This window comes from Triticum urartu, chromosome 7A, assembly GCF_056163025.1.
Source record: "Triticum urartu cultivar PI428250 chromosome 7A, HENAU_Tu73, whole genome shotgun sequence".
Taxonomy (NCBI): domain Eukaryota; kingdom Viridiplantae; phylum Streptophyta; class Magnoliopsida; order Poales; family Poaceae; genus Triticum; species Triticum urartu.
The window spans coordinates 449,684,924-449,757,012 of record NC_141879.1 but is presented as its reverse complement, the minus strand read 5'-3'; positions in this window follow the sequence as shown (position 1 = coordinate 449,757,012).

Genomic DNA, 72,089 nt, shown 5'->3' with positions numbered 1-72,089 from the left:
TCCTTCTTTTTCCTAGACCTCCTCCCTAGATGGGAGAAGGGTTTCCCCTCGGGTCCATGGCCTCCATGGCATGGGAGGGGCGAGAGCCACTCCGAGATTGGATCTGTCTCTCTGTCTCTCTCTGTTTCTCCGTTCTCAGATTCTGCCCCTTCACCGTTTCTTATATTCCCGAAGATCCGTAACTCCGATTGGGCTGAAATTTTAACATGATCTCTATCCGGATATTAGCTTTCTTGCGGCGAAACAAGGGCATCAACCGCCTTACGGGGTGGCCACGAGGGCCCAAGGCGCGCCTGGCCCCCTGGGGCGCGCCCCTGCCTCGTGGTCCCCTCGGGCATCGTCTCGCGTGGATTTTTCTTCCCAAAAATCATATATATTCAAAAAAAATCCCCGTTAGTTTTTATCCCAATTGGACTCCGTTTGATATGGATATTCTGCGAAACAAAAAACATGCAACAAACAGGAACTGGCACTGCGCACTGGATCAATATGTTAGTCCCAAAAATAGTATGAAAAGTTGCCAAAAGTATATAAAAGTTGTAGAATATTGGCATGGAACAATAAAAAATTATAGATACGACGGAGACGTATCAGCATCCCCAAGCTTAATTCTTGCTCGTCCTCGAGTAGGTAAATGACAAAAAAGATAATTTTTGATGTGGAATGCTACCTAGCATAATCTTGATCACATATCTAATCATGGCATGAATATTAAGATACGAGTGATTCAAAGCAATAGGCTATCATTTGACATAAAAACAATAATACTTCAAGCCTACTAATAAAGCAATCATGTCTTTTCAAAATAATATGGCCAAAGAAGTTATCCCTACAAAATCATATAGTTTGGCTATGCTCCATCTTCATCACACAAAATATTCACATCATGCACAACCCCGATTACAAGCTGAGAAATTGGTTCATACTTTTTAACGCGCTTCGGCTTTTTCAACCCTCACGCAATACATGAGCGCAAGCCATGGATATCGCACTATAGGTGGAATAGAATATGATGATGGGGGTTATGTGGAGAAGACAAAAGGGAGAAAGTCTCACATCGACACAGCTAATCAACGGGCTATGGAGATGCCCATCAATTGATGTCAATGCGAGGAGTAGGGATTGCCATGCAACGGATGCACTAGAGCTATAAGTGTATGAAATCTCAAACTGAAACTAAGTGGGTGTGCATCCAACTTGCTTGCTCATGAAGACCTAGGGCATTTGAGGAAGCCCATCATCAGAATATACAAGCCAAGTTCTATAATGAAAATTCCCACTAGTATATGAAAGTGATAACTCAAGAGACTCTCTATATGAAGAACATGGTGCTACTCTGAAGCACAAGTGTGGTAAAAGGATAGTAACATTGCCCCTTCTCTATTTTTCTCTCATTCTTTTTTTTCTTTTTTTTCGTCCAGAGTCTCATACCAACTTGTGGGGGAATCATAGTATCCATCATCCTTTCCTCACTGGGATAATGCTCTAATAATGATGATCATCACACTTTTATTTACTTACAACTCAGTATTATAACTCGATATCTAGAACAAAGATATGACTCTATATGAATGCCTCCAGCGGTGTACCGGGATGTGCAATGATCTAGCGTAGCGATGACATCAAAAAACAGACAAGCCATGAAAACATCATGCTAGCTATCTTACGATCATGCAAAGCAATATGACAATGAATGCTCAAATCATGTATATGATGATGATGGAAGTTGCGTGGCAATATATCTCAGAATGGCTATGGAAATGCCATGATAGGTAGGTATGGTGGCTATTTTGAGGAAGGTATATGGTGGGTTTAAGGTACCGGCGAAAGTTGCGCGTAGAGAGGCTAGCAATGATGGAAGGGTGAGAGTGCGTATAATCCATGGACTCAACATTAGTCATAAAGAACTCATATACTTATTGCAAAATTTTATTAGCCCTCGAAGAAAAGTACTACTACGCATGCCCCTAGGGGGATAGATTGGTAGGAAAAGACCATTGCTCGTCCCTGACCGCCACTCATAAGGAAGACAATCAATAAATAAATGATGCTCCGACTTCGTTACATAAAGGTTCACCATACGTGCATGCTACGGGAATCACAAACCTCAACACAAGTATTTCTACTAATCCACAATTACCCACCAGCATGACTCTAATATCACCATCTTTATATCGCAAAACTATTGCAAGGAATCAAACATATCATATTCAGTGATCTACAAGTTTTATGTAGGATTTTATGGCTAACCATGCGAATGACCAATTCCTGTCATCTCTCTAAATAGATATAAGTGAAGCAAGAGAGTTTAATTCTTTCTAAAAAAGATATGCCCACGCTCTAAAAAATATAAGTGAAGCAAAAGAGCATTCTACAAATGGTGGTTTTCTATGTAAAGAGAAACAGGCAATCCAAACTTCAAATGATATAAGTGAAGCACATGAAGCATTCTATAAAGCCATACTCAAAAGACATAAGTGAAGTGCAATGGGAATTCTATAAATCAGCCAAGGACTATCCCATACCAGCATGGTGCATAAAAGAAAAGTGAAAACTAAATGCAAAAGACGCTCCAAGATTGCACATATCGCTTGAACGAAACGAATCCGAAAACATACCGATACTTGTTGAAGAAAGAGGGGATGCCTTTCGGGGCATCCCCAAGCTTAGACGCTTGAGTATCCTTGAATATTTACTTGGGGTGCCTCAGGCATCCCCAAGCTTGAGCTCTTGCCTCTCTTCCTTCTTCTCACATCGAGACCTTCTCGATCATCAAACACTTCATCCACACAAAACTTCAACAGAAAACTCGGTAAGATCCGTTAGTATAATAAAGCAAATCACTACTCTAAGTACTGTTGCAAACCAATTCATGTTTTGTTTTGGCATTTTATCTACTGTAGTATAACTTTTCCATGGCTTAATCCACTGATATAAATTGATAGTTTCATCAAAACAAGCAAACTATGCATCAAAAACAGAATCTGTCTAAAACAGAACAGTCTGTAATAATCTGAAAATTCACCATACTTCTGATACTTGAAAAATTCTGCCAAAATTAGGAAAAATAAAAAATTGTATAGAAATACAGTGCAAAAAGAATCAGAAACCATTTGACGTTCCAGTAAAAAATGTAACATCGCGCACTACAACCAAAGTTTCTGTCCTACACCGTACAAACCAACAAGCATCTAAAACATCCTAAAAGCAAACCTTGGCACATTATTTTTATAATACAAAGGAATTGTACAAGGGGATAATTATTTTTGTTGAAAAGTTTCTGTAATCAAGATTCACAAAGTTTCCGTGAGCATCAACAAAGTTCAAGGCTAGCTCCCACTTCAACAATGCTTGTCTTTCTCACTTTCGCTTTTCTTTTTGAAAAAGTTTCGGGTTCCCCTCTTTTTTGTTTTTAAACTATATAAAAGCACTCAACAGAAATAAATGACTCTCTAAAACTTCTGGGTTGTCTCCCTGGCAGCGCTTTCTTTAAAGCCATTAAGCTAGGCATATAGTGCTCAAGTAGTGAATCCACCCGGATCCCAAGGTATATCAAAGCCAATTTTAATTAACAATGATTTGTAATTTATTAGTGAGCACAAAGTAACATATATCATGTAACAACAAAGTCTAACTCTCTTCCTATGCATTGGCATGTCATAAAAGAACAATTCATGCACACAAAGTAATGGCCAATGCATAGTATAAACAGTTTCTTGCAATTTTATCGTATTGGAAACATAGAGAGGTGGAGATATAGTTCCTCTCTGATAATAATTGCAAGTAGGAGCAGCAAGCACATGCATATTATACTCATCAAAATCATCATGTGTAATAGTAAAAGGCAACCCATCAATATAATCCTTAATAAGTGCAAACTTCTCCGATATAGTGTAGTTGGGAGAATTCAAAAAGATAATAGGACTATCATGCGTGGGTGCAATAGCAACAATTTCATGTTTAACATAAGGAACTATAGCAAGTTCATATCCATAAGCATCATTCATATTGGCATCATGGCCACAAGCATAGCAAGCATCATCAAAAAGGGATGGCCACAAGCATAGCAAGCATCATCAAAGAGTTAGTCTCATTAGAAGGTGGGCATGGGTAGCTAATCCGCTCTTCCTCCTTTTGTTCTTCACTCTCCTCCTCATCTTTTTCATCCAATGAGCTCACAGTTTCATCAATTTCTTCTTCCGTAGACTCCTGCAAAATATTAGTCTCTTCTTGGACAACAGAGGAGTCCTCAATATATGGTTTAACATAGGCATTAGAAGCATAATTATCATAACAATATTCAAGTATGGCAATATTTTTAGACTTGTACAGAGTAGCATCATACTTTTCAATCAAAGAAGCAATTTCATAAGCACCCTTAAAAGCAACAAATTCTTCAATTTGTTGAACATCAAAGTAATTATAAACACCCTTAGCATAAGAAGATACGATTCCATTATCACTAAACTCACATTGATAGGGAACGTGTTTCTTAGGGTTTTCAGAACAACAAGTAAAATCATATATTTCACTAAATTCCAAGCATAGCATTTCAAACGATGAATTTGACCCAGTAAAAGTTTCCCTTTTTCAGATATACGGTGTCGCACATAACAAGCATGCTCATCTAAAGATTTTCCCTCAACTAAGCTAGTTGGGGTTTCAGCATGAGCACATAGGGATCGAAGATGATCCAAGTAATAAGCTTCAGGAGTGTGATAGATTTTGAGTGGTTCTTCAACCATTGGTTCAGTAGGTACAACTAATTTTTTTGGTATTTTGCGTTTCCTACCCATAACTAAAGATAGAAAAAAACTAAGAACAACAAATAAAAATTACTTAATGATAAAGCAAACAAGCACACACGAGAATATTCACCCCACGCTATGACTCCCCGACAATGGCGCCAGAAAAAGGTCTTGATAACCCACAAGTATAGGGGATCGCAACAATTTTCGATAAGTAAGAGTGTCTAATCCAACGAGGAGCTAAAGGTAGAACAAATATTCCCTCAAGTTCTATCGACCACCGATACAACTCAACGCGCACTTGACGTTCGCTTTACCTAGAACAAGTATGAAACTAGAAGTACCTTGTAGGTGTTTTTGGATAGGTTTGCAAGATAATAAAGAGCACGTAAATAAAAATAGGGGCTGTTTAGATAAAGACACAACTAAGTTAGTTTTAGTAAAGAGCTTTTTGTTACGATAAAGTTATTTGTCCCTAGGCAATCGATAACTAGACCGGTAATCATTATTGCAATTTTATTTGAGGGAGAGGCATAAGCTAACATACTTTCTCTACTTGGATCATATGCACTTATGATTGGAACTCTAGCAAGCATCCGCAACTACTAAAGATCATTAAGGTAAAACCCAACCATAGCATTAAAGTATCAAGTCATGTTTATCCCATACGCAGACAACCTACTTACTCGGGTCTGTGCTTCTGTCACTCACTCCACCCACCATAAGCAAATCATGAACATATTGCAAACCCTACAGCGGGAATCCCTCACACTTGAGCGACACGGAGAGCACCATAGGACAGCACCAATAATAAAACATGCAACTCAAACCAATCACGATCATCAAATAACTCATAGGACAAAACAGATCTACTCAAACATCATAGGATAGCCATACATCATTGGGAAATAATATATAGCATTCAGAACCATGTTTAAGTAGATATTACAGCAGGTAAGAGAGAGGTTACACTGCTGCATAGAGGGGGGAAGAGTTGGTGATGATGGCGGTGAAGTTTTTGGTGAAGATTGCGGTGATGATGATATCCCCCGGTGGCACTCCGGTGCCACCGGAAGCGAGGGGGAGAGAGCCCCCTCCTTCTTTTTCCTAGACCTCCTCCCTAGATGGGAGAAGGGTTTCCCCTATGGTCCATGGCCTCCATGGCATGGGAGGAGCGAGAGCCCCTCCGAGATTGGATCTGTCTTCTGTCTCTCTCTGTTTCTGCGTTCTCAGGTTCTGCCCCTTCACCATTTCTTATATTCCCGGAGATCCGTAACTCCGATTGGGCTGAAATTTTAACATGATCTCTATCCGGATATTAGCTTTCTTGCGCCGAAAGAAGGGCATCAACTACCTTACGGGGTGGCCACGAGGGCCCAGGGCGCGCCCCCTGCCTCGTGGCCCCCTCGGGCATCGTCTCGCGTGGATTTTTCTTCCCAAAAATCATATATATTCTAAAAAAAAATCTCCGTCAGTTTTTATCCCATTTTGACACCGTTTGATATGGATATTCTGCGAAACAAAAAACATGCAACAAACAAGAACTGGCATTGGGCACTGGATCAATATGTTAGTCCCAAAAATAGTATAAAAAGTTGCCAAAAGTATATAAAAGTTGTATAATATTGGCATGGAACAATCAAAAGTTATAGATACGACGGAGACGTATTAGTGATCCACTTGATGTATGTTTTGGTGATCAACTTGCGAGTTCCATGTCCTCATGAACTTATGCATAGGGGTTGGCACACATTTCCGTCTTGAATCTCCGGTAGAAACTTTGGGGCACTCTTTGAAGTTCTTTGTGTTGGTTGAATAGATGAATCTGAGATTGTGTGATGCATATCGTATAATCATACCCACGGATACTTCAGGTGACATTGGAGTATCTAGGTGACATTAGGTTTTTGGTTGATTTGTGTCTTAAGGTGCTATTCTAGTACGAACTCTATGATAGATTGAATGGAAAGAATAGCTTCATGTTATTTTACTACGGACTCTTAAATAGATCGATCAGAAAGGATAACTTTGAGGTGGTTTCGTACCCTACCATAATCTCTTCGTTTGTTCTCCGCTATTAGTGACTTTGGAGTGACTCTTTGTTGCATGTTGAGGGATAGTTATAAGATCCAATTATGTTATTATTGTTGAGAGAACTTGCACTAGTGAAAGTATGAACCCTAGGCCTTGTTTCAACACATTGCAATACCGTTTGTGCTCACTTTTATCATTAGTTACCTTGCTGTTTTTATATTTTCAGATTACAAAAACCTATATCTACCATCCATATTGCACTTGTATCACCATCTCTTCGCCGAACTAGTGCACATATACAATTTACCATTGTATTGGGTGTGTTGGGGACACAGGAGACTCTTTGTTATTTCGTTGCAGGGTTGCTTGAGAGAGACCATCTTCATCCTACGCCTCCCATGGATTGATAAACCTTAGGTCATCCACTTGAGGGAAATTTGCTACTGTCCTACAAACCTCTGCAATTGGGAGCCCAACAACGTCTATAAGAAGAAGGTTGTGTAGTAGACATCAATAGGCTAGTCCCCTCCCACCTCTTCGACGTGTACTATATACCACCATAACACAAACAAGAAAGATTCTACCTTGCTAGTCAAATTAACTTCACTGTCGGCTGTTCGTCAAAGTGATGGACGACGACCTCGCAGGCCCATAGAAAGCGTCACATGTGAGTATCGAGTGTCGTGTAGGACAACCATCGACTGCATGTGGCCAAAACATTTATGTATGAAAGGCTTGTGTAATATTTTAAATAACGATTTCACGACTCTGATGTGACACCGGCCTGCCTAAAAAACGGCCAACCCACACGGTGGCTCACAACTCGTAGTGTACTGCGAGCCACCCGCCACCCCTAGCCGCACACACCCACACACACCGGGAATCCACCGCAACTACGATGCATGTTAAATTAATTATCCCAGGGTGAACATATATGTTACCAAAAGGAGGGACGTTTTAATTTCAAAAAAATCATAGACATAATTAAGACGTTTTAGTACATTGATTGATTGATTTTCTACGGGTATAATGTGCAAAAATCAAATTTGAGCTACATGCACACGTGACAGTGCACATAAATGGATTGCTAAAACACATGTGTCTCACTGGGTGCATGTTTACTCCTCGTGCAACAAATTTCAAACATTGAGAATCTTGATTTTTAAATCCTAGTACATCCAGAACTTATTTGAAGTTCATGAAACTTATCGTGTTGTCATATGGACACCATTACAAAGTGGCATTGTAGTTTTTTTGTCAAATTTGAGACCAGTTTTGATGTAATCCTTATCTAATTACAGACGGGAGATTATTAATAATTGGGAACCAATATCCCAAATAGATTACTTATTCGTACCATGAGCGTTAGACCAACAATGGATAAGTGCCATGCTTTGGTTAAGCAATAAAGCGGCAGCATTAATCATCCAAATAGAAAAACAATATACATGCCGCCGCGCAACCCGTGTGCCGTGTAGGCAGACGGGGAGGCGTGCGTGCAGGTGTGTGAATTGACCGAGGTGTGCTGGTTGCGCAGTGTCATCGGGAGGCGTGCGAGTAGCTGTGTGAAACTTTGGTAGGCATGCGAGCTGTCCGGTGCGTAGGCTCACCGGGAGGCAAGCCATCGGTTTGACCACCGCCCGCCTCTCTCCCACAACTCCCACTACTCCATATTAATGGTGCGCCCGAGCGGCCGCAGCCCCCATCCTCGCTACACACACAATCCTCTCTCTCCGCTTGCATCCTCGACGCCGCTCTCAGTCCTCAAAGTTGTCAGTGTATGAGGATGCCGCCGAAGCGCCCCATCGGAGGGAGTGGCGACGCTGGGGCTGCTAAAGCATCGGAGCACTGCGTGGAGATAGAGACAGAGGTTGCCGTCACCGCCGGCGAGTTATCGTTGCACCCTGATGTCGTCGACGGCATCGAGCTTCCACAGCTGGAGGCGGAGTTCCACACCGACTCCGACGACCACTCCAGCGATGACTTCGGCGACGACTCTGGCGATGACTCCGACGACCACTCCGGTGATGACTTCGGCGACCACTCCGGCGAGGACTCCGACGACCACTCCGGTGACAATTCTGAATATTGCTACATTTGGATAAAATGTGCCACATGCACCATATACGTCAAAGGGGACTTTCTCCCTCTTCTTTCTATATTAGGCAAATTAATGATGTATTGTTCTTTCGATTACTCTCATATTTCCATGACATCATGTTTACCCTATCTGTTTAATTATAGATTTTTGTCTTTCGATTTCAAGTGCTGTACAGTTCTTTCAATTTGGGCCCAAATTTGCATGTTACCATATTTTCTTTAACAATCCTACCATTTTCTGTAGAACATTCCTTGCTATGCAATAGATTATGTAGTGCACAATTTTTCCCTTTACATAGATGAAGGCTCCACGGATTTCATACTGCACACAAACCATGGATTTTACAATCGTTGCTACTGTAAGACTTGATGAACGTGGTGACTCCTATTTTGGCACTGGCTTTTGGAAAGAAATTGCAAAGTTTTATGTACTAAAAGTTGGCACTAAAGTTGCACTGGACATAAAAGGGTCTGGTCATGAGATATATGCTAACTTCCCCGACAAAATCATCCGTTCGACTTTGTTCGAAGTAAGCTTTCTTTTCAACTATCTGCATGTTGACTTACCCAGCAATGTCAAATGAATTGTGTAGTATTTAAGCAACCAATTATTATTCCCTTCTCTTAGTATATTCCTACCTAATAACTTCTAATTACCAATACACTTTTCCATTGGCCTGTTTTAACTAAATATCCCCTGTACTCCCATTTCTACCAGAAAGCACCGCTGACAACGAGACTATGGAGGTGGAGAATGGGGCTGCCAACAAGCATAGGCGGGGCGAGCTAGAACCGCAAGCGACTCCAGCAGGCCTAGACTTCATCAGCAGCCTCCCCGATGATATGTTGAGAGTCATCATCTCCCTCCTCCCAATCAAATATGGGGCGCGGACAGTCGTCCTTTCCCGATGGTGGCGCCTCCTATGGAACTCCAGCCCTCTCGACCTCATCGACACCCACGAGCTCTGCCATGGCTATCGCAAAAGCTTGGATGCGTTCTCCAATATCCTCGGCAGTCAACTTGGCCCAACCAAAGGCCTTAGAATCGGCAGGTTTCGTTCCAATGGCAAGGACCGAGCCAAGCTTGACGACTGGTTCCGATCCCCCACCCTAGATGAGCTCGAGGAGCTCACTTTTGATGATGGGCATATGCGGTCACTGCCAACGTCCCCACTCCGCCTCGCGCCCACGCTGCGCCTCGCCAAGTTCAGGAACTGCCATCCCCCTTAATGACGCACCCGCTCTTATTCTACCACGACGAAGCACCTCGATTTCATTATCGTCTGCCTCTCAAATGGTGACATGGAGCGCCTGCTCCGTGGTTGTACTGCACTCAAGTACCTTCGTCTTCAAGCGATCAATGGGTTGAGTACCTTCCAGATCACCTCCATGACTCTCCGGACTATTTATGTGTGTTGCTGGTGCAGTAGGAAGACATCACAAGATGTGTACCATGGTATGGTCATTGAGTACACACCTGCACTGGAGATTACTTGTAGTTGATCAAGAAGGTCCAACAAGAATCAATGTCATTTCTGCGCCGAAATTGACAGTGGTGAGCTACTCGTCTCACAAATACTCCGAACTTGTTATTGGATCCACACATGTTCAGGTATAACAGCCGCCTTCTACCTCTCCTTCTACAAATTAACATTATTTCTAATTTTGAAGATGTTTGTTTGTCTGTCATTCAGAAAATGATTCCGACAAGTTTGATCCTGAAACCGCGCACATTGAAGGTCTTGGCACTAGAATCTATCGGCCCCAACCTGGAGCAAGCTGTCAGTTTCCTGAGATGCTTTCCGTGCTTGGAGAAGCTATATATCGAGGTGATCTTCCTTTCCTATTAAATGTTAACCATAAGGAGTTCAAGTTTTCTTAGGGAACTTTTCATCCACTCCAACCTCTTGTGAAGAAGGCTACATTTTTCTAGAATGTAATCAAATGCCCAAGTTAATCATATCAGATTGAAGATGCTATGTTAGTGCATTTTACAAATCCTGCAAACCAAATAGGCCTATAGTAATGTTCAAAACTACATGTACGCACTAACACGTTTTCTTCTTTTGCAGATAAGATTAGGCCCAGTGGTGGATAGTGTGATACAATATAACAATCAAGTCGAATGCTTAGATCTGCATCTCTTAGAAATTACTTTGAACTCCTACCGAGGGACCTTACCGGAGATTATATTTGCCAGGTTCTTTGTTCTCAGAGCAAGGGTGCTGAAGGAAATGAGGTTTTCCCTACATTTATTTCGCAAAAATGAATGGTTTGTTGATCAGCGCGGGTGCCTGCAGCAGAATGGAGTAGGCTCCAAAAATGCTGAATTTCATTTTGGAACTTCAGATGACAGAGTAATCGGAAGTCATCATGTCAACCCCATACATGACTTCTCAGTGGCTGACCCCTTTGCAAAAATTGTGAGGTTTCGAAACTAGACTTAGAAGCGGTGATATTAGTTTGAATCTCTCTGATATCCATGTTCAGCGGATCAGCGCGAGCGTTTGCAGCTGATGAGCTGAATTTCATTTCTAATATTAGTTTGAACCTTCTAATCTTCGAATTTGAGCCATATAACTCTGGAATTTGAACCTTGTAACAATTCAAGCTTTTGTGGTACAATCATTGAAATGGCATCGTATGAGACTTGTATATTGCTAACACTATTTTTACCTTAATATGCAATGGTCTTAGATTTTATTAACCATTCTCGAATCAGTTTACCTTGTCGATCTCACAGCACACGATCTGTATAGCTAACTCGACTGTGATCTTCGACACTATTGCACACAGTTGGTTTCTTCCACCGTGTGCACTGTAGAGCGCATAATTACTTATCGCACTCGAGTGTCCATCATCACCCTTCTGTGTAACTTTGACCTCATCACCCATGGGTAAACTTATGATCAAAGTCATTCCACACACTTCATTTTTACAAAGCTTTTTGCCAATAAATGCCCACGATTTGTCCCTCTTCTAGCCGACGCGTGGCCAAACAAGCCGGGCGGGAAGCTTGCGCGGTAAACAGCGCGGTAGCGTGGGAACAGGCTCACCGACGATACATTTGGCGCCTCTTCGAGCCCACGTGTGCGGGGCGGTGTTGTCAAGCGCGCACTGGAATCCTCCATTATGAACGCCGTGACAAGACGTGACGATTACAGGTCGGCTGACCCCCATTTATTACAGCCGCTATTTAACCCTTGTGTCTCTTAAACCTTTCGATCGCGCCCCACCATTGCAAGAAGCACACCCACCACGAGAAATTCTTAGAGGGTATCCTGCGCGGCTCCAATGGCGCTCCGAGCGGCTGCCGATGACGAGCAGCAGTTCACCATGCGTGCCATGGTGGACACCCATAGAAGGTTCATGCACCTCTCGGTGGTGTACACCAACGACCCGGTCTGGGTGGAGCACTCCATCCACATCATGGAGCTGTTGCTTGAAGCAGAGAAGTACAAGGTGGTCGGGGTTCGACCTCAAGTACACCAGTGCTTGTGCCGGGTCTCGTCCCAAGGTTGCCGTCACCCAGATGTGCGTGCGCCACCACGTCCTCATCTACCACTACTGTCTGGCCACAAGGCCTTGCGAGCGTTTCGCTAGGTTTGTCAACAACCCCCACTACATGTTCGGTACGATGGACATCACCAACAATGTAAAGGCGCTCGAGAATTCGGGCATTGCCTGCCAGAATATTGTCGACATCCAGGGCCAATACAAGATCTGGGGCAGCAAGGAGCATGAGAAGGACTCACTGGTTCACCTCGCCGAGGCCACCATCGACCCCTACTACAGAGACATGAAGGATTCGTGCAACAACGACAAGCGTGCCTGGCACTCGGCCTGGATGGTGAAACTCGACAAAGCTCACGTCGTGTATGCGGCCAAGGAGGCGTAAGCAAGCTACGACATGTACAGGCGGATCATTGACATGAGGAAGTGCCTCCTCCCCAAAACGGCCAGGGATCCATCCGGAAGCAGTGCAATGGCAAGCGTCCTTGCAACAATAAGTAGATGATTAGATCCTCATTTCTCCTACTTTAGTATGCATGTAATTTCTTGCTTTGGTGTGTGGAAATGTTATGTGTGTAGTCACTTATGTAATTGTATGCTTAATTTGGTTATGCAATGCTGTCTTTTTAAGTATATATGTTGATGCTCTGTAGACAGAGCGTAGATGTTGTGCGGACAAAGAAAATCACATCGCACATGGACTAAACAATGTAACCCGTCAGTGATATTTTCATCAATCACTCACAATTGTATACCAGCAATCGTTTTCTCACAACACACACGCCTTGTTAGCAGTAATTGTTTGTGTTGTTATCAGTCTTCGCACACGTTTCCGATTACACACCTATTTGCCTCACATCACACACATCTTGTTCATTTGAACCGTTTCTACTCTCCTATCTCAACGAAGATAGTTCATCCGAGTGAACCGCATGTCGTATATCACACACACCTTTGATCTGGCTGACCGTTTCTTTTTTGTTTCCTAATCACAAACAGTTCATTCGAATGAACCGTATGCTGTACATCGCACACACCTTCATCTGGCTGCCCATTTCTTTTGTTCCTCCTCATCGCAAACAGTTAATTGAGCTGAACCGTGTTTGATGCATCCTCCATCGCAAACTTTTTGCACCTTTTTTGATGGGTTTTTTACACCACCGTTTGCGATTATGGCATCGCACACAGTTTCGTCGAAGGGTCTCTGATCGTAGTGTCACGTTAGCAGCAACCTGCAGTAGTGTGTCTTGATAATTTGTTTTCCTATAAAATGCCTATGCATCGGAAGAGGGTTAGAATTTAGTGTGGTTTTCACATGTTGTATGATGCTCTCTTTGCATTTCAGATTATTATCTTTTATTCAAGCATCATTTAAAATTTCAAGCCTATCTTAATGGCTATAACAAAAGAGCTTGTTGGCAGACAACCCAATATTTATCTTTATGATTTATTTTATTTTTCTTGAGTCACATGATTATTGCTACTTTAATGATTGTGTTTTTATGTTTTAATTAGTGTTTGTGCCAAGTAAAGCCTTTGTGATGATTTGGTTGATAGTTGACTTGATTATGTGAAAAAACAGAAACTTTTGTGCCTAGTGCAGGAAGTACCATAATTCACTGAAACATGATAAATTCTTAAATTTTTACACATGATTGATATACAAATCTCCCACGTTTTCCTAATTTTTCAGTTTTTTTGGAGTTACACAAGTATAGTTTTTGTTTAGATCATTACAGATTGTTCTGTTTAGACAGATTCTATTTTTATTGCATAGTGTGCTTGTTTTAATGATGCTATGGATTATATCGGGGGTATAAGTCAAGCGGAAGTTATAATACAGTAGGTATTATGCAAGATTAATTATGAATGAGTTTACAAAAGTACCTAAAGTTTATGATTTGTCTATTATACTAACGGATCTCACGAGGTGTCTATTGAGTTTTGTGTGCTGAAGTTTTCAAGTTTTGGTTAAGATCACGATGGATGAAGGCATAGGGAGCGGCACGAACCTAAGCTTGGTCATGCCCAAGGTACCCCAGGGTAATATTCAAGGAATGCCCAAGCGTCTAAGCTTGGGGATGCCCCAGATGGCATCCCCACTTTCGTCTACAATTCATGGGTATGTTACTTGGAGCTACATTTTTGTTCATCACATGATACGAATTTTACTTGGAGCATATTGTGCCATAATTTTCTTTTGTTTTCTTGTTAGTTTCTCACAATCATTGTTTTCTGGACAAACCTTTTTGAGAGAGACACACATTCATTACAATTTGTTATAATACTCTATGAGCTTCACTTATATCTTTTGATCTTTACAACCCAGGATGTTCATTCTATGGACCTGACCGATCCATTTGACTGTAACTGCCAAAAACAGTGATGGAGTTAGATGTTGTTTCCCTTTTAAATCTGGGTTTTTTCTAAACCTGATGAACAATTAACCCTCATGTTTTTGTACAGTTTGTAAGCTGGAGTTAGATGTTGTTGCCCTTTTCAACTCGGCTGTGACTGTCATATTTTCTTTGAAACAAGGCAAATGACTTGCCATTTGTTTAATTAAGAGTGAAATATTGTAACAAATCCCAACCAAGGGAAATAACATCACTCTCGCCGGCTACTTGAGCTCATTGTGCCTTACAGAACCCAAGTGACACTAGTACAACGAGGTGCTATACAAACGGTTTTTAACCCCTTTCCGTGACAGCATTTGGAACCGTCGCCTAGTGAGTGACTGCGATTGGGGGGTCCTTCCCCCATGACCCAGAAACCATCGGGGATATGCCCTCCTAGCACACATGCTCGTCAAAATGAGGTCGTGTGCGATCAGCGAGCGATCAAATACGGTTATACGTATGGTAGTGCTAAAAAGTACAATTATACAGGCGAAATTGTTTCCAGTCGTAAGTACATCCCACATAGTCAGTCCCCGCTAAATGTTTCCGTTCGTATATACATCCTACACAGTCGCTTCAAGGAAAACGTTTTTGTTCGCAGGTACATGACACACAATTTTCCCTGTTAAATCGTTTGTTATAGTGTTTCCATTGCACACGGTATTAACAATTTTATCATTTGCGTTATTGAATGCATCACACACGCTGCGTAGAAGAACCTGTGTGGCAAATGCTGTCCATCACACACAGTTTTTATGTGGTAAATGTTTGCGCCAAGTGGCCTAACGCAAATAGTTTTCAAGAGGATGTCGTGTGTGATTGTTCATTAATCCAAGACGGTTTAATCCTAGAAACTCTATGCGTTGCCTGAGGTCATCGCCTACGGTGTTTTCTCAATAACCATTTGCAATAGAAAAACCCAATTAGCAGGCTAATTTCCCTATTATTAATAATCCATTTATTAATCTAATTGACATTTCATATTAAGCACACAATATATTTCATTTTCATATTAAGGAAGCAGGATTTCATAATTGAAATACACCAGAGCACAACATCATATAGCTTCAGCACTCAGCTACCCCATTACACAACTGCACCAGCACCAAGTTTCACATGCAACATCTATAACCTTTCAAAATTATCATCATAGATGGTACATAGACAAATTTATCTCATTTGGAAAACTTCTGAACCGAAAGGTGAATATTGAGGCTTCATTGCAACTTTAGGCCAGTGCTTGTGGATGATTGACCGTCCATCCTTCATCCTCTTTAGGAACACTTCAATATTGAACTGTGGGTGTTGTATGAATACCTTACTCACCTCCTAGCCATACATGTGGTTTGAGAGGTAATCATCAGTGAATTGCTTTGGAAAGGCTCGAAAACAAGGATGTGCATAAATATCTTCTCTATATTGGAAATGGGGTAAAGGAATAAAAAGGCAAGGTATAATAGTTAGTACCATCCTGTAGTGAACTGATGTCTTCTTCGTTGTGTAGACAAAGATCTTGTTGTTTTTTGCTGCTAATTTCTTTATCCTAACAATCTTTCTGAGTTTCTTAACTTGACTGATATTCATGGACAACTCTTTTCCCCATATGCAAAAAGGGTCGAACAGTGGGTCAAAACCTCTGACAGCAGGACCTACATGTGCAAGACCAAATTGTTAAAAACCAAAATATTAGAATGGTTCCTGCAATTGCACAATAATGTGCTATTAGACAAAGGACCATGCATGTGCAAACCTCGATTGTAAACCTCAGTGCTTCCCACTAATTCCCTGCAACACATATAAGGTAGTTAGTGATCAGGTTAAGTGAGGGTTCGCATGGTATTAGTAAAATATGTTGATGAACAATAAGCACATTGCAGATTCATCAGATTATTTCAAGCCACATGGAAAACCCATTTATCCAAACCAAACATGATTAAGAACTAGGAAATATAGCAATTGTATATGTTTCTCATGTATTAAGTGCAGCGAAATTTGATTTATTCCTCACATGTACAACAATACAAAATTCTACCCACGACAATTGGACATCGCATTGCAGAATTGAACCAAGCAGTTTACTAAACACCACAACAAATGAACCAAACATTAACTGAGCACCACATTGCACAATAAAACATACTCCTAATAGAAGATCAGATAGTTAACCAAACCAACACTACCGCAGGATGCTACTAACGCGACACTACGATCAAAGACCCTTTCATGAAACTGTGTGTGATGCATTAACCGCAAATGGGGATGTAAAAAAACCGTCAAAAAATGTGCAAAACGTTTGCAATGGCGGAGCCATCAAACACGGTTCAGATTTTAGTTGCTTGTGTGATGCAGGGCATAAGGTTCAGTTCAATGAACTGTTTGCAATGAGGAGGAACAAAAGAAACGCACGGCCAGATGAAGGTGTGTGCTATATACAACATACGGTTCACTCGGATGAACTGTTTGTGATTAGGCAACACAAAAGAAACGGTTAGCCAAATCAAGGTGTGTGCGATATACGGCATGCGGTTCACTCAGCCTTGTCGTCAGTGCGTGACCTCTGTGGCAACCATTCGCTCCCCACTAGCCTATTCTTGTACCGTGGCAACCGTCCACCGCCTCTTCGCCTTTCCCTCTCGATTTGGAACTGCTATCGCACGCTCTTCCTCCCTCCATTTGCACGAGCATGAGGACGAGCAGGATCTATATACTCAGTGGTGCTTGGCAACTTATTCAGATGGATCACCTCTTCTTGTATGTATACAGGGCACTGCTGATGTTACTAACGAAGCAGGTGTTGTCTCCCATGGTCGCACTCTCCGGACCTATTCCAACATCCGTTGGAGGGTATTTGGGATAGATACTAGTGTGCTAGCGCCAACACCTTCTCCCTGGTTCTGTATTGATAGTCTTGGAGAAAACTCTCTCTTCCTTGGACAAAACTATCTAATGATGCTAAAAGACGATCCAGCTGCTGTTGACACAACATTACTACCATTTATGAGAAGCAACTGTATCTATACCTCGGACATTACTATGGTTACCTACCCTAGCAATCACAATATGCATCATGATATAGGCCGCTTCAGCCTAGATGATCAGTACTGCGTTGGTCTCGAGATTGACAATAGCTGGCCCTTCCCAGAGAATCAGTTAATTAGATATGGTTCAAAGCAAGCGTTTCCAATGCCGAGGATTGGTTGAGATGAAGTTCATTTCATCGCTTTGATATTTGTTGCGTGAGGAAAACTTTTAGTATTTACTAGAATGTTTTGTTGGAAATAATCTATAATCCAACATGTATCCTCGTTGTCTTTGTGTGTTGATGACTTGTTATATGTGATGAATGGTACATTTGCATATGCGTGGTTGGCAACAATTGCGGAAAAGTTTGGCCGGTTCAGCTGTCGAGTTGAACTGTTTGTATAAATTAAGAATGACTGCTTAATCTATGAATGAAATCTATGCTTAATTACTGAATTTTAGTTGGAAAGTTTTTGATAGTGCTAGTGATTTTTAGCTGCATATTTTGACAAATCGCAGTGTTACAAGGATTGACAAATGGCAATGTTACTAGATCAACAAATGTCAATATTTCTAGTTTGACATATGGCAAGATACCCAATATGACAGATGCAAATCTTACCAAATTGTTTGTAAGTGGTTGCACACGGGTCATCCAACAGAACCGTTTGCGTTGAAGAGATGCACAAATCCTGCTCTCACTTTGCATACAGGTGTTCTATCTAAAATGTTTGCGATAAAGAGCCATTAAAACCAAGACATGTGGCGTCACGTTAATGGTTAATGATACGTCTCCAACGTATCTATAATTTATGAAGTATTCATGTTGTTTTATTATCATTCTTGGATATTTTACAATCATTTTGTAGCAACTTTATATCATTTTTTGGGACTAACCTATTGACCCAGTGCCCAGTGCCAGTTGCTGTTTTTTGCTTGTTTTTTACATTGTTGGAAATCAATATCAAACAGGGTCCAAACATCGTGAAACTTTTTGTGGATTTTTTATGGACCAGAAGACTCCCGATGGGCCAGAGCAGCACCTGGGGGTGCCACGAGGGGGGAACAACCCACCAGGGCGTGCCTCGGGGCCCAAGCGCGCCCAGGTGGGTTGTGCCCACCTTGGTGGCCTCCCGCACCCCCTCTTTACATGATAAATTTCCAAATATTCCAAAAACCCTCGGGGTTAACCTAAATCAGGAGTTCCACCACCGCAAGGCTCTGTAGCCACCGAAAACCAATCTAGACCCTGTTCCAGCACTCTGTCAGAGGGGGGAAATCATCACCGGTGGCCATCTTCATCATCTCGGTGGCCACCATGACGAGGAGGGAGTAGTCCACCCTCGGGGTTGAGGGTTTGTACCAGTAGCTGTGTTTACTCTCTCTCTCTCTCTCTTGTGTTCTTGAGATGGCACGATCTTGATGTATCACGGGCTTTGTTAATAGTTGGATCATATGGTGTTTTCCACTCTCTATCTTGTTGTGATGAATTTAGTTTTCCCTTTGAGATTTCGTTGTTATCAGATTGAATACTTTTATGGATTCGAGAGCACTTGATATATGTCTTGCATATGAATACTCGTGGTGACAATGGGGTATCATATTGATTCCCATGATATGTGTTTTGGCATTCAACTCGCGGATTCCCACAGTGACATTGGGGTAATCTATGCATAGGGGTTGATGCACGTTCTCGTCTTTTGTTTCTCTGGTAGAAATCTTGGGGCACTCTTTGAGGTTCTTTGTGTTGGATTGAGTACTATGAATCTAAAATTATTTGGTGTTATTTTAGTATGAAATCTTGGATAGATCAATCGGAAAGAATAGCGTCGAGGTGGTTTCGTACCCTACAAACGATTTCTTCTTATGTTCTCCGCTAGATAGGAACTTTAGAGTGATTCTTTGTTGCATGTTGAGGGAGGGTTATATGATCCAATTATATTAGCATTGTTGAGAGATTGCACTAGTGAAAGTACAGACCCTAGGCCTCATTTTCAAGCATTGCAGTACCATTTTTCTGCCTATTTACTATTTGCTACTGTGCTGTTTTAATTTATTCAGATTATAAAAATATATTTCTACCATCAATGTTGAACTTTTATCACCATCTCTTCGCCGAACTAGTGCACCTATACAATTTGCCATTGTATTTGGGTGTGTTGGGGACACAACAGATTTCTTGTATTTGGTTGCAGGGTTATTTGAGAGAGACCATTGATACGTCTCCAATGTATCTACTTTTCCTAACGCTTTCCCTCTTGTTTTGGACTCTAATTTGCATGATTTGAATGAAACTAACCCCGGACAGACGCTGTTTTCAGCAGAAATACCATGGTGTTGTTTTTGTGCAGAAATAAAAGTTCTCAGAATGGAACGAAACTTTGCGAGGAATTTTTATACAATAAACAAGAATTTCTGGAGCCAAGACCTACCGGAGAGGGGCACCTAGGTGGGCACAACCCACCAGGGTGCGCCCCCTCTCCTGGTGCGCCTAGGTGGGTTGTCCGCACCCTGTGGCCCCGCAGACCCTGAAACCGACGCTACAAAATCCTATTTTTCAGGAAAAAATCAGGGAGAAAAAATTATCACGATCCACGAGACGGAGCCGCCGTCACCTCCTATTCTTCATCAGGAGGCCAGATCTGGAGTGCGTTTGGGGCTCCAGAGAGGGGGGTCTTCGTTCTTCATCATCACCACCCTTCTCCATCACCAATTCCATGATGCTCCCCAGCGGGAGTGAGTAATTCCTTCGTAGGCTCGCTGGTCGGTGAGGAGTTGGATGAGATTCATCATGTAATTGAGTTAGTTTTGTTAGGGCTTGATCCCTAGTATCCACTATGTTCTAAGATTGATGTTGCTATGACTTTGCCATGCTTAATGCTTATCACTTTGTGTCCGGGTGCCATGATTCCAGATCTGAACTATTTATGTTATCACCATTATATCCATGTTCTAGATCCGACCTTGCAAGTTATAGTCACCTACTATGTGTTATGATCCAGCAACCCCGGAGTGACAATAGTCGGGACCACTCCCGGTGATGACCATAGTTTGAGGAGTTCATGTATTCACCGTGTGTTAATGCTTTGTTCTGGTTCTCTATTAAAAGGAGGCCTTAATATCCCTTAGTTTCCAATAGGACCCCGCTGTTATGGGAGGGTAGGACAAAAGATGTCATGCAAGTTCTTTCCATAAGCACGTATGACTATTTACAGATACATGCCTACATTTTATTGATGAACTGGAGCTAGTGCCATATCGCCCTAGGTTATAACTATCTCATGTTGAATATCATCCAACAAGTCACCGATCCAATGCCTACGAATTTATCTATATTGTTCTTGCTAAGTTACTACTACTATTGTTACTGTTCCACTTCTACAAAATGACTGATATCACTGTTACCTTTACCGTTGCTATTGCTACTATTATCAAAACTATCATATTACTTTGCTACTGATCACGTTGCTGCAGATAATTAATCTCCAGGTGTGGTTGAATTGACAACTCAACTGCTAATACCTTCAAATATTCTTTGGCTCCCCTTGTGTCTAATCTATAAATTTGGGTTGAATACTCTACCCTCGAAAACTGTTGTGATCCCCTATACTTGTGGGTTATCAAGACCTTTTTCTGGCGCCGTTGCTGGGGAGCATAGCTATATTTGTTGAGTCACTTGGGATTATTATCAATTTATCACTATGAAGAATCTGAAGGATGCTAATACTAAGATTTATCCCTCAAAGACGAGGGGAGGTAAACTTGCAACACCACCACATACTATTAATTTTAATAATGTCGCAAGTTATTGATGATCCTACTTATGCTATGGATAATGCTTATGATGATGCTAGTACCTTGCTTGATAATGATGATGTGCCACTTGGAGAATTTCTTGATAAAAAAATTGCTAGGGTAATACAACATGATGTTAAATCTGATGATGAGCTTGAAACTGAAACTCCTGAAACACCTGCTAGAACCAGCCTTCCTAGATATGAATTGCCTAAGGTACCGGAAGGTTATGTTACGAATGAGGAGACAACTAGAGATAATCTTGCTTGTAGAGATAGAGATGATCTAGAGAAATTATTATGCAAGTATAAAGAAAAATCTTTGAATGCTAGAATGAAATGTGATCCTAAGTTTGCTACTTGACCTATCTTTATTGATGATAAGTATTATGAATTCTCTCTCGACCCAGAGTTAATTACTTTGGTTGAATTTGATCCTTTCCATGGTTACGAAACTGAAACTGTTGTGGCACATCTTACTAAGTTGAATGACATAGCCGCCCTTTTTACTCATGATGAGGAAACTCGCTATTACTTTATTCTCAAATTATTTCCGTTCTCATTAAAGGGTGATGCTAAAGCTTGGTACAATACTCTTGCTCCTGGTTGTGTGTGTAGTCCCCAGGATATGATTTATTACTTCTCTGAAAAATATTTCCCTGCTCATAAGAAACAAGCTGCCTTGGAGGAAATACTTAACTTTGTGCAAATTAAAGAAGAGAGTCTCCCACAAGCTTGGGGGAGGCTTTGCCAAACACTTAATGCTTTGCATGTTCATCCTCTTAAGAAAAATGAAATACTTGATATCGTCTATAATGTACTAACCGATAATTCTAGGGATTTCCTAGATAGTTGTGCTGGTTGTCTTTTTATGGAATGAACTGTTGGTCAAGCTGAAGAATTATTGAATAACATATTGAAAAATTATGATGATTGGACTCTTCCTGAACAACCGGTTAAGCCCACTCCAAAGAAGAGGGGTATATTATATCTCAGTCCTGAAGATATGCAAGAGGCAAAGAAATCTATGAAGGAAAAAGGTATTAAAGCTGAGGATGTTAAAAATTTACCTCCTATTGAAGAAGTACAAGGGCTTAATACACCACCACTGCCTAAGGTGGTATAGGTAAATTCTCTTATGAAGTTCAATGATAATGACAATCCTCACAATATGCATCCTAGCCAATGCCTTTATGATTTTGAAAACTGCATTAGAAAACAAGATCACTTCAATGCAAATGTTATGAAACAATTGAAATACAATTCCGATATGATTGCTCGCTTGAGTGACTTGTTATTTAGAATCTCAAATGATGTTAGAGGTGCTGGAAAGCATGCCTCTATGGTTCAAACCCAGTTAGAACAAGTTGCTAAATCTCAAAGAGAGTTGCTTGATGAAATGAATAATAATATGCATGATTTTGCTGTTAGAATTTGTAACATCCCAATTTTTCAAATTTGGAATGTTATACGTTAGATCATCATGCATATCATATTTTCTTGCATTTTGGTCGATCCTAGAAATTTCACGCAACTCAAGGACCTTCGGAGAGAGTTGGAGATTTCGTTATTTTCATATTTGAGAGTTTCTCGAATTTGAAAAGAGGATCATTTGATTTATTTATTCCATCTTCAATTATTTTTTCCGATATCAAAAATATGATAGAGGGAATAATATGACGTTCCAAAAGTTAGGAAAAATGAAGATCTAATGAATAAACCAAATTTTGGTTTTGCCGGAGTTTTGTTTGCTTTTTATTTGGATAGGGAAAATGCGCGTTTTCGAAAATTGCATATTAGGTCCGGAGAAAAGTTCATTTTGTTCGACTCATTTTTAGGAGTCGGGGAAAATTTACTTTAGAAATTTTGGAGCCCATTTAGTTTTCTTTTCTTTTGTTTTTCTGCGCGCGTAACCGTTTAAAAAAAAGGAACTCCCGCAGGCCAGCCGGGCCAAAGGCCCAGCCAGCCGCCGCCTCCCCTCGCCCAGGCCGAGTCCCAGAGGGACTCAAGGCTGGTTCTAGCCCCCTCTTTCCTTTGTTTCATTTTCCTTTTCCCTCTCTTTTTCTTGCCCCCTACCCCAAGTAAACCCCCCCTCACCTATATAAATACCCCCACACCCCCCCTCTCCTCTCACCAAACCCCAAGACGCAGCAGCAGCAATGCCTTAGCCGCGCCGCCGCCGCCTTAGCCGCACCGCCGCCGTCTTGCGCCGCCGCCGCCTATAGCCGCCGCCGCCGGAGCCCCGCCTCGCCATAGGTAGCCCTAGCCCTGCGCCTCTTTTTCTCCCCTGGTTCGGTTTTTCTCTAGAAATCGTTCCGTTCTTTTCCGATTCTTTTTCATTTTCTTCTGGTTTTGTTTCGGTTTTCTTCCGAAACCGTAGATTGGTTTTCCGGTTTTTTTCGGTTTCTTTTCCGAAAACCCTAGATCGGTTTTCGTTCTTCTTTCGGACCGTTCGTCTCAACGTACATGATCACCGATTCTTTCCCGGTTAACGACGCCCGTTCGTTTAACCGTTCGTCTCTTTCTTTTCGTCGGATTTATTCCGCGATCGCGATCCCAGATCCGATCTTTGTTCTAGTCTTTCTTCCCGCTCGTTTATCGGAATCAGGTGATTCAAGCGCCTGGAGTTTCGTTTCAAAACCGCCGTTCCGTCTAATCAACTTAAACAAGTTTTTGCCCCGGTAAAATTTGACCTAGTTTCAACTTGCTAGAACCAAGTTGTTTTCTTCCGCCGTTTGTTTTTCCGGTTCTTTGTTCGGTTCTTTCTTTCTTTGCAACCGGAGTTCTTAAGTTGAACTTTCTGGTTTGTTCTCTTGTTCGAGTTTTACCTGTGCATTAGATGAGTGCTTATTGTATGCTTGTTGTTTGTCTGCGTTAGATCATCCGGATTGCGCCGCTTGTTACTTCGAAACCCTAGGACTCGCGGATCATCAGCAAGGCAAGTTCACACTTTGATCATACCTTTTCTACAACCCAGTTTTATTGCATTAGATCAATCCTCACACATTTCATGATTAGGATCTAATTAAATTGTGGGATGGGAAGTAGATGAGGTAGTACCTATTACCTATATTATTATGAAACCTTTGGGAGTTACTTCTACGTTTGCTTATTATGCCATGCTATGCTAGTAGACGTGGATTGGGTGAGTGATATCCATGACAGATGTGAGTTGATAATTTTAATGGTTTATCTAAGGTGGCCACTTAAACACACATCTGGGTGGATTGAGGCACCTGATGTCTATCAGGACTTGCCTGTTTTATTTTGGACCGCCACCTAGGCTCAAAGGGATCATAAGATAATTCATGCTAGAAACTTCCGTGTGCAGCCACATGCTACTATGGGCTCTGGCATAGTTGACTAAGTTGTGCGAGCTCTTACGGGGTGGACTAGCAGATGTAGGGGTTGTAGGTGGTACGGTCTACCCCACATGTAAGGTGCTAGTGCTTCTGAAAGACTATGTCTCGGTCATCCGTTTCTCAAACACCATGTAGTGCGAGAAAACAAACGGAGGCGATCGAGTCATGTGGGGAAAAGTGCGCAAACCTCTGCAGAGTGTACAAACTAATCATGATTAGCCGTGTCCCCGGTATTGGACAACTTGAGTATCTAGTACTTGAATATCATGTGAATCTCATCACGTTACTTCTAATTAATGATGTTGGGTTTTAATTGTTCACTTAATTGGGATTGAGAATGCTGTCAACCATTCTCAATGTTCAACAACCACCATGATAGTTAATTAAAATGTATTCCTTTGCAGTAGGGAAAAATTGGCTTTTCGCAAAAACCTTATAACCATAGAGCTTTTCCACCAGCCATATATGCATATAGTGATAGTCATTGTTCATCATTTTCTCTATGGTGTGAATTTGCCAGTACATTCAATGTACTGACCTGTTTCGGGCTGCAACGTCTCATGTTGCAGGATTATCTTACGACGAGTAAGTGATACGTTAGGGTTACGATTTCTACACTCAACTTTGCCGTTGGTGTTGATGGGAATCCACAACCTTGTTGCTTCCGCTATATGGATTTAGGTAATAGTATTTACGTTACTTTATACATGTGATTTACCTCTGTTATAAATCCTTCGAGTACTGTGTGTGTAAGCATATCGATCCAGGGATGACACTTAAGCACAGAGACTTGATCCATTCGGGTCAGGTCGCTACAAGATGGTATCAGAGCACATGTTGACTGTAGGACGTGACCCTAGAAACTGGCAAGCCCATAGCAAAGATTTTTCTCTACAACTTTCCCTTTCAAAAAGATCTTTTACCTCTCTTCTCTTCTGAGCTTATTCAAAAATTCCCTTTAGTGAGACCATACCCCTTTTCCCTTTTTGACCACACGAAGATTCGACTGATGAGACCACTCCAAGAAGTACAAGATATCGGACAACTAAGACCACCTCGGAATGAGGAGTATTTTCCGTGCATCTGAATAACGGAAACTACAACGGTTGAAGACCGAAGACAAGTAGAAATTTGGAGGCTCTGTAGAATTTCCAGATTTGTATGACCTAGGAAGGCTACCCTGATGGAACTTGGCAGACTATGGAAGTTGTCAATACTCGAGATCAAGGTGTATCGGAGAAAGACTGAAACATGGAGAGTTGAGAACTCAAAGTTTTGTCAAGAAAACCCTAAGGCATGAGATATCAACTGTGGAGAGATAGCTCATGGAAATGACAAGAGCAGAAACACGGTTATCTGTGATGTCATCCCCCGCTAATGCTATTGTCACCGTGCTGAGTTAAGGATGCATGTCATCAGAATGGATTTGATGGAAGAAGGCTGATGGAGCACCTATCATAAGATGAAGTTTTAGCCCTAGCCGGTGTATCACCAGGATCTGGAGTATTACATCAAGAAGTTAAAATGGAGCTCCAGGAAGTCGTATAAGACAAGGAAGTATTTCATGAGGAACTCAGGATCCTGAAGATGAGAGTAGCCTAGCTGGAGGAGCTACAACCTCGAGATATCGGAGAATTGTCAAGAACTGAAGGACAGTATGACCATGGTTCATGTGAAGGATGTTGAAACCAGAAGTTTGAAATGCAACTCTGGAATATTAAAGGATGTCACGAGAGATTTCACGTCAACAGAGATTGATCTGGCGAAAGAACTTGAGAAAGACAAGCATGATTGGAAGAAGCCATTGGAGGCATGAACAAGGCTTGAAGAGTTTGGAGACGTTGAAGATTTATTGAACTTTAGAAGACCAAACCCCTGTTATATACCTACGTTAGATGCGACGTTTGTGAGCTGTCATTTGTTTGATGTTTTTCAACAGCCACAACAAAAATTTGTCTTTTCAAAACTTTTGTTTGTATTGTGTGCATCCCTCTTGATCTCTCTTATCTCACCCCAAACCCATGGACCCAATAGAGGATGAATGGTGATGAGCTTATATTTTCTGGACCGATGAGTCAGTTGGAGACGAACCGATGGATTCAGAACATGGAGGATCACATGGAGAATAACCCTATAGTTGGACATGATATGACCCAGCATGCTCTTCAGAGCTTTGAAAGAGGTGTTGCTACTTGGTGGAGGATGTACCAAACCATAAATGGATGGCAAGGAGTAACCACTTGGAAAGATTTTAAGTTGACTTTGCTAAAGTCTCAGTTTGTGTCCCAGAAGTTGAAGCCTTATGGAAAGGATATGAAAAAAACTTGTGCATGCAAGCTTTGTGGACAAATAGGACACAACCATAAAGAACACAAGGATGAATGCCCTAATTGTGAAGGAAGTCACCCAGCTGAAGAATGCCCAACTAGGCAGATCACTTGTTTCTTGTGTGAAGGGACGACCCACTACCCTGCTCAGTGTCACATTTACCCCATGGTACAACGAACCATCTAGCAGAAGAAAGAAGTAATGAAAGGAGCCCTCAAGGAAGTTTTAGAAGAAGTTGTGATGAAGGAAGAGATGGAGGACACATCTAAAGAAGACCCGAGTAAACCCTGCACTAAGTCTTGCTATTCATGTGGAGAAGAAGGACACATCTCCCAGAATTGTTTGAATGGGGATTTAGTAGAATTCCCGACAGAGGAAGTAGAGTATGACCCACTAGAAATAGAAGCTCTAATGGGAATGGAAAAGTCCAGAAAGAGAAGTAGATTGGATTCCAGGAAGGATCTGAGTCATGTCACTTGTTATAAGTGCAAGGAGTCAGGGCACTACCTCAATAGTTGCCCAAAAAGGAAACCTCGATACTTGTCAGAAGTAATATGTTTTAGTTGTAATGGAGCAGGGCACTTTGCCAGAGAATGCCCCAAGGAGAAGGAAACTTGTGCTAGATAGTTGAGTTTGCAACAAAAGTAATGGAGTAGTAGAAGTGAGAACATTTTCTTGAGGTGTTGAGTTGAGACATGTAATGGAAAAGCGAGAGATTGTAATTAATTGAGAGTGAATAAGGTTGCATCGTTGGTACTGATATGGATTTTATGAGTTGTTACTCTATGAAGAAGGATTTTGACCATTTTGAGGATAAGAGAAATATGGTCTACGGAAGGTTTGTGCATTTTAAGGGTGGTAGTACCCTATAAGAACCCTTGACTCTTGGAAAAGATAAGGATACTCCACTGAGTGGATTTCGGACAAAATGAATATGAGTTTTGTATCGATATGTGCGATACCCCAAGAGTGTGTGGGATGAAGTTGGAGACCGACAGTTGTTTGGACCAAAGGTGATCAAAGGAGTCAGAAGAGAATGTTAAGTTGATTCGAGATAGACTGAAGGTAGCTCAGTCCAGACAGAAGAGTTATGTAGACTCAAAAACTCAGGGAGGTAGTCTATGAAATTGAAGACAGAGCATGTCTTCGTGTGACCCCTCTGCGAAGAGTTAAACGATTTGGAGTTAAGGGACAGTTAGCCCCGAGATTTGTAGGACCATACCGAGTTTTGGAGCGTATGAGAGAAGTGGCCTACAAGTTGGAGTCACCCGAAGGACTGTCAGGAGTTCATGATGTGTTTCACATTTCCCAGTTGAAGAAGTGCCATGCAGAGATGGCCAATATTCCCCTGTAAGGACGCTTGACCCTGGAAAGGATAATGTTGTTCCACGAAGTGGAATATGGACTTCATAAGTATAAGTTTTTATCTCGGTATGTGGGAAATCCCACGAGGATGAAGAGATGAAGTACTATTGGATATAAAGGAGGTATGATGTTGGTAATATGGAGCAATGGCAACCCCATGACAAGTCTGAGTACTCACGTCTTGGTTTGGTGCCAATAGAAGGAAGGAAGACAGTACAATTGGATGGATTTAAGAATACTAGGAAGTTGGAACAATGATCAGTTGCCCGATGATAAGTTCAAGGACTACAAGTGATGAGATGGGCCATAACCCACAGGCCCCAGGACCTGCCAAGAAGCACGCACACTCTTGCTGAAGGAAGAACCCTGGAACTGGATATACCTTTGTCGACAGACGATTTTATAGGAGTAACGCAAAACCTGAGAGTGGTGAAGGAACGATAGATGTTTTTTTGGCTTGCAGAATCTATGGATATATCCGAACTTGTTTCGTCGAGAAGAGAAATTCTGCAATGCTTGTGAGGAATGACCAAGTGATAGTATGCGAGATTCGCTAAACTGTGTACATGGTAATGATTTGGGTGCGGGATGGGTTGATCACCATACCGACTTACTCTTATTATTCGCCTTGCTATATGGGATGGTAAATCTGAGTGACTTACCTATAGTAGAGAGACGACGATATTAAACATTGTTTAAACCTTAGAATGGTATAATAATTTTTTTTCCCTTGTACACGGCAGCTTTTGTCAACCGTAGGTTATACGGTGAGGATCACCCAGACCCATTTCCTGCAGGAGAAACCACAAATTTGTTGACCACCATGAGATATCGATAGTTGTTTAGTTTTGGCGCCCGACCCATCAACTAAGAAGACCCAATCTCGGAATAACCTTACCAAGAGGAAAGGACGGAAGAATTGAGGAAAAGGTTATGCCACTACCGGAAGAACCAGAGAAGGAATTTTCCGAGGATTTGAGAAGACCGACACTGTTAACAATATGGATGGAGTATATGAGTTTTGGTGGAACAGTAACCATGCTTTTAAGGGTGGTAGCATCCCAGACCCCTGTGATGATCGATGGATTTTGAGGAGACCCCCAAACCCTAACCTATTTCTTGCTAGCCTCTCCGAATCTCGAGGACGAGATTCCTTTTAAGGGTGGTAGGTTTGTAACATCCCAAATTTTCAAATTTGGAATGTTATACATTAGATCATCATGCATATCATATTTTCTTGCATTTTGGTCGATCCAAAAATTTCACGCAACTCAAGGACCTTCGGAGAGAGTTGGAGATTTCGTTATTTTCATATTTGAGAGTTTCTCGAATTTGAAAAGAGGATCATTTGATTTATTTATTCCATCTTCACTTATTTTTTCGATATCAAAAATATGAGAGAGGGAATAATATGACTTTCCCAAAAGTTAGGAGAAATGAAGATCTAATGAATAAACCAAATTTTGGTTTTGCCGGAGTTTTGTTTGCTTTTTATTTGGATAGGGAAAAATGCGCGTTTTCAAAAATTGCATATTAGGTCCGGAGAAAAGTTCATTTTGTTCGACTCATTTTTAGGAGTCGGGGAAAATTTACTTTAGAAATTTTGGAGCCCGTTTAGTTTTCTTTTCTTTTGTTTTTCTGCGCGCGTAACCGTTTAAAAAAAAGGAACTCCCGCAGGCCAGCCGGGCCAAAGGCCCAGCCAGCCGCCGCCCCTAGCAGCGCTGCGCGCCAGGCGCCAGCCGCCGCCTCCCCTCGCCCAGGCCGAGTCCCAGAGGGACTCAAGGCCGGTTCTAGCCCCCTCTTTCGTTTGTTTTGTTTTCCTTTTCCCTCTCTTTTTCTTGCCCCCTACCCCAAGTAAACCCCCCCTCACCTAGATAAATACCCCCACACGCCCCCCTCTCCTCTCACCAAACGCCAAGTCGCAGCAGCAGCAGCGCCTTAGCCGCGCCGCCGCCGTCTTGCGCCGCCGCCGCCGATAGCCGCCGCCGCCGGAGCCCCGCCTCGCCGGAGGTAGCCCTAGCCCCGCGCCTCTTTTTCTTCCCCGGTTCGGTTTTTCTCTAGAAATCGTTCCGTTCTTTTCCGATTCTTTTTCATTTTCTTCCGGTTTTGTTTCGGTTTTCTTCCGAAACCCTAGATCGGTTTTCCGTTTTTTCGGTTTCTTTTCCGAAAACCCTAGATCGGTTTTCGTTATTCTTTCGGACCGTTCGTCTCAACGAACGTGATCACCGATTCTTTCCCGGTTAACGACGCCCGTTCATTTAACCGTTCGTCTCTTTCTTTTCGTCGGATTTATTCCGCGATCGCGATCCCAGATCCAATCTTCGTTCTAGTCTTTCTTCCCGCTCATTTATCGGAATCAGGTGATTCAAGTGCCTGGAGTTTCGTTTCGAAACCGCCGTTCCGTCTAATCAACTTAAACAAGTTTTTGCCCCGGTAAAATTTGACCTAGTTTCAACTTGCTAGAACCAAGTTGTTTTCTTTCGCCGTTTGTTTTTCCGGTTCTTTTTTCGGTTCTTTCTTTCTTTGAAACCGGAGTTCTTAAGTTGAACTTTCTGGTTTGTTCTCTTGTTCGAGTTTTACCTGTGCATTAGATGAGTGCTTATTGTATGCTTGTTGTTTGTCTGCGTTAGATCATCCGGATTGCGCCGCTTGTTACTTCGAAACCCTAGGACTCGCGGATCATCAGCAAGGCAAGTTCACACTTTGATCATACCTTTTCTACAACCCAGTTTTATTGCATTAGATCAATCCTCACACATTACATGATTAGGATCTAATTAAATTGTGGGTTGGGAAGTAGATGAGGTAGTACCTATTACCTGTATTATTATGAAACCTTTGGGAGTTATTTCTACGTTTGCTTATTATGCCAAGCTATGCTAGTAGACGTGGATTGGGTGAGTGATATCCATGACAGATGTGAGTTGATAATTTTAATGGTTTATCTAAGGTGGCCACTTAAACACACATCTGGGTGGATTGAGGCACCTGATGTCTATCAGGACTTGCCTGTTTTATTTTGGACCGCCACCCAGGCTCAAAGGGATCATAAGATAATTCATGCTAGAAACTTCCGTGTGCAGCCACATGCTACTATGGGCTCTGGCATAGTTGACTAAGTTGTGCGAACTCTTACGGAGTGGACTAGCAGATGTACGGGTTGTAGGTGGTACGGTCTACCCCACATGTAAGGTGCTAGTGCTTCTGAAAGACTATGTCTCGGTCATCCGTTTCTCAAACACCATGTAGTGCGAGAAAACAAACGGAGGCGATCGAGTCATGTGGGGAAAAGTGCGCAAACCTCTGCAGAGTGTACAAACTAATCATGATTAGCCGTGTGCCCGGTTATGGACAACTTGAGTATCTAGTACTTGAATATCATGTGAATCTCATCACGTTACTTCTAATTAATGATGTTGGGTTTTAATTATTCACTTAATTGGGATTGAGAATGCTGTCAACCATTCTCAATGTTCAACAACCACCATGATAGTTAATTAAAATGTATTCCTTTGCAGTAGGGAAAAATTGGCTTTTCGCAAAAACCTTATAACCATAGAGCTTTTCCACCAGCCATATATGCATATAGTGATAGTCATTGTTCATCATTTTCTCTATGGTGTGAATTTTCCAGTACATTCAATGTACTGACCCGTTTCGGGCTGCAACGTCTCATGTTGCAGGATTATCTTACGACGAGTAAGTGATACGTTAGGGTTACGATTTCTACACTCAACTTTGCCGTTGGTGTTGATGGGAATCCACAACCTTGTTGCTTCCGCTATATGGATTGAGGTAATAGTATTTACGTTACTTTATACATGTGATTTACCTCTGTTATAAATCCTTCGAGTACTGTGTGTGTCAGCATACCGATCCAGGGATGACACTTAAGCACAGAGACTTGATCCATTCGGGTCAGGTCGCTACAGAATTGCAACTAGAGGAGGTAAAATGACTCAGGAACCACTTTATCCTGAGGGACACCCAAAAAGAATTGAACAAGATTCACAAAGGAATGACACCAATGCACCTAGTTCTTCTAAAAAGAAAAAAAAATAAGAAAAGTGATAGGACTTTGCATGCTCCTAGTGAACCTGAAGTAGAAAAACCTCCTGAAAATGATAATGAAACTTCTATCTCTGATGCTGTAACTCAGTCCGGTAATGAACATTCACCTAGTGATAATGAAAAAGATAATGCTAATGTTCATGAAGACTCTGAACCTAATAATAATAAAGAACCAAACAATGATGTTGAGATAGAACCACCTGTTGATCTTGATAACCCACAACCCAAGAATAAAAGGTATGATAAAAGAGACTTTGTGCTAGAAAACATGGTAAAGAAAGAGAACTGTGGGTTCAAAAACCAATGCCCTTTCCACCTAAGTCAACTAAAAAGAATGATGATGAAAAATTCCAATGCTTTGCTGAAATGCTAAGGCCAGTCTTTTTGCGTACTCGCTTGACTGATATCTTGAAAATGCCTCCTTATGCAAAGTACATGAAAGGCATCATCATTAATAAAAGAAAATATCGGAAGCTGAAATCTCCACTATGCTTGCTAATTATACTTTTGAAAATAGAGTACCTAAAAAACTTGGAGATCCAGGAATACCAACTATACCTTGCTCCATCAAAAGTAATTATGTGAAAACTTCTTTATGTGATTTAGGGGCTGGTGTTAGTGTTATGCATTTCTCTTTATATAAAAGACTTGATTTGAATAAACTCACACCTACTGAAATATCTTTGCAAATGGCTGATAAATCAACTTCCATACCTATCGGTACCGGTGAGGATGTGCCCGTTGTTGTTGCTAATGTTACCATTTTGACTGACTTTGTTATACTTGAGATGCTCGAGGACGACAACATGTCGATTATCCTTGGTAGACCCTTCTTGAATACTGCAGGGGATGTTATTGATTGCAATAAAAGCAAGGTCACTTTCATATCAATGATAATGAGCATATGGTGCACTTTTGGAAGAAACAATTCCAAGTGAATGGTATTAATGTTATTGAAAAATCTCCGACAATCACTATTGGAAGTTTTTAAATGTCTCTACCTACTGCCAAAAAGGAATATGAAATGCTTATTTTTGGGGACATTCATATCCCCGTTGAGGTAACTTAGTGATTTACGAAAGTTCTTTGGTTTCATGCTAATCGAAAGTGGTTGTTAATAAGACTTGATCAACCTTATTAATGGATCATTTTTTAGCGGTATGAAGTTGATGAATTTAGTAAGCACTACCTTCTGCCCCTACTTTGTGTTTTCTATTTTTATTAGTTAAATAAAATAAAATGTCATGTTTTGTCTGTTTTCTGAATTTCCCATGCAATAAAAAACTGACCCAAAAATAAAAGTTCTCAGAATGCCCTGAAAATTTAATACAATTTTTTTTTCTGAATATTTAAGAATTTTTGGTGCAAATAACATCAGAGGGAGGTGCACCATGTGGGCACAACCCACCTGGGCGCGCCGCCCTGGTGGGTTGTGGTCCCCACGTGCCCCCCTCACTTATCTCTTTACACCACATCATCACTTACCTCCAGAAAAAAATTCTCCATTGCTCTCTCTCCCGTGTTCTTGCTCTCAAACCCGCGAATTTCGATCTCTTTGCTCGAAGCTCCGTTTTCGAAACTATTTCAGGGGATTGATGCTCATAGGGATCCACCTTTTGTCCAATTAGTTTTTGTTTTAGTAGTTTTTATTCTGAATAAATAGCTAGTCTTGGTGCTGCTATAGATGTGCTTGCATGTTAAATTCTTAGAGTTCTAAGTAGTTTGAATGCTTGCTATGGACTCTATGTATCCCTATGAGTAATTCCTATCAATTTTGTAAAGTTTTGTTGATAAATTTTTGTCACTAATTTTTTTTCAGAAAATTGTACGTCAACACGATGAACCTTTTTGGAAGGAGTTCTTCGAGGAGGTGATCCTTGGGGGCATCTTCTAGTGACAGCTCCGCTCGCCGATCATATGTTGAATTAAGTGAAAGTTCCACACAAGATGCTGCCACCAAAACATGCTTGTGGCCTTGCGATGAATATATGATGCATGTGGGCATTAAGGAGGAATTTGAGCAATATTTCACAATGCCGGTCTCGGTCCCTACATTTCAGATAAGTGCGAACAACGCCACATTCTCACTGAATCGTTTGTCAAAGGATTTAAATTCCACCCCATGAGTCTAGGGTGTCGTTTATGCTTTATGATAATCCATTTACCATCCCACAAGAGAACTTTGCTTACCACTACAAAATCCCATTTTGGGGTTCGCTTCACGAACCGCCAAGGGCTGAGTTCCAGTTATTCTTGACTAGTCTTTGTTACGATGAGACGAGGGGAGTGACTCAAGGTAGAATAAAGAGCATTCATTTTCCCGTAATTCAGTACTTTGCATTATTTAATGGGAAATGTATAGTAGGCAAGCAAGACTGCAATACAATTTGTGCTCCAGACATGAGCCTCATACGCACCGCTCTCACCGGTGAAAGGAGTTATAACCTTGGAGCGATTGTTGCACGGAGACTTCAGGATAGCGCTAACAGTGTTATTTCTATGGTGGAATATATGCCACGCGTTTAGCACGAGGGCTGGGTGTCTCACCTTTGCCCTTTGACCCTATCCTGCCCACGCAATATTTAGATTTTGACACCCTAAAAGATCATAAGATCCTTAAGGAAAAATTCATAACTTAACTTATAATCTCTTGTTTAACCAAACATCTGTTGTGCACACATATTTGCATGTGCCTGCTCTTTTTGACTATCACAGCAAAGCAAGATATTTTGTTCTTGAGAGCGAGGCCTGAGCTCACAACGCAGCAGTGGAGGCAGCACGACAGGCCAAGGCATCCGCACCAAGAGCCTCCATGAGCTACCACGCCAATTACTATCCAGGCTTATGATCGACTACCAAGTGTCGGGGCTCAGGAACGACGCCTATGGGATCCCTCTGGGAGTCCCTTCTATGGTTGGCGGGGCGTGAGGCTGCGCAACGAGCGGGTCTAGAAGATCAACGCGGGGGGATTTTTACCAAGGTTCGGGCCGCAAACGATGCGTAAAACCCTAGTCCTGCTTCTTCTGTATTTAGTGTTCTTGAGCTCTTGAACTAGATGCAGTGCATGCCTAGTCCAGAAAGTCTGAATCCCTCCTCAGTATGCCTCGCGCCTCCTTTTATATGTCAAAGGGTTTGTCACTGTGGCACACAGGAGGTGGAAAGTATGTATAGTGTACAAGTCTATCGCCTGGCACCGTAGGATAAATGCATTTAATGCGATGCCGACGTGCCCTCTTGCTTTATCGGGGACGGAAAAGAAGCTCGTCCCATCCATTGCCGCCTCACCTCACTCTGACGCGCGTCCAAGCTGATGCTGCATGCAGCGCCACGCTGGTTGGCTGGCTGTTGAGCTGGTGCGGTGGCAGGGGTTTCACGAAGATCTGCATGCCACCACATATGTGCTTGGCTAATTGGCCTAGAAGCTGCATGCTGCCACGCAGGCGCTCGCCTAGTTGGCGGGCTGGCTGCCATGCCGGAACGTGTGCGGGGCAGTGAAACTCAGGCAAGTGCGGGCCTGGCCTCGGCCCCCGGCATGGGTCTTGCCGGGATCTCGTGGGCGTCCCCAGCAAGGGTCGTGCTAGGGGTCTTTATCTGTCCCCGTCAAGGATCTTGCCGGGAGTCTTCGTCTTCTCGTTCTCATCTAGGCTTGTAGGCCTTCGGTTTCACAAAGATCTGCATGCCACCATGCAGGCGCTCCCGAGCCTTGGTCTTGATGTTGTCGATGGCGTTATAACTCTCAGGCTCAAGGGTGGCGGTCTTGCTGGTGTTGGGCATGTTGCCCCGACAAGGGTCTTTCCGGGGCCATGTAGGCCGTCACGGCAAGGGTCTTGCCGAGGGAAGCCCATCTTGTACCTTTGCTCTTTATGCTTCTGGCTTGAGTGCTGCCTCGGCAGCCTCGTATCTTTCCTTCTTCTGTCCTGCCAAGCCCGGCCGCAGGTGTGGCAACGACTGCCCGTGCACAAGTAAAGGGGTACAGAAAGGCCCCTACTTTTGTACACCGACAGGAGCCCCTGGGCCTGGGCCACACATAAGGCAGAGTGTTGTTGGGCCAGGTCCAGAACGATGCACGGGCACGCGTGGCAGAGTTTTACCTGTGGTAACTCCCTTGCCAGTTGCGCTTCCCCACGACCTGTGTTGAGTGCATGACATGGGGGTCGTGCGTGGGACGGTCGCAGCGTGCTTGCGTCACCTTGCGGTGAAAAGTAAAGAGGCGGCCCGCGTCTTCGCCATAAAAAGAGGAAACCGCAGGGGCACTGCTCATTTACCCGTCGTGCCTTTTCCAATCTCGGAACCGCCGTTCCTTTCTTCCTCAAGCACAAATCGAAGCTCTCGCCTCTACTCGCCGCCGTTGCCACGCCCCCATTGCTCTCGATCCCTTACTTCCTCTCAGCCGCCATGGCGCCCAGGACAGGCAAGGGCAAGGGAGTGGCCAAGGATGCCGGGGAGAAAGAGGCGCCGGAGAGCGAGTTGGTGGATATGCGGATGGAATGCGCCCTCTTCACCTTGATGATCGACGCGCTCACCCTCAAGGAGAAGTTCAGGCCCCTATGGGGGACGGAGACGTCGGGGCACCCCGCCACGCGTATCATCGCCGCCTCCTTTACCAAGGTCGGCCCAAATCGGTACCCCTTCTTTGTCGATTACTTCTCCTGCGGGCTCTGCCCCCTTTCTCTGATTTCTTCAATGACATCATGCACACATACGGCTTCCACCTTCTAGATTTTACGCCGAACGTCGTGGCGTGCATGGCCTTCTTTTGCCACCTTTGTGAGGGCATCACCGGAGTGCATCCCAGCGGGGCGCTCTTCCGCCACTACTTCACCCCTCGCATCCAGCCATGGGGTGCCATCTCTGGCTGCATCACCTGGATCACGAGGACCCAGAGTAGGGGCACGTACCCGGAGGGTTCCCAGACGGAGAGGTGGGAAGAGTGGTGGGGCCGATAGTGCTGGATCGTGGAATCAGATCTGCAGGAGTTCTGCCGAGTCTGTCAGGAGCCGCCGGTCCACAGAAAGGACTGGGGCGCTGTCGACGCCAACGACAAGAAGCTAATGGTCACCATCACCAGGATCCATCGTCTCACCTCGGCCGGGCTCACTCTCGAGATGATCGGGGCCGATTTCATCTGTCGCCGGATTGCCCCACTGCACAATAAGGGGAGGCCGACCTGGGACTTCAGGAACGCGGCCGACATCATGAGGCTCTGCCCCGGTCTGAACCACAACTTCACGGTGCTGCAGCACACCCACTTCTGCCAGAGGCTTTTTCAGCTCAAGGTTGACAAGGTCGGCAGGACCAACAAGGCCGAGAAGACCGGCAAGGCTGGCAAGCCTAGCAAGTCTCTGTTCGGGTTGCCGGCGGAGGTGGTCCCACTGAGCAACAACTCTTGCCAGACCACCATCATCGCCATGATGTCGGTCTTCAACGCGCAGGGCCTTGACCCAACTTGGGCCGAGCCAGAAGCAGAGATGGTGCAGGAATTCTTTGACAACTTGTCGGAGAGGTACATTCGCGGCGAGCCGCAGCTCATCCGCGACACCACCGAGGAGGAGCTAGCGTATATCGCCGCCTAAGCAGAGGAGGCAGTGCTTGCCAAGGAGGCCGGCAGCCTCGACACCATGGAGGACGAGGCCGATGTGGCCGCAGAGGAGAGAAAGTTTGTTGAGTGGACGGGAGCTGTCGGGGGGGTCCAGCGACGCCGGCGCTAGGGTCCCCCTTGTTGAAGACATGGTCGAGGAGTCGGCCGAAGAGGAGACTGAGGCGGATGACCCCCCGGCCCCGGGGAGAAAACGGGTCCTGTGGCGGGCTAGCTCCGGTGAGCCAGTCCGGCCCGGCAGGACCACATAGCGGCAACAAGCCCAGGTGTAGCCCGCACGTGAGATGAGGGCTGGGCAGCGAAGAAGGCCACGGCCGCCGCTTCTTCCTCATCCAAGCGGCGTAGGACGCCTTCGCCTTCCTATCCCCCTGCGGACACTGCCCCGGAGGCCAACTTCGACCTTGGGTCCTTCAGCCCAAAGAGGAAGAGGAGGCCCGCGGAGGAGGATGAGTAAGCATCTCGCCCTTCATAATTTCTGACCCTCATCATGTGCCATGTTCCCTGAAGATGCTGGCCCAGAGGGTGGCGAAGAGAGCCAAGGCTTCGACGGGTGTCCAGCCCCTGGCGAGCGCTCCGCGCACGCCGGCCTTGGTGGTGATCAGCACGGACAACAGCCCTCGGCGCACTCCCAGCATGAGTTCATCATTCACTACCCCCCGACGGGCATTGGGGCGTGAATCCTTGGTGCTGACCTTGCCAGGTTTGCAGGAGGAGCCGCTGAGGGCCACCCCCCCACATGCCGCCCCCGTCAACCACGCCACCAGAGGGGCGTCACCGGCTAGGGCACCTTCCGCCGAGCCCACGCACATGGATGAGGAGGAGGAGGCAAGCATGGGCACCGGTGGCTCCGTCCCGGCAACAAACATTGGCGGGAAAGGAACCACTTCTGCTTACCTCGGCACAGGTAAGCGGGCTGCCTCCCGTCCCTTGCTATCTCTGCCATGCAATGTCCTCTCTTGTTTCTTTGTTCTGAACTTTGATTTTGGCTCTGCTTCATTCTCCTTTCTGGTTTCGAGACCCTCCTTCGATAGACCAGGTGGACGTCAACGCCGTCATCGAGGAGGTCGCCAGGGAAGCCGAAGCTGAGGCCACCAGGATCGCGGCTGACGAAGCCGCCAAGTCTGCTACCGAGGAGACTGGCAAGGCTGCTGCCGGGGAGGCCGGCAAGGGTGCCACCGAGGAGGCTGCAAAGGAGCCTGCAGGGGAGGCCGGCAAGGCCACTGCTGAGGAGGCTGCCAAGGAGCCTGCCGGGGAGGGGATGACCGACGACCAGCCTTCCTCCCCTGCAGCCCCCGCCTTGGGCAAGTAATTGAAGGTGGGTGATGATCTGTTCGTCAGCCTCCTGGGGATGGCAAGCACTAGAGCACCAACCGAAGGGGAGGTTTTCGATGATGAGGCGCTCGCCACCACCGAGCTCTAGGTTGTTGACGAACCGAGCGCCGACGGCGGTGGTTCCAAAGAGGAGCAGCTTCTCCGAACCATGAGCGCCAACTTGTAGAAGCTCCAGGCGCTCCACCGTGCCCGCCAAGACAAAGTGAAATCTAGGATGGTGGCGGTGGACAGGGCGGAGGCAGATTTTGAGGAGCGCATCGCTCAAATGCAGGTCTGGTTTGGTGAGGCCCAGGAGGAACTGAGGACTGGCCAGCGTGAGCTGGATGAGCGCAAGAGAGAGCTCATCCTGAAGCAGGCCGACATCGAGAATTCCCAAGAGGCGGTGAAGGAACATGCCGCCAAGGAAGCAGCTTCCCGAAAGCAGCAACAAGCTCTGTTGGACACCCAGGAGGAAGACCTCGTTGCACGTGAGGCGCTTGCCGCCATGCTCCACGGCAAGGACGAGGAGATCGAGAAGATTGTCATGCAGCGGACCAAGGAGCTGGAACAGAGGCACAAGGACGCACTCGATGCTCTGGCCCTGGACCATGTTGGCAAGGTGGAGAAGCTGGAGCTGGAGCGGGAGGAGCTGAAGAAGAAGGTCTTGGAGCTGACAGAGGAGAGGGACACAGCCAACCTCACTCTGGCGGATTCGCACGTCACCATCTCTGACCAGATCAAGCTGCTCTCCGAGGCCAACAGCTCCATTGATGATCTGAAGCTGCAACTGGGTGCCTTGGAGGGGACGCTTTCAGAGGTCACAGCCCGGGAGGAGACCCTGAACAAGGCCCTTGAGACCGAAAAGCGGCTGTAGAGTGATGACGCTGCCGCCCATAAGGACTATGTGGGTGGCGTAAATCTCTGGATCAACCATCTCATCGACGTTGCAGGGAAGCTCACCACGCAGCTAGCCGTCCTGGGCATGCCGGATGTTAGGTTCTCCCAGGAGGTGAACACAAGCCCCAATGACAGGCTGACCTTGTTCTTCGAGCGCGTCCTCGATGCCCTGGAACAGCTCCACTCCAATTGAGCGACCTATCTGGCCAATGAGTCCCGGAGTCTTTGCCGGGGTGCCCTGACCAAGGTGCTCACCAAGGTGGTGTTCTGGAACCCCAGCATCGACTTCGCCAACGCGCTTGAGAGCTTGCCGGAGGATGCGGACCTCGCAGCACTCAAAGAGCGCATCGAGCCCGTCATCAGCTGCGTCCACGGAGTCAAGAGGGTGGAGGGCCAACGCCGGGACTAGCCACCCCGTTTCTCTTTGCCGCTGCGAGTTCATGCCCAAGACAATTTATCTTAAGTTAGAACCGCGGCAATCACTGATGTAATATAACTCCGCAGTACTTTGAAATGAAGCATGCTATCTTCCTGTTCGATCTTTCCTTGATTGTACACACCCTATGCCTAGTTGGATAGGTTTGTCGGCGCGTAAACCCATGCTGTGGCGCTTGGAGGAACGGATCGTTAGCAGCCTGCCGAGGTGCGCTTGCCGCCGGACAAGCCACCTTGCCGTTCTCAGTGTAGCCGCTTGAACTATTGAGCAGACTCAAAACAGAACAAGGGCGTTGCCAATAACGAAAGGGTTCCCTTGCGTGCAGGTTTTCCATACAAGGGGCATGATCTTTCGAGGAAGATAACCCTACAAAAAGGAATTTGCTCAAGGTTCTGCGTGACTTAGCTTTTCGTCGCCACGCCGATGGTTGTTGCGGCTGCAGACAGCACCGCCTCGCCTAGGTGATGGTACCAGAGCGTGGCTTATCAGCGTCGCCTTCTTCTCTCGAGCCATCATGACGAAGGAGTCGATGAGTTGACCCCAAAACCGGATTTTCACAGCCTCAGTGCACCCCTACCTGGCGCGCCAAGGGTGTCGGGGCTTAGGAATGACACCTAGGGGATCCCTCGGGGAGTCCCTTCTACGGTTGGCGGGGCATGGGGCTGCGCAAAGAGTGGGTCTAGAAGATCAACGCGGGGGTATTTTTACCCAGGTTCGGGCTGCAAACGATGCGTAAAACCCTAGTCCTGCCTTTTGTGTATTTAGTGTTCTTGAGCTCTTGAATGAGCTGCGGTGCATGCCTAGTACAAAAAGTCCGAATCCCTCCTCAGTAGCCTCGGGCCTCCCTTTATATGTCAAAGGGGTTGCCACAGTGGCACACAGTAGGTGGAAAGTATGTACAGTGTACAAGTCTATCGCCTGACACCGTAGGACAAACACATTTAATGCGCTGCCGACGTGCCCTCTTGCTTTATCGGGGACGACAAAGAATCTCATCCCGTCCGTTGCCGCCTCGCCTCGCTCTGACGTGTGTCCAAGCTGACGAGGCATGCAGCGCCACGCTGGTTGGCTGGCTGCTGAGCTGGTGTGGTGGCAGGGGCTTCACGAAGATCTGCATGCCACCACGTTGGTGCTTGGCTAGTTGGCCTAGAAGCTGCATGCTGCCACGCAGGCGCTCGCCTAGTTGGCGGGTTGGCCGCCACACCGGAACGGGTGCGGGGCAGTAAAACTCAGGTAAGTGCGGGCCTGGCCTCGGCCCCGCAGACGCCCCCGACAAGGGTCGTGCCGGGATCTCGTGGGCGTCCCCGGCAAGGGTCGTGCCGAGGGTCTTCATCTGTCCCCGACAAGGATGTTGTCGGGGTCTTCGTCTTCTGGTTCTCATCTAGGCTTGCAGGCCTTTGGTTTCACAAGGATCTGCATGCCACCATGCAGACGCTCCCGAGCCTTGGTCTTGACGTTGTTGATGGTGTCATAACTCTCAGGCTCATGGGTGGCGGTCTTGCTGGTGTTGGGCAAGTTGCCGCGGCAAGGCTCTTGATGGAGCCATGTAGGCCGTCCCGGCAAGGATCTTGCTGGGGGAACCCCATCTTGTCCCTTTGCTCTTTATGCTGCTGTCTTGAGTGTTGCCTCAGCAGCCTTGTATCATTCCTTCTTCTGTCCTGCCAAGCCCGGCCGCAGGTGTGGCTACGACTGCCCGTGCACAAGTAAAGTGGTATAGAAAGGCCCGTACTTTTGTACACCGACACCAAGTTAGGCCAAAAGCCAAAGCTTGGGGGAGTACGTGTTTCCCACCGACTTTACATTCATGTTCACTTATTTAATCTGTCGGTGTTCACACTTTTTCATTATATCATCCATGCTTAATTTTATTTTTCTTGCTTTCTTCTTGTGTGTTTGAAAAACCTTAAAAAACCCCCAAAAAATTAGTGGTAGTTAGTTTACTTTCTATGCATGCTTAGCTATAGCATTAAAAAGAAAACCCAAAAGATTTCCTTGTTCTTCTTTTGCTTGTTGGGAGCTTTCCCGTGCAAATATTTTTTCTGGTTTTTGCTTTTCTCTTTTATTTGCTTGTTCAAGAAACCAAAAACTCCAAAAATATTTCAGTGTGTTTCTCCGAATTTCTTTTCCTTTTATTAGAGTCATCCCAAGGAGAAGACCACGATGAAAATGTTGAGTGGCTCTCATTTGAATAACTGTTGAACTAATAAAGAGCCCATTTTACCTTTTCTTATCCTATTGAATAAAATGTTTGCAGATTCCAGCTTAGTCCACGTCACCCTTGCACTATTATTATTTTCACATCGTTCGGTCATGCAAGTGAAAGGCAATAATGATGATATTCGATGAACTGGCCATGGCAGAGAGAAACTGGTATGAACTCGACTTGTTCTGTTTGTGTAAATATGTTTAACCTAGTATCCATGATTCAGCCCATTATGATTGGTTTGCAATGACAATTAGAGATTATAGTTTCTCATGCCATGCATAAGTAGCTAGGAGTGGATAATGATTTATCTTGGATATCAACATTGCACTAAAATGATTGTGATGTAGTATGATGATATGGTATCCTCCTCTAAATGTTCGATTGGCTTGACCTGGCACATGTTCATGCACGTAGTTGAATCAAAACCAACATAGCCTCTATGATATTTATGTTCATGGTGATGCTAGTGTCCAATGTTACTTAGTCATAATGCATGTTTATGACCGTTGTTTCTCTCTAGCTAGCCGCTTCTCAATCTAATTGCTAGCCTTCACCTATACTAAGTGGGAATTCTGCTTGTACATCAAAACCCTTAAACCCAAAGTTATTCCAGATGAGTCCACCATACCTACCTATATGTGGTATTACCCTACCATCCTAAGTAAATTTGCATGTGCCACCTCTAAAAACTTCTAAAAAAAATATCCTTTTGTGTGCCTGTATCTTTCATGGAACGACAGGAGGTGGTTGGTATCTTCCATGCTAAGCAGTTTATTCTCAGGTCAAGTGTTTATTCACTCGCCATTGCACGAGAAAAGGGCGGTAATAGGGATGCCCAGTCCCAAATTACAAACAGAAAAAGCTTACAAATAATCAAACAAAAACTCCCAATGGAGTCAAAACCTTTACTTTTATCGCTTGGGAACCGCCACTAGCATGCTTACCATGGAAAATATTGATAACTGATGGTCGTGAAGTAAATGAGAAAGGTGCATGTCTCAAAATATCATTTACCTCTGTTTTAAAAACTTGAGCTCTGGCACCTCTGCAAATCACTGCTTCCCTCTATGAAGGGACTATCTATTTACTTTTATGTTGTGTCATCACCTTCTAAAACAAGCCCTAGAACTTGAGAGAACTGCTGTCATGACTTATGCATTCTGTGTAGCTAATGTTGGGTGCATCATGACTGGATCTTTTCTACCATGAATTACAATGTTTAGTCGCTTCTTGGACTTTGGAGGTGCTGTGCATTTATGTTTTGCGGTCTCAGAAAGGGCTAGCGAGATACCACTATTGTCATATTATATCATAGTAGTTTTGACAATGTGTTGCCGTTTGAGATATCTTATTATTTCTCGCTAGCTGATTATGTCATCGATATGAGTTAATATAATCTTTAAGAGTTATTGTCGGCATGGTTAGTTATAATGTGGGGCGAACACATGGGTGTTGTTTAAGCTTATTTACGCAAACAAGAGCAAAAGAGTTTGTAAAAGTTTTCTTTTTGACTCTCAGCTTACCAACTGAATTGCTTGAGGACAAGCAAAGGTTTAAGCTTGGGGGAGTTGATACGTCTCCAATGTATCTACTTTTCCTAACGCTTTTCCTCTTGTTTTGCACTCTAATTTGCATGATTTGAATGAAACTAACCCCGGACTAACGATGTTTTCAGTAGAACTACCATGGTGTTGTTTTTGTGCAGAAATAAAAGTTTTGGAATGGAACAAAACTTTGCAAGGAATTTTATACAATAAACAAGAATTTCTGGAGCCAAGACCTACCGGAGAGGGGCACCTGGGTGGGCACAACCCACCAGGGCACGCCCCCTCTCCTGGCGCGCCCAGGTGGGTTGTCCCCACCTGGTGGCCCCGCAGACCCTGAAACCGACGCTATAAAATCCTATTTTTCCAGAAAAAAATCAGGGAGAAAGAATTATCGCGATCCACAAGATGAAGCCGCCATCACCTCTTGTTCTTCATCGGGAGGCCAGATCTGGAGTCCATTTGTGGCTCCAGAGAGGGGGATATTCGTTCTTCATCATCACCAACCTTTCTCCATCGCCAATTCCAAGATGCTCCCCACCGGGAGTGAGTAATTCCTTCGTAGGTTCGCTGGTCTGTGAGGAGTTGGATGAGATTCATCATGTAATCAAGTTAGTTTTGTTACGGCTTGATCCCTAGTATCCACTATGTTCTAAGATTGATATTGCTATGACTTTGCCATGCTTAATGCTTGTCACTTTGGGCCCATGTGCCATGATTTCAGATCTGAACTGTTTATGTTATCACCATTATATCCTTGTTCTAGATCCGATCTTGCAAGTTATATTCACCTACTACGTGTTATGATCCGGCAACCCTGGAGCGACAATAGTTGGGACCACTCCCGGTGATGACCGTAGTTTGAGGAGCTCATGTATTCATCGTGTGTTAATTCTTTGTTCCGGTTCTCTATTAAAAGGAGGCCTTAATATCCCTTAGTTTCCAATAGGACCCCGCTGCCACGGGAGGGTAGGACAAAAGATGTCATGCAAGTTCCTCCATAAGCATGTATGACTATTTATGGAATACATGCCTACATTTTATTGATAAACTGAAGCTAGTGTCGTATCTCCCTAGGTTATAACCGTCTCATAATGAATATCATCTAACAAGTCACCGATCCAATGCCTATGAATATATCCTATATTGTTCTTGAAAAGTTACTACTGCTATCGTTACTGTTGCACTTGCAACAAAATTACTCCTATCACTATTACCATTACCGTTGCTACTGATACTATTATTGTAACTATCATATTACTTTGCTACTGATCATGTTGCTGCAGATAATTAATCTCCAGGTGTGGTTGAATTGACAACTCAGCTGCTGATACCTTCAAATATTCTTTGTCTCCCCTTGTGTCGAATCTATAAATTCGGGTTGAATACTCTACCCACAAAAACTGTTGCGATCCCTTATACTTTTGGGTTATCAACCAACTTAATCCTACACCTCCCACGGATTGATAAACCTTAGGTCATCCACTTGAGGGAAAATTTCTACTGTCCTACAAAACTCTGCACTTGGAGGCCCAACTCGTGTCTACAAGAATAAAGTTGCGTAGTAGACATCAGTTAACAGAACACACATGGTTTGAATTATACAAACGTTTGAGATATTAAAGAGGCAGCTATTTTTTCAAAATGCCTTTGTTGGCTGTTATTCGAGTGCGCCTTCTCTCAAAATGGACACGAAAAATACCACAACATGTAGGGTGCCTGTCGTGGATCTTAGACTGACAATAGAATGGGGGTAGGTATGAGGAGGCAAGATCCTAGCTATGGCGAAGTTGTACACACGAGTTTTACGAGTTCAGGCCCTTCGCGGAGGAAGTAACAGCCCTACGTCTCGGTGCCCAGAGGCGGTCGACTGGATTTGTATGCGTGTGTTTACAGGTGGTGTGAACCCTTGTGCCAGTGGAGGGGGTGGCTTATATAGAGTGCGCCAGGACCCCAGCCAGCCCATGTTACAAGGGGTTTAAGGTGCATCAAGAGGGGGGTGTTACTGGTAACGCTAGCAATTAAGTGACATAAATGCCTATTAAGTCTATGATGTAAACGTCCGACCGTTGTCGTGCAGAGTGACTTTAGGTCTTCTGTCTGTCGAGTGATAATTTTTGTGGTCGAGTGACTTTGAATCTTCCGAGTGGAATGCCTTGTAGTCGAGTGGATGATGCTATCCCTTGAATGCTTCTGGTTTTAAGATGGTGTACTAGGGGAGGGTGTCTAGGTTAGGCCTATGACCCTACCCTAGGTACATAGCTTCATCATTAGCCCCCGAATGGTTCAGGGTTTGAGTGGAGAAGGAGTTGAGAACACCTCCGATTAAATTTTCGCGCTTCGGAAGTGTCTTATTGGGACCGAATGAGCAATCATGGTGAATTCAACTTCTTTTTCAGTCGCCTTGATCCATTCTTGGTTCTGTCGAGTGAACTTTTACTGCAATGCTTCGAGTATTGATATGGGAAAAATCTTCCGTCTAACAGGTCGCTCTGCTACTCGCGGATATTGTGGGATTCAAATTTTGGGGAAGTGCGCGGGGTAGAGGAGGCCGCAGTAATCGGACGGGATTAGGTAGGGCCGCCTCGATCACCGCGCCACCTTTTTCTCCATGTATCTCGCGTGCGACTGTTGCGGGATTTGATAGGATCGTCCGGGCCCACAGGTCAGCCACTCGGAAACGGCCTCATATAAGGTGCCGGATTGGGGTTTTTTGCACAGTGCGTTCCCATTCTTCTTCTTTCTCCCCCGCTTTCTCTGCCACATCCACCTCTGCTCCCGGCGCCGCTGCTCTATTCGAGCTTCGCCCACTGCAATGGGGAAGGAGAAGACGGTGGCTATGGAGCGTGTGAAGAAGGCGACGACGAAGGCGAAGGGGAAGAAGTCCAGCCGGGGTGGATCTTCGTCGAGGTCCGGCCTGCCGCGCAACTGGATCTAGGGATACTGGATTCGGTCGATGATAACCCACAAGTATAGGGGATCGCAATAGTTTTTGAGGGTAGGGTATTCAACCCAAATTTATTGATTCGACACAAGGGGAGCCAAAGAATATTCTCAAGTATTAGTAGCTAAGTTGTCAATTCAACCGCACCTGGAAACTTAATATCTGCAGCAAAGTGTTTAGTTGCAAGGTAATATGATAGTAGTGGTAACGGTAACAAAAAGGTAACAATAGTAAAAGTAATGTTTTTGGTATTTTGTAGTGATGATAGCAATAGCAACGGAAAAGTAAATAAGCGAAGAACAATATATGGAAAGCTCGTAGGCAATGGATCGATGATGGAGAATTATGCCGGATGCGGTTCATCATGTAACAGTCATAACCTAGGGTGACACAGAACTAGCTCCAGTTCATTGATATAATGTAGGCATGTATTCTGAATATAGTCATATGTGTTTATGGAAAAGAACTTGCATAACATCTTTTGTCCTACCCTCCCGTGGCAGTGGGGTACTTACGGAAACTAAGGGATATTAAGGCCTCCTTTTAATAGAGAACCGGAACAAGGCATTAACACATGGTAAATACATGAACTCCTCAAACTACGGTCATCACCGGTAAGTATCCCGATTATTGTCACTTCGGGGTTAACGGATCGTAACACATAATAGGTGACTATAGACTTGCAAGATAGGATCAAGAACTCTCATATATTGATGAAAACATAATAGGTTCAGATCTGAAATCATGGCACTTGGGCCCTAGTGACAAGCATTAAGCATAGCAAAGTCATAGCAACATCAATCTCAGAACATAGTGGACACTAGGGATCAAACCCTAACAAAACTAACTCGATTACATGATAGATCCCATCCAACACATCACCGTCCAGCAAGCCTACGATGGAATTACTCACGCACGGCGGTGAGCATCATGAAATTAGTGATGGAGGATGGTGGATGATGACGATGGCGATGGATTCCCCTCTCCGGAGCCCCGAACGGACTCCAGATCAGCCCTCCCGAGAGGTTTTAGGGCTTGGCGGTGGCTCCGTATCGTAAAACGCGATGATTTCTTATCTCTGATTTTTTTCTCCCCGAAACTCAATATATGGAGTTGGAGTTCGAGTCGGAGAGGCAACAGGGGGCCGACGAGGTAGGGGGCGCGCCCTAGGAGGGCAGGCGTGCCCCCCACCCTCGTGGAGGGGTGGTGGGCCCCTTGGCCTTCATCTTTTGCAGGTATTTTTCTTATTTTCTGAAAAGTGGCTCCGTGAAGTTTCAGGTCATTCCGAGAACGTTTGTTCCTGCACATAAATAACACCATGGTAATTCTGCTGAAAACAACGTCAGTCCGGGTTAGTTCCATTCAAATCATGCAAGTTAGAGTCCAAAACAAGGGCAAAATTGTTTGGAAAAGTAGATACGACGAAGACGTATCAACTCCCCCAAGCTTAAACCTTTGCTTGTCCTCAAGAAATTCAGTTGACAAACTGAAAGTGATAAAGAAAAACTTTTACAAACTCTGTTTGCTCTTGTTGTTGTAAATATGTAAAGCCAGCATTCAAGTTTTCAGCAAAGATTATAACTAACCACAGTTGCAATAATGCATAGGTCTCAAGTTTACTCATATCAGTAGCATAATCAACTAGCGAGCCATAATAATAAATCTCGGATGACAACACTTCCTCAAAACAATCATAATATGATATAACAAGATGGTATCTCGCTAGCCCTTTCTGAGACCGCAAAACATAAATGCAGAGCACCTTTAAAGACCAAGGACTGACTAGACATTGTAATTCATGGTAAAAGAGATCCAGTCAATTCATACTCAATGTAAATTAATAGTAATGAATGCAAATGACAGCAGTGCTCTCCAACTGGTGCCTTTTAATAAGAGGATGATGACTCAGCATAAAAGTAAATAGATAGGCCCTTCGCAGAGGGAAGCAGGGATTTGTAGAGATGCCAGAGCTTGGTTTTGAAATAGAGGTGAATAATATTTTGAGCGGTATACTTTCATTGTCAACATAACAACCAAGAGATGGTGATATCTTCCATGCTACACACATTATAGGTGGTTCCCAAACAGAATGGTAAAGTTTATACTCCCCCTTCCACCACAAGCATCAATCCATGGCTTGCTCGAAACAACGAGTGCCTCCAACTAACTAGAGTCCCAGGGGGAGTTTTGTTTGCAATTATTTTGATTTAGTTTGCATAAAGCATGGGACTGGGCATCCCAGTGACCAGCCATTTATCTCGTGAGTGAGGAGCGGAGTCCACTCCTCTTGAGAATAACCCGCCTAACATGGAAGATACAGACATCCCTAGTTGATACATGAGCTATTCGAGCATACAAAACAGGATATTTATTTGAAGGTTTAGAGTTTGGCACATACAAATTTACTTGGAACGGCAGGTAGATACCGTATATAGGTAGGCATAGTGGACTCATGTGGAATAACTTTGGGGTTTATTGAGTTGGATGCACAAGCAGTATTCCCGCTTAGTACAGGTGAAGGCTAGCAAAAGACTGGGAAGCGACCAGCTAGAGAGCGACAATAGTCATGAACATGCATTAAAATTAATCAACACTTAATGCAAGCATGAGTAGGATACAATCCACCATGAACATAAATATCGTGAAGGCTATGTTGATTTTGTTTCAACTACATGCATGAACATGCGCCAAGTCAAGTCACTTAAATCATTCAGAGGAGGATACCACCCTATCATACCACATCATAACTTTATCAATAGCATGTTGGCATGCAAGGTAAACCATTATAACTCATAGCTAATCAAGCATGGCACAAGAAACTATGATCTCTAGTTGTCATTGCAAACATGTTTATTCATAATAGGCTGAATCAGGAACGATGAACTAATCATATTTACAAAAACAAAAGAGGTCGAGTTCATACCAGCTTTTCTCATCTCAGCCAGTCCATCATATAACATCATAATTGCCTTTCACTTGCACGACCGAACGATGTGAATAATAATAATAGTGCACGTGCATTGGACTAAGCTGGAATCTGCAAGCATTCAATAAACAGGAGAAGACAAGGCAATATGGGCTCTTTTGTCAGATAAACAATAATGCATATAAGAGCCACTTCAACAATTTAATTATGGTCTTCTCCTATCGACCCCCAAAGAAAAGAAAAGAAATAAAACTATTTACACGGGAAAGCTCCCAACAAGCAAAAGAAGAACAGGAAATCTTTTTGGGTTTTCTTTTTAATTACTACTACAAGCAAGGAACTTAAACTAACTAAAAGCTACAACTACTTTTTTGGTTTTTCTTAAGGTTTATAAAACACACAAGAAGAAAGCATAAAAAGGAAAATAAACTAGCATGGATGATACAATGAAAAAGTATGAGCACCGACATCTAGCTATGAGTGTGTGAGCATAAATGTAATGTCGGTGGGAAATACGTACTCCCCCAAGCTTAGGCTTTTGGCCTAAGTTGGTCTATGGCCACGGCTGGCCTGGCGGATATCCATAATAGTAGCTGGGGTCATACTGAGATGCAGCAACTATCACCTGCTGAGCTGTAGCATGGCGACGAGCGGCCTCCGCTTTCCTCTCATACTAATCTGCCTCCTCTCTGGTAATGGTATATCCTCCTCTTGCCTGATAATCAAAGAGGGCAGGAGCAGGGAGAGTAATATGGACAGCACGGCGTATGTCAAAGATTAGTCGATACTGGAGAGGTGATTCATTCCTCTCGACAAACTGATGGTGAACCATAGTATTAAAATCTAGATAAGCAGGAGGTAATTCAATATCATCTTCGCGTATGGCTATACCAAGAAAATTAGCTACACGGGTTGCATAAATTCCTCCAAAGAAATCTCCATTAAATCTATTAAGATGCAACCTCCGTGCAACAATGGCTCCCAAATTATAAGATTTATCTCCTAACACAGCACTCCTAAGAATACTGAGGTCAGGGACACACATGTGACATGCCTCACCTTTACCATTAATGCATCTACCTATGAAGAGAGCAAAATAATGTATAGCAGGAAAGTGAATGCTCCCTATGGTGGCTTGCGTTATATCTCTAGATTCTCCCACAGTTATATTAGCAAGAAAATCTCTAAATTCAGATTTGCGAGGATCCCTTATACTACCCCATTGTGGAAGTTTGCAAGCAGTGGTAAAATCCTCTAAGTCCATAGTGTAAGATTTATCATAAAGATCAAACAGGATAGTTGGAGAATTACGTGAAGTTGAAAATTCAAACCTCCTCACAAAGGTACTGGTGAGGTTGTGATATTGGCTCCAATTCTCTTCCTCGAAGCTCACGAGATCAGCGTTATGCAAATATGCGTTGAATTCTTCCTTAATTCCCACTCGATCCATAAAGTTCTCAGAAGGCCATTCACAAGGACGCACTGGAGCGTCTCTTGGTGGCTCGTCATCAGCATCACGCATTGCAAGCCTGGGTCCTTGCTTCCTTGAAGAACCACCTTGGAACATTTTCCTAAGCATTTTTCTTCCTCTGAAAAATTCTGAAATTTTTTAGTAACTTCAAAATGAAAGTAAACCAAACTCAATAATATTGATAGAAACTACTCCTACAAGTGCCTAGAGCCTATATCATGCATCAAAACTACTTGGAACCATATAAATTTGACATGCAAGCTCAAGAACAGGGTCACTTAAGCAGCAAAAATTTGCAATGAATAAAGCACTAGAACAAAAACTAATTGGACCAATGGAGGAGTCACATACCAAGGAACAATCTCCCAAAGCAGTTTTGTGAGAGGTGCTTTGAGCAAGGAGATCGAAAATGGCAGCAAAGTGAGCTAGAACTCATGCTTGGGCTGGATATTCGTGTTTGTGGAAGGAAGATCAAGTGTGTGGGTGCAGGAATAAGTGGAGGAGGGCCACCGTGGGCCCATGAGGCAGGGGGCGTGCCCAGGGGGTAGGGCGCGCCCTCCACCCTCGTGGGCAGGTGGTTGACCCCCTGCTGTGTTCTCAGTGCCAAATATTCTCAAATATTCTAGAAAAAATCATATTTAAATTTTAGGGCATTTGGAGAACTTTAATTTTCGAGGTATTTTTATATTGCACGGATAGTCAGATAACAGACAGAAAAATATTTATTTTTATTTTATTTAATATAAATAACAGAAAGTAAAAGTGGGGTACAGAAGGTTGTACCTTCTAGTTTCATCCATCTCATGGTCATCAAAAGGAATCCACTAACAAGGTTGATCAAGTCTTGTTAACGAACTCATTCCGAATAACATTGAGCGAGAGAAATTTCGAATAACACTATGTTACCTCAACGAGGATATGCACATCCCCAATAATACGAATATCATATTTCTTCTTGACAGTGGGAAGAGGAAATTCAAAACCTCCAAATATAATTGATGGAATTTTTCCAATAGAGTTGATACTATGAACTTGAGGTTGTTTCCTCGGAAAGTGTATCGTGTGCTCATTACCATTAACATGAAAAGTGACATTGCCTTTAGTGTAATCAATAACAGCCCCTGCAGTATTCAAAAAGGGTCTTCCAAGAATAATAGACGTACTATCGTCCTCGGGAATATCAAGAATAACAAAGTCCATTAAAATAGTAAAGTTTGCAACTACAACAGGCACATCCTCACAAATACCGACAGGTATAGCAGTTGATTTATCAGCCATTTGCAAAGATATTTCAGTGGGTGTCAACTTATTCAAATCAAGTCTATGATATAAAGAGAGAGGCATAACACTAACACCAGCTCCAAGATCACATAAAGCAGTTTTAACATAATTTCTTTTAATGGAGCATGGTATAGTGGGTACTCCTGGATCTCCAAGTGTCTTTGGTATTCCACCCTTAAAAGTATAATTAGAAAGCATGGTGGAAATTTCAGCTTCCGGTATCTTTCTTTTATTTGTAATAATATCTTTCATGTATTTAGCATAAGGATTGGTTTTGAGCATATCAGTTAATCGCATACGCAAAAAGATAGGTCTAATCATTTCAGCAAAGCGCTCAAAATCCTCATCATCCTTTTTCTTGGATGGTTTGGGAGGAAAAGGCATGGGTTTCTAAACCGAAGGTTCTCTTTCTTTACCATGTTTCCTTGCAACAAAGTCTTTCTTATCATAACGTTGATTCTTTGATTGTGGGTTATGAAGATCAACAACAGGTTCAATTTCTATATCATTATCATTACTAGGTTGAGCATCATCATGAACATTATTATTAGCATTATCACTAGTTTCAGGTTCATTACCAGATTGAGTTTCAGCATCAGAAATAGAAATATCATTTGGATTCTCAGGTGTTTCAACAATAGGATCACTAGAAGCATGCAAAGTCCTATAAATTTTCTTTTTCTTCTTTTTAGAAGAACTAGGTGCATCTATATTATTTCTCTGAGAATCTTGCTCAATTCTCTTAGGATGGCCTTCAGGATACAAAGGTTCCTGAGTCATTCTACCACCTCTAGTCATAACTCTAACAACATTATCATTATTCTTATTATTCAATTCATTGAGGAAATCATTTTGAGCTTTAAGTACTTTTCTACTTGAGTTGTAACCATAGAAGCATGTTTACTAATAAGTTTAAGTTCACCTTTAACATTAGCCATATAATCACCCAAGTGTTCAAGCATATTTGAATTGCATTTCAATTATCTACCAAAATAAGCATTAAAATCTTCTTTCTTAGCCATACATTTATCAAACTAATCTAAGCATGTGCTAGCAAACTTAGTAAATGGGATTACAACTTTATCATATCTATAAAGAGAATTTACCTTTACTACCTATGTCGGGTTATCAAGACCATGAGTTTCTTCATAGGAGAAGGATTAAGATTATATGTTTCTTCAACAGGCGGTAAATTAAGACCATGTATTTCTTCAATAGGAGGTAAATTCTTAACATCTTCAGCTTTAATACCTTTTTCTTTCATAGATTTCTTTGCCTCTTGCATATCTTAAGGACTGACAAATAGAATACCCCTCTTTGTCGGAGTTGGTTTAGGAATAGGCTCAGGAATTGGCTCTAGAAGTGTCCAATTATTTTCATTTGTCAACATATTATTCAATAGAATTTCAGCTTCATCCGGTGTTCTTTCCCTGAAAACAGAACCAGCACAACTATCTAGGTAATCTCTGGAGGCATCGGTTAGTCCATTATAAAAGATATCAAGTATTTCATTTTTGTTAAGAGGATGATCAGGCAAAGCATTAAGTAACTGGAGAAGCCTCCCCCAAGCTTGTGGGAGACTCTCTTCTTCAATTTGCACAAAATTATATATATCCCTTAAAGCAGCTTGTTTCTTATGAGCAGGGAAATATTTAGCAGAGAAGTAATCAATCATATCCTGGGGACTATATCTTAGTATCACCTTTTAATGAGAACGAAAATATTTTAAGAATGTAAAAGTAGCGAGTTCTCTCATCATTAGTGAACAGGGTGGCTATATCATTTAATTTAGTAAGATGTGCCACAATAGTTTTAGATTCATAACCATGAAAAGGATCAGATTCAACCAAAGTAATTATATCAAGATCAACAGAGAATTCATAATCCTTATCAGTAACAAAGATAGGTGAAGTAGCAAAAGCAGGGTTGGGTTTCATTCTAGCATTTAGAGATTGCTTACTCCATTTAGCTAATAACCTTTTGAGTTCATTTCTATTTTTGCAAGTTAAAATAGCTAAAGAAGCTTCTTGATCAAAAACATAACCCTTAGGAATAACAAGTGATTCTTCATCATCACTTTCATCAGTATCATCAGATTCAATATTTTCAATTTCTCTAGCTCTAGCAAGTTGTTCATCAAGAAATTCGATAAGTGGCACAGTAGTATCAGGCATAGAGGTAGTTTCATCATAAGTATCATGCATAGCAGAAGTGGCATCATCAATAACATGCGACATATCAGAACGAATAGCAGAAGCAGGTGTAGGTGTCGCAAGCTTACTCAAAACAGAGGTGAATCAAGTGTAGAGCTAGACGGCATTTCCTTACCTCCCCTCGTAGTTGAGGGATAAATCTTGGTTCTTGGATCTTTCAAGTTCTTCATAACGATAAGCAGATATATATCCCAAGTGACTTAAAGAATAGAGCTATGCTCCCCGGCAACGGCGCCAGAAAATAGTCTTGATAACCCACAAGTATAGGGGATCGCAACAGTTTTCGAGGGTAGGGTATTCAACCCAAATTTATTGATTCGACACAAGGGGAGCCAAAGAATATTCTCAAGTATTAGCAGTTGAGTTGTCAATTCAACCACACCTGGAAACTTAATATCTGCAGCAAAGTGTTTAGTAGCAAGGTAATATGATAGTAGTGGTAACGGTAACAAAAAGGTAACAGTAGTAAAAGTAATGTTTTTGGTATTTTGTAGTGATGATAGCAGTAGCAACGGAAAAGTAAATAGGCGAAGAACAATATATGGAAAGCTCATAGGCAATGGATCGGTGATGGAGAATTATGCCGGATGCGGTTCATCATGTAACAGTCATCACCTAGGGTGACACAGAACTAGCTCCAGTTCATTGATATAATGTAGGCATGTATTCCGAATATAGTCATACGTGCTTATGGAAAAGAACTTGCATAACATCTTTTGTCCTACCCTCCCGTGGCAGCGGGGTCCTTACGGAAACTAAGGGATATTAAGGCCTCCTTTTAATAGAGAACTTGAACAAAGCATTAACACATAGTGAATCCATGAACTCCTCAAACTACGGTCATCACCGGTAAGTATCCCGATTATTGTCACTTCGGGGTTAACGGATCATAACACATAATAGGTGACTATAGACTTGCAAGATAGGATCAAGAACTCTCATATATTGATGAAAACATAATAGGTTCAGATCTGAAATCATGGCACTCGGGCCCTAGTGATAAGCATTAAGCATAGCAAAGTCATAGCAACATCAATCTCAGAACATAGTGGACACTAGGGATCAAACCCTAACAAAACTAACTTGATTACATGATACATCCCATCCAACCCATCACCGTCCAGCAAGCCTACGATGGAATTACTCACGCACGGCGGTGAGCATCATGAAATTGGTAATGGAGGATGGTTGATGATGACGATGGCGACGGATTCCCCTCTCCGGAGCCCCGAACGGACTCCAGATCAGCCCTCCCGAGAGGTTTTAGGGCTTGGCGGCGGCTCCATATCGTAAAACGCGATGATTTCTTCTCTCTCTTTTTTTCTCCGTGAAACTCAATATATGGAGTTGGAGTTGGAGTCGGAGAGGCAACAGGGGGCCCACGAGGTAGGGGGCGCGCCCTAGGGGGGCAGGCACGCCCCCCACCCTCGTGGAGAGGTGGTGGGCCCCCTAGCCTTCATATTTTGCAGGTATTTTTCTTATTTTCTGAAAAGTGGCTCCATGAACTTTCAGGTCATTCCGAGAACGTTTCTTCCTGCACATAAATAACACCATGGTAATTTTGCTGAAAACAGCGTCAGTCTGGGTTAGTTCCATTCAAATCATGAAAGTTAGAGTCCAAAACAAGGGCAAAAGTGTTTGGAAAAGTAGATACGACGGAGACGTATCAGTCGACGATTCGTCAGGACGACATCGATGATCTGGTCGAGGGGGACTGATTCCCCACGAATCAGCACGGCTCTCGGAGGGCGAGACCGAACCGCATTCGCGAGAGGGTGAGTGCGTTCTCCTCGCCACCCATGTTGACCGTGGATTTTCTTTGCCTCCCCATCCTTTTTTCCGAGGCTTCTTGAACTTCTTTGGAGCACAACTCCACCACTTTTCTCCCAACACCATCGTGTACCTTGCTGCCTACGTGTCCATGTGCGAGAACTTCTTAGGTTGTAGGCCACACTGGGGCCTTTTCAAGCATATTTTCACGTGTCGTTCCCAGTCGGTCAAGAAGGCCAACCCGAGTGATGAGAGGACGCACGTGATCCAGATGTGCGAGGGTCTTGGGATTCAAATGAGAGGTAAAAGCACTTTCCCAGCCATGATCCTTCCCGAGTCAGTCCGAGGATGGCAGTCGACCTGGTTCTATTGCAAAGACCAGCCGACTCTAGGTCAATCGATCGGACTTCCACCCTTTTCTATGGCTCGGGTCGAAAAGCCCTCCGCCTTGAAAGTGATCCGAAGGATAAGGCGCAGGTGAAGGTGTTGGTCGAGCGGGTGGTCCAACTCGTCCATGACGGCGTTACTGGCATGGATCTGCTAGAGGTCTTCCTTAAATGACGTATTCAGCCGCTTCAAGCTCGAGACCATCCGATGTGGATGTATTCGGGCATTGATGATTCCACTCGGATCCACCCAGAAGAGGTCGACGAGGACACGATGGAGAAGTGGCTGAGAGGTATCACTGGCAACAAGGATAACCCAGGGGGTCTAGGAGAGTCTCTCCATTCGATAACTCGCGCCAACCAGACAAGGTCCAACTCTAAACTACCGAGTGTTCTCTTGATTTGTCATGTAAGTGCTTGTTGTCAACTGACTATTTTCTGCTTCACTTGTTGTCTTTCAGGCCCTTACTGAGATGTACTCGATGCCCAACGGGGAGCAAGAGCAGGATCAGAAGGGGGAGGCGAGCGGAGGCGAGAGCGGCGAGTGGCACTCTGATGAAGAGGAGGACGAGGAGAGTTACGACCCGAGTGATGAAGAAGAGGTCGACTCACCTCCCCGTAAGGAAAAACGATCCAAGAAGGCTCACGACCCGGCAAGTATCCATGACAAAGCGGCCGTACCGACTGGACAGTCATCGAAGCACCCTCGGACGTCTTCTCTAGTGCTGACTGAGAGGAAACCAAAGCAACCAAAAGCTGCACCGTCTCCAGCGGCGACTGAAAAGGCACCGAAACAACTGAAAGTTGCGTCGTCAAAACCGCCGAAGGCCTTGACCAAGATCAAAGTGGCCATTCCTACTGTTTCCGGGTAATAATCAGACCTGATTTCTTGGTTTAGTACGAGTCAAATTTTGGTCGACCCACCGTGATAGGCATGACCGACTGAATCTTGAAACTTGCAGTGCTACTACCTCTGGGACTTCCACCCACAAGTATGAATATGAAGAAATGGAAGACGCGGTCACTTCCAACCCGGGTATAACTTCTCGTAATCCTGTCTTCAGTTACTCAGTCGATTAAATTCTGACGATTAATCTGGAGTTGACTGATCTTTTTGCAGCTCCTCCCAATGTCATTGAACCTCCAGATGACGACGAGGACGTGCCGCTGAGGGCCAGGAGGAACAAAAAGGCATCAGTTGGCAAGACATCCCAATCGGTGCTAGCAGCAGAGCCAGCGGTTCAATAGCCTGAAGATGTGACTCGGGCTTCTGTTACTTTTGCTGATCCAGTATCGAGTGAACGCCCCACATCATCGACTGTGCCAGTGCTTGCTTCCACCGTCCAACTTCATGCCTCGGAACTTCCAGCTGTTGCGTCTGGACCGCCAGTCCCATTCTTCACTACTCATCATGTTCCGGAAAGCCAGGCGGACGCCGCTGCAGAAGCCATTCGCCAAGCTGGCCTAATGATGGAGCGAGTGAAGGTGGTGCACGAAAACAGTCAGGCTGCTTACGACGCCAGCGCGGCCCTTCGAGCCAATGTCCATGTAGACTAAACTTGTTCTGCACTTCTCATCTGCGCGCCCAGTGGGTGTTTGGCATCTTTGTTGTTTTCACTCTTCCACTCGATCTGGGCGGACCATGTCGAGCGGAATCTGAACCAGTGGGGGCACGCTAAGTGCACCCACTGGGTGTAGTCCCCAAGACCACAGTCGACTGCTCGCAGTCGGTTGGGGTCTGAGTATTTCTTTCTCTCTCTTTTTTTCTTCCACTCAGTCTGGGCGGACCATGCCGAGTGGAATCTAAATCAGTGGGGGCACGATAAGTGCACCCACTGGGTGTAGTCCCTGAGACTACTATAGAATGTTTGATTTTGCAGTTGTCTTAAAGTTTTATTCACTCGGAAGCAAATAATCGTTGATCTTGTCCATTGACATGTCTTTTGCTCATCGTAGAAATCATGTGCGCTTATCTCAAGTTTGCTGAATTCAGGGAAAAACAGAGACAACTCAACCTTGACTTGGATCTGGCCCATCAAAACTTGAAAAAGGCTAAAGATGAAGTGGCTGGTACGGAAGTGTAACACCCTCGATGCGACTATATCTCCCACGTGTCGAGGCACGACTTAGAGGCATAATCGCATTGAAGGCATATGTCGCAAGTTAGGCAATCTTCACAACATCCCATGTAATATAGATAATAAAAGGGGAGATAAAATAGTTGGCTTACACTCGCCACATCAATCAAGTACATAAATAACATTACAACATCCAAATACTCATGGCCCGACTATGGCGCCAAAATAAAAGATAACCCAACATGCGACACGGTCCCGATCACCCTCAACTGGGCACCACTACTGATCATGAGGAAAGGAAACATAGTATCGTTGAGAGTCCTCGTCAAACTCCCACTTGAGCTCAAGCGCGTCACCTGGAGCGGAATCATCAGGCCCTGCATCTGGTGTAATAGTAATCTCTGAGCCACAGGGACTCAGCAATCTCGCACCCTCGCGATCAAGACTATTTAAGCTTATAGGTAAGGCAAGGTAAATATGTGGAGCAGGAGCAAGCGACTAGCAAATATGGTGGCTATCCTGTTCGCAAAAGAGAGTGAGAAGAGGAGGCAAAGCGCGAGCGAGAAACTAGAGAGCAACCTGCGCAAACATTACTCCAACACCGTGTCCACTTCCCGGACTCCGCCGAGAAGAGACCATCACGGCAACTCACACTATTGATTCATTTTAAATAAATTAAGGTTCAAACAACCGGACATTAACCAATTCCCATCTGCCCATAACCGCGGGCACGGCTTTCGAAAGTTCAAATCCCTGCAGGGGAGTCCCAACTTAGCCCATTACAAGCTCTCACGGTCAATGAAGGAATAGACCTCCTCCCGAGATGTTCCGATCAGACTCGGTACCTCGGTTCTTTAAGACACTTCGACAGGTTAAAACAAGACCAGCAACACCGCCCGAATGTGCCGACAAATCCCGATAGGAGCTGCACATATCTCGTTCTCAGGGCACACTCAGATGAGCCACACGTCGGGTAGGCCAGCCCAGAGTTGCCCCTGGTAGCCCCGGACATCGCTCGGTTGGACCAACACTCAGAGGAGCACTGGCCCGGGGGGGTTTAAAATAAGATGACCCTCGGGCTCCGGAAACCCAAGGGAAAAAGAGGCTAGGTGGCAAATGGTAAAACCAAGGTTGGGCATTGCTGGAAAAGCTTTAATCAAGGCGAACTATCAAGGGGTTCCCATTATAACCCAACCGCGTAAGGAACGCAAAATCCGGGAACATAACACCGATATGACGGAAACTAGGGTGGCAAGAGTGGAACAAAACACTAGGCGAGAGGCCGAGCCTTCCAACCTTTACCAAGTATATAGATGCATTAAGATAACATGGCAATATAATGATATCCCAACAAGAAAATAATGTTCCAACAAGGAACGGTCTCCAATCTTCACCTGCAACTAGCAACGCTATAAGAGGGGCTGAGCAAAGCGGTAACATAGCCAATCAATGGTTTGCTAGACATGGTGGGTTAGAGGTTTGACATGGCAATTTGGGAGGCTTGAAAGCAAGTGGTAGGCATCGTAGCATTGGCATAGCAAAAGAGCGAGCATCTAGCAAAGCAAAGATAGTAGTGATTTCGAGGGTATGATCATCTTGCCTACAAAGTTGTCAGAGTTGACTGGATCCTCGAAAGCAAACTCAACGGGCTCCTCGTTAGCTAACTCGTCTCCCGGCTCTACCCAAACAATACAAACAAACAAACGAAACCCAATCAACCACGTGCAAAGCTCAAACAATATGATGCAAAGATGGTATCCTATGCGGGATGCAATGCGGGATGCATATGCAAGATTTGACAAGGGATGCATGAACCTGGCCTCAACTTGGAAAGCCAAGTGTGCCACTAGAAAGATGAGATGAAATCGCTTGAAAACGATATAAAGAACGTCGGAATCGGAGTTACGGTTTGGAAATGGCAAGCAATTCAAATATGACGCTGGTGTGCGATTTACAGCAAGTAGCCATCTAAATGCAAAGAGATGGACAAGCTACAGCACCCAAACATGACAACAAAATACATGGCAGGGATGCATTCATGATGCTTAACAAAAGTCTAGCACTGAGCTATGGCCAATTCATCCATTAACAGGTTCAAACAAGCATGGCAAAAAAACATATGGCAAACAGATTTCAGACTTAGTGAAATTAACACTTGTCTGGAATTTCAGATCAGATAGCACTCTTCGCAGCAACAAAACTACATGCTACAGGACCTGAACATGGCAAAGTAAAGCATGGCATGGAGCTAATCAAAGAGCTTAACAAATGTCCCTTAGTGACCTTGAGCCAAAAGGGATCAGAAAATACAATTGCAAGCATGGGAACATGGCAAAAACATAATCAGTTCTCACACTTAGTGAAAACTGGAGCATGCTGAAAACAGATATCAAGTAGGCATGTTTACGAGCTCGATGCACTCACTACGGAGCAAGTCATGACAATCTAAGCATACACCCATCAATAATACACAAAATGCAAGCTAGACATGGCAAGAACAATAGCATAGCATGCACGGATCAACTACAACATCCTCGTCAAAAGCGCTAACAAGTAGACAATCTGCCCAGATTCACGAAGTAGCAAAAGTAGAGCTCGATTGACTCAATCTAGGGTGCTCCATAATTGCAAACAAAGAAATGGATGGATAGAGCACTACAAGATTAACAAAACATCCTTACTGATCATCCTCAAAAGAGGCACGGATCACTAGGAAACAACATGAACATATGGCCATATGAGATAAACAGCTCAAGGACTTAGTGGAAATGCTAAGTCCCTGAAATCAGCATTACCAAGTGCCTCACTTTGCAAGCTTGTACTAGTCACCACACACATCACAAAAATACATGGGTTGCACCTCTGGAAATATGGCAAAACCCTTAACAAAACATATGTAGAGCTCATGGGCATATCATGCACACAATAATCATGGCAAAAATGACAAATATCTAAATAGAGTAGCAGATCTGACAAATATCTCAAGTAGCCCTCTTCTAACAGCATTTCGGGCATCAAGATGAACTCAAATGAAAATGATGCAATGGAATGAAATGATGTGCTCTCTGAGGCGAACATTTTGATATGCTATAAGCCCAAAACGGAGCTACGGATGCAAAGTTACGACATGCCAGAGTTTGAAAAAAAAATACCGAGAGAGGGGAGAAGGTCAACCCAGATCTAGGGTTTCGAGCACTGTAGCTGCGGATCTGGCGGTACTGTAGCGGCCGGCACGTGAACCGAGGATGGTCGGCCGGAGATGGAGCAGAACGACGGCGGCCGGAGCTCGGAGGCCGGAGTTCGGAGGGGGCCGGCGAGAGGAAGTCGCGGTGGCGGCGCGACGACTCCTTGCCGGCGACAAGGCGGACCGGGGTGGAGCAAAACGACGGCGGCCCCGGGTGGCGAAGGGCGGTGGAGGACTTCGCCGGCGGCGAGGTGGCGAGTGTGCGGCGCGGCGGCGCGGACCCGATCCGAGCGGCGCGGGCATGAAGGCGAGCAACGCGAGGCGGCGGGGAGGAGTCGGGCCGCGGGGGCCGGCAGCGGGCCCGAGCGGGCCGCGGCGGGGCACGGTGGCGAGTCCACGTGTCAGGCGCTGGTTGGCGCGGGCGGCAGCGGCTCCGTCTGGCGCGGCGGAGACGAATTTTAGGGTTTCGGGGGAGAAGGAGATCCGGATCTCGGGGGGTTCTATTTATAGGCATAGAGGGAGCTAGGAGAGTCCAAATGAGGTGCGGTTTTAGGCCACGCGATCATGATCGAACACTCTAGATGATGGGGAGGCTTTAGGTGGGGTTTGGGCCAAAATGGAGGGGTGTTGGGCTGCAACACACACGAGGCCTTTTCGGTCCCTCGGTTAACCGTTGGAGTATCAAACGAAGTCCAAATGGTACGAAACTTGACAGGCGGTCTACGGTAGTAAACCAAGGCCGCTTGGCAAGTATTGGTCCAATCCGGAAATGTTTAATCCCCACACACGAAAGAAAGGTAGAAATGACCACCGGAGGAGAACGAAGCGCCGGAATGCAAAACGGACAACGGGGAAAATGCTCGAATGCATGAGATGAACACGTATGCAAATGCAATGCACATGATGACATGATATGAGATGCATGACAACGACAACAACACACAGAGACAAAAACCCGAACCCGAGAAAATAAAATAACTTAACGCCGGAAACGACAAGAGTTGGAGTACAAATTGGGTAAGTTACATCCGGGGTGTTACAGGAAGGTAACGACCTGTCGATTGTTTATTTTGACTTTAGTTATTTCTTCGTTCTTCTGTCTGACCCAAGTGTATATCTTGCAGAGAAAATGAGACTGGCTCTAGCGAAGAAGGACCTCGATCTTGCAGCTGTGTAAAAGGAGGCTCAGGAGAAGACTGCACTTGTTGACAAAAAGCTGGCTTCGGTCGGCGCGTTAGAGGAAGAAATCACCAAGCTGAAGACGTCTCTTACCGTGTCCAACCGAGAGGCGACTCGTCTGAAGAAGGATAAGGTGACTCTGAACGAGGACCTGGAAAGCATGTCTCGTAGGAGAAATGACCTGGAAGCTTATCTGAAAGCACTCGCCAAGAAGCTCTTCCTTATGCTCGAAGGTACTTTTCTTTATCCGACTGATTCACTGTTTGCAAGTCATCATGAATTGGTCGACTCATTAACTCCTTGAATCTGCAGAATTCTGCCAAAACTTTGAAGAAGAAACCGGACTGATCGAGACAGGTTTGGACCCTATCCTTTCTCCAGTCGATGATGCGGCTGCCATGAACGTGCTCCGACAGGAATTTCGTGTTGCCAGCGTTACAAGCTATCTTGCTCGCCTGAAGGTGGCGGTGTCGCGCATTGATACATCCCTCTGGCCAAGGGCAACGTTTCAAAATGAACTCGAGTCTCTGATGACTCGACTCAATGAGGCTCTTGGTCGAGTGCAGGAATGGAAGAAGTCTTCTGCCCGATGCGGTGCTGATGTGGCTCTATCGCTGGTTAGGGTCCATTGCAAAGAAGCTCGAGAAGAGAAGCTGGCAGCGTTCAAGGTAGCCAACACCCAAAGGCATGACTTCCAATCCTTAATGGTAACCTTCATTGTTGTTGCCACTCGGATCACTGACGGAATTGATCTGGACGAGTTCTTCGAGCCTGCAAGCCCTCCTCCTGTGGAGTGAACAAACTTTATACCTCGCCTTAAATTTGCCTCGGAATGCCGAGTGATTTTGTAACCGTTAAACTCCTTTGGGCTTGATGTCCGAGTAATTTTATATTCGTTCTGGAACTTTAGGATTTATCTGAACTTGGTTTATCTTCTGAATGTGCTTGCGTTCGCCTTCGAGTGGAACTTGTTCTTCACTCGCAATATTCTTTGTACTTGAGATGCAGTTCTGAGGAAGATGTCCCAATCGACCTGCACTTCGTCGTCCTTGCGGATGAGGATGGAGCGCACGTTGTATTTGCGGCGTAGCTCCGAGGAGAAGGTTGTAGTCGACCTGCACCTCATCGTTCTTGTGGATGGGGATGGAGCGCACATTGTATTTGTGGCGCAGCTCCGAAGAGAAGGTTGCAGTCGACCTGCACCTCATCGTCCTTGTGGATGAGGATGGAGCGCACATTGTATTTGTGGCGCAGCTCCGAGGAGAAGGTTGCAATCGACCTGCACCTCATCGTCCTTGCGGATGGGGATGTGTTTCAAACTTAGGCGAGTACTGGACTGCAGCTAAGCCCCTGAGTGTGAGGGTTTCTCATCACTCGGTAGGATTTTCTAAACTTAGGCGAGTACTGGACTGCAGCTAAGCCTCTGAGTGAGAGGGTTGCTCACCACTCGGTAGGATTTTTAAACTTAGGCGAGTACTGGACTACAGCTAAGCCCCCGAGTGAGAGGCTTGCTCACCACTCGGTAGGATTTTTCAAACTTAGGCGAGTACTGGACTGCAGCTAAGCCCTCGAGTGAGAGGCTTGATCACCACTCGGTAGGATTTCTTTAACTTAGGCGAGTAATGGACTGCAGCTAAGCCCCTGAGTGAGAGGCTTGCTCACCACTCAGCAGGATTTTTTAAACTTAGGCGAGTACTGGACTGCAGCTAAGCCTCTGAGTGAGAGGGTTGCTCACCACTCAGTAGGATTTTTCAAACTTAGGCGAGTACTGGACTGCAGCTAAGCCCCCGAGTGAGAGACTTGCTCATCACTTGGTAGGATTTTTTAAACTTAGGCGAGTACTGGACTGCAGCTAAGCCCCCGAGTGAGAGACTTGTTCATCACTCGGTAGGATTTTTTAAACTTAGGCGAGTACTGGCACTACAAAAAAAGACACATCCGTGACATTTTGGGCTAAACGAATTTTTTTCCTGTCATACATATGACACTTCTATGACGATACTTGTGACAAATCCCGGCATCATCATAGATGTGGTGGGCTCCTACTTCTATGACAAAAAATCATGACAGAAGGCTTTTTGTCCTGGGCGGGCCGGAGACGCAGCTGCATGACATTCTTTGGGCCATCCATGACGGAAAAAACCATGGTAGAAGCGACGGGAGGAAAATTTTGGGGAGTTCCCGGTTACGGTGGGAGGTCGGGGGCCGAGCGATGCACGTTTCTCTCGTACACGTATGCGCGTGTGTGCGAGGCATTGGCTCTAATTGAACCTGAGCGAGGCGTTGGGCTCTAACTAAACCCAAGCGATTGTATTGCAGGCTATGCGTTACTGAACCCGAGCGATCGATCGATGGCTGTTAACTGAACCCGATCGAGCGATTCCTTTGCTACTGCTGCTAACTGAAGCCGATCGATGCTGCCTCTGGATGAACAGTGAGCGTTGCAGGGGGGGTTGGATGAACAGTTTCCGGTGGGGGTGGATGAACAGAACCCCGTGGTGTTGCCTCTTGATGAATAGGACCCCGATCGATCGAGCCGGTTGGGGCTGGATGAACAGGAGCCTGTTGACGGCTGGATGAACAGGACCACCCCGTGGAGGGCAGGATGAACAGTAGACGGTGGAGGGCAGGATGAACAGTATCCCGTGGAGGGGTGGTTGAACAGGAGCCCGTGGAGAGGGCTGGTTGAACAGTAGCCGGTGGAGTAGTGCGCGGTGGAGGCTGGATGAACATGAGCCCGTGGATGAACAGTCGCAGGTGGAGGCTGGAGGAGGTCGACGGTGGATGAACAGTACCTCGTGGAGGCTGGAGGGGGTCGGCGGTGGAGATGAACAGTATCCCGTGGAGTCCCGTTTTGCGGTACGCCACACCCCTCCCGATGAACAGGACCCCCGTTTCGACCGTAGCGCTCCAACACAAGTCCGTTTCATCCATTTTGTGGTAAGCCACACCCCTCCCGATCAACAGGACCCCCGTTTCGACCGTAGGAGGTCCGTTTCCTTCGTTTTGCGGTACGCCAGACCTCTCTCGATCAACAGAATCCCATTTCGAACATGGCCGGTCGAACACAAGGCCGTTTCCTCCGTTCTGTGGTACGCCAGGCCTCGTTTCCATCGCCTGTTCCGTCCAAGACCTCCCGATGAACACGACGCATTCCATTGCCTCCCCATGAACACAACGCATTCAGTTGCCTCCCCATGAACATGACGACGACGCTGTTTCTCCGTTCCGACGCAGCCATGTACATGAGCCCTGGCCGTACGTGTGTGCGAGTAGGCGTTCGAGACCCCGCCCGTATGTACACATATGTGGCCGTATTTTCTTGCACCCTGGCCGCTGTACGTACGTGTAAATGCTACGTGCGCGCCTCTACTACGACACGTGCGCGCCTCTACATCGACCAGTATGTACGTACACGTTCGCAACCGGAATGACAACGCTACGTACGCTTCGACCAGGTGGGTCCCGACTGCCAGGCACTTCCTTGCGTGTGAAGATGTAGCTGGTGGGTCCCAGGAGTCAGGGGGAAACGTTTTTTTTTTGCGAAATACGGTGGCCCGTCCGGTGGGTCCCGCTGTCAGGTGGAGGAATAATTATTTTGCACGTAATAAGGAGGCACTTCCTTGCTACGGCCATGGACCCAGCTGTCAGCCTCTCCACGTACAGTCCACGTCCGATGGAAGCCGTTCCTTGACCACGTTGACCACGCCATGCCGAGAGCACCAGGGCGGTGGATAACGACAAGGCCTAGGAAGGGGACGACGCGGAGCCGGGGAAGACTCGGCAGTGGATGCCCACGCGTAGAGGAGTACGAGGGTTCACTGGTTCGTTGCGGTGTGAGGCTGCCGTCGCCGTAGAATAACAGGGGGTGTGGGTGAGTAGAGGGATGGCCTAGCCAGCGGTGGGAGTAGTAGGGGGCGGTGAGGCCTCCCCCACATCGTAGCCGGCCACGGGAGGTAGGAGCATGAGGCACGATCGGCGCTGGTTTGGGCAGCTGGAGCAAGAAGACCAGAGGTTGAAGAAGCACTACAGCCATTGGATGGACATCATACGGTCGCTGGAGCTAGAATCGTGCATATTGACTAAGTTGACAAAGCCCTCCATCCCATCAACTTAGTAGGCCCACAAGTAAGCCTGCCACTATACTGGGTCCCAGCTAACAGGGGGAGTATTCATTTTTTTGTGCGTAATAAGGAGGCACTTCCTTGCGTGCGAAGATATAGCTAGTGGGTCCGAGCTGTCAGTGGCGGTAACGTTTTTTTCACGAAATACAGAGGCCCTTTCGGTGGGTCCCTGATGTCAGGTGGAGGAATCATTATTTTGCGCGTAATAAGTAGGCATTTCCTTGCGTACGGCCATGGACCCAGCTGTCGGCCTCTCCACGTAAAGTCCACTTTAGATGCATGTCGGTCGTTGACCACGTTGACCAGGCCGTGCCGAGAGAACCAGGACGGTGGACGACGGCGAGGCCTAGGAAGGGGACAACACGAAGGCAGGGAAGACTCGGCAGTTGTTTCCCACGCGGAGGGGAGTACGACTGTACGAGGGTTTACTGGTTCGTCTACCGTCGCCCGAGAATAACAGCAAGTGTGGGTGAGTAGAGGGATGGTTAGGCCAGCGATGGGAGTACGGTTGGGCGGTGAGGCCTGCGCAGCAGTACAGCCGACTGTGAGGAGGAGGGAGCAGGCAGTCCCGCCGCCGCTTGTTTGAGCAGCTGGAGCAGGAAGAGCAGAGATTGAAGAAACACGACGGCCGTTGGATGGACATCCAACAGTCAGTGCTTGTGCGTCAACCTTTTTTTAGGAAAGCCTCAAATCTGTGGAAAACAGCATACAGCCCATCTGCCATTATTTCTAATAATTTACAGCGCATTTGCTAATTCTTAAGGTTTTTTTGGAGCCCGTATTCTTTTTGTTAGCATTACAGCCCATATTGTGGCAACTATTAAAAAATTATACAAAATTTTGCATATTTCGGTGCGGTTCGAACTGTTTTCAATCCCGAAATTTTGACTCACATTCAAACAAATTTTAAAAATAAATGTATATCAATATAAAATCCAACAAATTCTCCACGCATAAAAATTAATGTAATTTAAAATCTTGAAATGAAAAAAAAGATATTTGAAACTAATTGCCGGTTTGATGTGTTTTAAAAATGTACAACCCATTTCTCATTACTGATGGGCCATTTTCTCGGCCAGCCGAATGAAAGCTATCCCCATCTTGAAAGAATTGCATCCCAACAGGCCTGACAAAGCGACTTACTTGGCAAATCACAAAAAAACTGGGCTGTGGCCGTGGACCCAGCTGTCAGCCTCTCCACGTACAGTACTCTTTCGATGGAAGTCATTCCTTGACCACATTGACCACGCCGCACGGAGAGCACCACGACATTGGACGACGGAGAGGCCTAGGAAGGGGACGATGTGGCAGTGGAAGCCCATGCGGAGAGGACTACGAGGGTTCACTGGTTCGGCTGCGGTGTGAGGCTGCCGTCGCCGCAGGGCCTGGCCAGCGATGGGAATAGTAGGGGCGGCGAGGCCTCTGCGGCAGCACAGCCGGCCACGGGAGGCAGGAGCATGCGGCACGACCGGTGCTGCTTTGGGTGGCTGGAGCAAGAAGACCAGAGGTTGAAGAAGCATTACGGCCGTTGGATGGACATTGTATGGTCACTGGAGCTAGAATCGTTCATATTGACTAAGTTGACAAAACCCTTCGTCCCCGTCAACTTAGTAGGCCCACAAGTCAGCCTCCCAGCAAGGTGGGTCCCAGCTAGCCAGGGGAGTATTCATTTTTTTGTGCGTAATAAGGAGGCACTTCCGGTGGGTCCGAGCTGACAGCGGGAGGAACGTTTTTTCGCGAAATACGGTGGCCCGTCCGATGGGTCCCAGCAGTCAGGGGGAAACGATTTTTTTCACAAAATACTGGTGGCCCGTCCGGTGGATCCCCGCTGTCAGGTGGAGGAATAATTATTTTCCGCGTAATAAGGAGGCACTTCCTTGCGGCTGCCGTGGACCCAGCTGTCAGCCTCTCCACGTACAGTACTCTTCTAATGGAAGTCGGTCGTTGACCACATTGACCACGCCGCGCTGAGAGCACCACGGCGGTGGACGACGGCGAGGCCAAGGAAGGGGACGACGCGGAGCCGTGCAAGACGCGGCAGTGGATGCCCACGCGGAGAGGAGTGCGAGCATTCACTGGTTTGACTGCGGTGTGAGGCTGCCGTCGCCGTAGAATAACAGGGGGTGTGGGTGAGTGGAGGGATGGCCTGGCCAGTGGTGGGAGTAGAATGGGGGCGGTGAGGCCTCTGCGGTAGCACAGCCGGCCACGGGAGGCAGGAGCAGGCGGCACGACCGGAACTGCTTTGGGTGGCTGGAGCAAGAAGACCAGAGGTTGAAGAAGCACTATGGCCGTTGGATGGACATCATACGGTCACTGGAGTATTGACTAAGTTGACAAAGCTCTCCGTCCCTGTCAACTTAGTAGGCCCACAAGTCAGCCCAACAATATGGTGGGTCCCAGCTAGCAGGGGGGTATTCATTTTTTTTGGCGTAATAAGGAGGCACTTCCTTGCGTGCGAAGATATAGCTGGTGGGTCCGACCTGTCAACGGGGGGAATGTTTTTTTCGCGAAATACAGAGGCCCTTCCTGTGGGTCCTAGCTGTCAGGTGGAGGAATCATTATTTTGCGCGTAATAAGGAGGCATTTCCTTGCGTGCGGCCATGGACCCAGTTGTCAGCCTCTCCACGTACAGTCCAGTTCCGATGGATGTCGTTCATTGACCACGTTGACCAGGCTGCGCCGAGAGCACCAGGGCGGTGGACGACGGCGAGGCCTAGGAAGGGAATGACACGGAGCCAGGGAATACTCGGCAGTTGTTTCCCATGCGAAGTAGTACGAGGGTTTACTGGTTCATCTGCCGTCGCCGGAGAATAACAGCAGGTGTGGGTGAGTAGAGGGATGGCTAGGCCAGCTATGGGAGTATGGTGGGTCTGTGAGGCCTGCGCGGCAGCATAGCCGGCCGCGGGAGGAGGGAGCAGGCAGTCCCGCCGGCGCTTGTTTGAGCGGCTTGAGCATGAAGAGCAGAGATTGAAGAAGCACGACAGCCGTTGGATGGACATCCAATAGTCACTGCTCTCGTGTGTTGACTAAGTTGACAGGGCGTTGCGTGTGCATCATCCTTTTTTTATGAAAGCATACGCGTCAACCTGTAGTAGGCGCACAAGTCAGCCTCACATCTGTGGAAAACAGCATACAACCCATCTGCCATTATTTCTAATAATGTACAACCCATTTGCTAATTCGTAAAAAAAAATTGGAGCCCATCTTCTTTTTGTTAGCATCACACCCCATATGGAGCGAGCTGACATGAGGTGGGTGGGAGCGAGGAGGAAGAAGAGCACCCAGGTTTTTGAATTGATTTTACTATTTACTAGTGTGGATGGGCTGTTTTGTCTTGGGACCCGAGAAACAATTACTACTAGTATAGTGGAGACACTCTACAGCTACCCAGAAAAACAATTACTACTAGTACAGTGGAGACACTCTACCGCTTCTGGCTCCTCCTAGGTCATTGAAACGTCTCCCTCTACTGAATGTCGTTATACTCTTGTTCACCGACATGCGGGCCATGCAGCGCGCGGGCCCAAATGCCATCCACCAAATTAGAAGGCAGTATGCAGGCAGAGAGTCACCCCGGTCGTAGCGCGACAGTAACGAGCCGTCATATCACAAACCCCACCTCCCCGCAGTCTAAGTTTGACGGACAAAGCAACCATCATTTCACTCTTTGCTGAATCCCCTTCTCCCTCACCATCTTCAAGAAAGGCAACACTTGCATCTGCCACTGTTCTTCTCTCTGAACAAAGAGAAGGTAAGCGGATCTGTGATGTTGGTATATTTTTGTTCAGAGGAAAAAAAAGAACTTTTG